The sequence below is a fragment of the Ovis canadensis genome, chromosome 1, assembly GCF_042477335.2.
Source record: "Ovis canadensis isolate MfBH-ARS-UI-01 breed Bighorn chromosome 1, ARS-UI_OviCan_v2, whole genome shotgun sequence".
Classification (NCBI taxonomy): domain Eukaryota; kingdom Metazoa; phylum Chordata; class Mammalia; order Artiodactyla; family Bovidae; genus Ovis; species Ovis canadensis.
In genome coordinates this window covers 119,830,737-119,893,228 of record NC_091245.1, presented here as the reverse complement: position 1 = coordinate 119,893,228, position 62,492 = coordinate 119,830,737, and the positions used below count along the sequence as shown (strand labels likewise).

General features: G+C 43.1%; 2 protein-coding genes across 4 annotated transcripts; one reads left to right on the top strand and one right to left on the bottom strand.

Annotated features, from left to right (window-relative positions):
• The first annotated feature begins 2,118 nt into the window (after positions 1–2,118).
• Positions 2,119–16,854, top strand: TADA1 (transcriptional adaptor 1). Its single transcript, XM_069547813.1, has 8 exons — positions 2,119–2,420; positions 7,586–7,677; positions 7,922–7,987; positions 11,044–11,141; positions 12,585–12,794; positions 14,004–14,155; positions 15,911–16,073; positions 16,521–16,854. Exons 1-8 carry the CDS (start codon positions 2,347–2,349, stop codon positions 16,671–16,673), a joined length of 1,008 nt encoding a protein of 335 aa, XP_069403914.1. The 5' UTR covers positions 2,119–2,346; the 3' UTR covers positions 16,674–16,854.
• A 2,608-nt stretch (positions 16,855–19,462) lies between these two features.
• On the bottom strand, positions 19,463–35,875 carry POGK (pogo transposable element derived with KRAB domain). 3 transcript variants are annotated; one of them, XM_069547783.1, is made up of 6 exons: positions 35,439–35,875; positions 34,081–34,214; positions 28,517–28,643; positions 27,663–27,761; positions 24,607–26,090; positions 19,463–21,281 (listed from the first exon to the last, which is right to left on the bottom strand). In XM_069547783.1, the coding sequence occupies exons 2-5, from the start codon at positions 34,210–34,212 to the stop codon at positions 24,619–24,621; spliced, it is 1,830 nt and encodes a 609-aa protein (XP_069403884.1). In that variant the 5' UTR covers positions 34,213–34,214; positions 35,439–35,875; the 3' UTR covers positions 19,463–21,281; positions 24,607–24,618. The 3 variants fall into 3 exon arrangements, with proteins under 3 accessions (XP_069403884.1, XP_069403894.1, XP_069403902.1); XM_069547793.1 differs by having other exon boundaries at positions 35,615–35,875; XM_069547801.1 differs by lacking the exon at positions 35,439–35,875 and adding an exon at positions 34,443–34,623.
• Between the last annotated feature and the right edge of the window lie 26,617 nt (positions 35,876–62,492).

The window sequence follows — 62,492 nt, the reverse complement described above, 5'->3', positions numbered from 1 at the left end:
TACCAACTGAGCTATCAAGGAAGCCCTGCCATTTAATAGTTGTCTGTATAGGGTATGCATTTTTTACCAGTATTGCTATAACTAAAAAAAAATTTTATTGGAGTATGACTGTTTAGTTTCTGCTGTACAACATGAATCAGCTTTCTGTGTACATATAGACCCTCCCTCTTGGGCTTCCCTCCCAATCCCCACCCCAGTCCCACCCCTCTAGGTCATCACAGAGCACTGAGCTGAGCTCCTTGTGCTATATAGCAGCCTCCCAGGAGCTGCTTTACACATGGCAGTGTACATGTTATTGGTACTCTCCCAACTCAGCCCACTCTCCCCATCCCGACTGTATCCACGTGCCCACTCTCTACATCTATGACTTTATCCTGCCCTGTAGATAGGTTCATCTGTACCATTTTCCTAGATTCCATATATATGTGTTGGTACATGTGTTTTTCTTTTAATTAAGACTGAAAATTAGTTTAAGGTAAACTATTAAATTACAAATGGTTTTAGTATTCATTTCTATTAAGTATGTGTTTTGGTTAGATGTCTTTGGTTTGTTATATTGTCTAACACTACAGTTTGAATGGACATTTACCTGAATAACTATACTGAAATGAATAGGTGTACAAAATGATGAGAGAGGATGGACTATTTAATTGAGCTAGATGTGTAGAGGTATGCATGTTTTCAAGTATTGATTCCAAGAGATGAGTTATTTTGTTAGTGGACAGGTAGATGGGATAGCCACACAGCCAGGGACTGTTTTTGACAGATATACCCAAACATCTGTGCCCCTTCTTAGTTCTGCTGAAGGTGCCCTTTAATATTTGAACCTGACTGTAAAAAATGTAGGTAGTCCATCATAGGTCTCAAAACTAGCAGAGGGGAGATATAAAAGGACTGAGACATAGGGTTTGTTATAGAAAGTCAAATAACTAGAATGTGAAGTAGATACTACGGGTGATGAACTCAGGCCTGCGGGTGTGTGAGGTGGACAGGTAGGCTGAATCCAGGTCATAAGAAAATTTTAATGCCAGGTTAGGGGGACTGGAATTTGGTCAGTAGTCAGTGGGGAGCCTTGAAAGGCATACATGGATAACTAGTTTTTTAAAAGTCAAAATTTCTCTAGAGTTTTATGACACAGGTAGGAAGACTTTAACTGTCCAGTTCATCTTTGTATCCCCAGCACCCAAAAGAGAGCCAGGTGCATAACAGAAACTCATTGTCTACTTACTGAAGGAAAGAAGAAGCTTAAAGGAACCTCCATGGAGAAATTACACAAGATTTAAAAGCCACTTAGGATTATTTCAAACTTAGGGGAGGCAATTTGACAATATGCATCAAGACTCTTTTAAGTACTCCTATCATTTAACCCAGTAATTCTATTTATGGGACTCTGTTTTAAAGTAATAATCCTAAATGAGGGAAAGCTTTATGCATAAAGTTTATTACAACATTGTTTTTAAAAGAAGAAATGGAAATAGTCTAAGAATTGGGAAACAAGTTATTGTGCGCCTTTCTCCTGTAGGGTATTTAATATGCTGTCAATAAAATTACGATAATAAAGACGATGTGATATAAGAGGAAAACATATATATTATTATATTAAGTAAATATAACGAAAACCCCACCAAGACGCACAATTGAAGATAGGGTATGATTATAAATTATGGGAAGGGGGAAAGAGTTTGTCTGGGGGTGGTAACATTTTTTTCTTTTATCCTTCTGTGTATTTTCCCTACTTGTCCTCATTATTTCATTCACTTATCAAATATTTATTGACAGCCCACTATGCGTCAGGTACTCCTCTAGGAATTAGGGAAAACAGCAGTGAATAAAATACAAATCCTGTCCTCACGAACTTACACGTTATTTGGAGGAGCCAGAAAATTAACAAGTCAATTAAGTGAGTGGTCGGCAAAAAAAATAAGGCAACGAAAGAGAATAAAATCAACATCATCTACCTTTTCACTTGGAGGGAGGAGATACTCATGCCGGTAAAAAGAGCGAATTAGAGACTCGAGCAGCGCTAAGACTGAGGGCCCAGGAGGCGCCAGCCCTGCAGGCGGCGCTGCAGCCCGGCGGCGGCGGGACGGTGGAGCGCGAGGAGGCGGGGCACGCGACGCGAGGGGCGGGGGCTGGAGGACCGCGGAAACGCCGAGTTCGGCTCAGCGCTTTCCCTTCAGCAAGGCGGGCGGAGCTGAAAACCGAACACAGGTCTTCCGAGCTCCTGGGGGCGGGGCAGACGGGAGCGGGCGGTGTCGCCGCAGCCCAAGCCTTCGTGGAGTTGTTTTTTCGGTTGCTGGTCGCTGCGGCCGAGAGGTGTGAGGTCGGGCTGGTACGTGGGGAGCAATGGCGACCTTTGTGAGCGAGCTGGAGGCGGCGAAGAAGAACTTGAGCGAGGCCCTGGGGGACAACGTGAAGCAGTAAGAACTCCCCAGAAGCAGCCTCCGCGTCTCTGCGCGGGCGCTTCCCTGGCCTCTGGCTGCCCACCCATCGTGCAGTGACTCCACGCGGCCGCTGGGCCTGTGCGCCCCTCGCGTCGTGGGCTGTGGGGCCTGTGGGTTTTTCCGGCTGGGGCCGGCGGGCAGCCCGGACGCACCCGGCTGGAGGGGCCGTCCTCCCGGGTTTGCTCGGGACCCGGGCGGGCGCCTTCCCCCGAGGCTCTGTCCTGGGTGGGGCGAGCAAGGCGTCCTCCACGCCTTCACGCCCAAGGGCCTGTTGGGCGGCAGCGGCAGGGGCGCGGGAGTGCGGGACGCGTGTGGCTGAGCAGCGGCCTACTCCGAGCCGGCACGTCTCTAGGCGCCCGGCTCCCGGAGGGCTCCGTGGAGGCGGAGGCTTATTGAGCTCAGGTGTTGCGCGGGAACTGTGGGTAAGACAGAGAAAGCCGTTTCGGAAGGCAGACAGACCCTCCGTGAAGTAGTCACTGAACACTGCTGCAGTTACAGTGATGATAGCAGTAGCGAACATTTATTGAACACCTTTTAAGCGCTCTAGATGTACTATCTCATCTAATCCTCGCAACAGAGATCTGAGGTAGGTACAGTTATCACTCCCGTTTGATAGATGAGAGGACAGAGATTTTTAACTCTTCAAAAGTCATGGCAGTATTGGGGCCCTCGTGTCTAATTTCTCGCTCTGAAACCTTACCGGGGGGTTGCAAAGGATCCCAGAAGCTCCCAGAGACTTTCACCCAGGTTATAGCAGGGGACCGAGTACATAGTTGGGTCAGAATCGCCGAAATGGCTGAGTGTAAAATCAGTAATTCAGACAAAGCCAAAGTCATAGGAGGAACCCTCCGAAGTACCAGGACAAATTTGGAAGTTTTCAAAACAGTATGATTACATTTTTATTTTTCTAAAATATTGGAAGCCAATTTTAAACGTTTAAGACTATAATGCCTGTGTTGTTGCTGCCGGATGATTTTTGTGATATTCTGTACATTTTGCAGTACTCAGTAGGCATTCACTTTGAAATGTTTCTAGAGGTGCAAGGTGTTTGGGGGATACTTTCTTTGTTCCACTTTTTCTCCTTATCTTTGAATTTTTTTAAATTATAACTGAATTGAATTCAGTTATTATAACTGAATAACTTGGATGTCATACATGAGTTTTGGTTTTTCCTTCTTGTGAAATTTTGATGTGGCAATCTACTTTTTGTCTTACCAAGATACAGAATTACATGGGAGTTGGAACACCGATGGACTAAATGGAATAACTAAAAACAAAATATAGTTTTTAAAGATTACTTTAGTATTAGGAACAATAATAAATCAAACTAGAAACACTGGAATTAAATTTTAATATGTTATTTTGGGCATAATTATTTAATTTTTTATAAACATTAATTGACTCCCAAAGATAAAATATTTTTACCTGAAGTTATAGTTTAATATGCATGTTGACTTTCTTTCTCTTTCCTTGCTTGCTTAATTAAAAATCCTTAATTATTTTAATGAGTAAAATAGCCTTTACTGTCATTAATTACTGTAGCTTATTTTTGTAATACCGCTGAAATTTGCACTTTTTAAGCACAATAGACTTGTCACTCTTACATTTATGATGCTTACAAATATTTGAAAGTGAATGTTTTCATGCAGCAGTAAACCTGGCTCATGTGTATAATTGACTGATTAGATGCGATGATGCCCTCTATGAAGCCACACTTCTCACACAGGTCACCAGAAATGTTGAAATTAGTGTTTTCTAGTTGGTCTTTAAAGATCAATGTTGGCTATCAGATGTTGGTCAAATACAGATGCTGAAGCTAAATTTGGTGCATCTGTAGCTGAATCTCCATTAAGAATGCAATCAAAATGTACCTTTGTGCTAGGAAGAGTTAGTGGTACAGTGTTTTTCTATATTAATGTTTTCCATTGTCTTTTTTCCCTTCTGCTCCTTAAAAAGTGCTTGTTGGTTGAGCAATCTGTCCTACAATATTTTCTCACATATCCTACTTGAGTAGTTTGTCTTGGTTTGTACAGCCTGACCATTTAAATGCGGTTCTTGTTTGTAGATAAAATATATCAGGTGTATAAGGGTCTCAGGCATGAGTTGTTTCCTGTTTTATGCTGTTGTCCTAATGTCCTTTATGTCAGGTTGTCTGCCCATGTCGGCTTCTAGAAAGACACGAGCTTTGCTAGCTTACTCATTTTGTATAGTACTGAGTAGAATGTTGGGTTCAAATGAGTGCTTTGTGTTTTGGATGATTTAGCCATATGTTATTTAATCTTCCCCAAGTTTCTGCAGTGCTTCCTAGTCCGATCCATTTATACTCATCACCCATTATCCTAGAGGCTGGCTTACCTTGTTTTCCTTATTTTTAAGGAAAATAATCAGTTGTCCATGGCTATACAACGAGTTAATACAGGGACCAGGATTGGAAGTGAGTCTTCAACATGATAGGTAGCCAGTGCTGGCTATTTGGGCTATAAAGTTTGAAAAGATAGCATCAGGATGGCAGAGTCTTGCCTTAGTTCACTTCAAGTATGAAGTATTTGAAAGTATCCTTTCTTGTAAAATAGGAACACAGAGTTTTTAAATAATGAAGTTTTTCTCATGTTACTCTCCTCTTTTGTTGTATAGAATGGGATAGGAAAGACTTTTGCTTTTCTATGGCACTTTATTTCACTTTTAAATTGTTCTTGTCTTTAAAAAGGCAGAGGAATCATGTAAGTGTTTGCTATTGAGAAGGTATTATTGACTAATGAATTTGACTCAGGTGAAATGTTGTGCCAGATTCTAGAACTAAACTTGTTTTGCTGCTGAATGAAATGGGACTTGGGAAACTTTAGGGCTCCATTAAAGTTATGAGTTTTCTCCAGTGGGGTTGGGGTGGGGAGTACAGGAACTCAAAAAATTACATATATATAGTTAGCCAGACTTAAACTGATCGGTGTATAGGACAGCAGGAGAAACTGCCATGGGTATAATGATGACAGTGAGAGCATTAAACCATCTTGTTTAGGACTCTGTTGTTAGAAACTCAAATGAGCATTAGAAAGTAGCTAATAGTGAATTGAAAGGTACTGTAAAAACATGTGCTGAGTAATTATTAGTCCTGTTTCATGAATGAGGCATAGCTTTCTTAAGCATCAAAACAAGGGGTGTGGATGTGAAAAATCAAGTACTTTACTCCTATTTTTAATAATGTTGTTAAGGTATAAAAGATTGGATCCTTTTTTTCCTACCAGTTAACTAGTAATTTTTATGATTAGTGGTTGGTTTTCACTTTAAAAAACCGCACTCCTCAATCTATAAAACACAGAAACTTTAAAATATAAATCTTTCTTAAAACTGAGGCATAAATGACATACAGCTTTTCATTAGTTTCAGGGGTACCACATTAATGATTCAGTGTTTGTATATATTTTGCAGTGTGGTACCACAATAGGTCTAGTTCATGTCTCTCATCATACATAGTTAAAAAATTATTTTTTTCTTGTGATGAGAACTTTTAATACATTATTGATTAGGGGGTTTTTGTAGAAACTAACACCTATGACCATCTATTTGTTATGTAAGTGAATATTGAAACACTCTGGTCAATAATATTCAGGTTAACAAAAGACTTAGTACGTCTTTGAGCAGTAAGTTGTTAAGATCTACTTTCAGCAGCTTTCAAATAAACAATATTTGACAACTTTAATATTTTAAAATAATTTTAAGTGTATTTTTCTGGAGAGTAGGTCCTTTAAAAAGGCAACAGTGAGGAAGGAAAGGTACAGCTATGGTTTTTAGCTGGTTAACTTATAGGTCAGATTCTGTGACTACTGCTCAGTCCATTTTAGGGAGGACTTTCCTCTTTTGACGGTATTCTGGCTCCTTAGGAGCTTAAACAACTGATTTATTTTCTCACCATTCCAGAGTCTAGAAGTCTGACATCAGGGTGTGAGCAGGGTTGTTATTTTCTGAGGCCTCTCCCTTTGGCTATTGGCTGCTGTCTCTTGTCTGTATCCTAATCCCTTCTTATAAGGACACCAGTCTCATTGGGTTAGGGCCTACCCTGATTCCTCCAGTTCAGTTCAGTCGCTCGGTCATGTCGGACTCTTTGCGATCCCATGGACTACAGCACGCCAGGCTTTCCTGTCCCATCACCAACTCCCGAAGCTTACTCAAATTTATGTCCATTGAGTCGGTGATGCCATCCAACCATTTCATCCTCTGTCATCCCCTTCTCCTCCTGACTTCAATCTTTCTCAGCATCAGGGTCTTTTCCAATAAGTTAGTTCTTTGCATCAGGTGGCTAAATTATTGGAGTTTCAGCTTCAGCATCAATCCTTCTAATGAATATTTGGGACTGATTTCCTTTAGGATGGACTGGTTGGATCTCCTTGCAGTCCAGGGGACTCTCTTCAACCACAGCTCAAAAGCATCAATTCTTCGGTGCTCAGCTTTCTTTATAGTCCATCTCACATCCATATATGACCACTGGAAAAACCATAACCTTGACTAGATGGACCTTTGTTGGCAAAGTAATGTCTCTGCTTTTTAATATGCTGTTTAGGTTGGTCATAGCTTTTTTACCAAGGAGCAAGCGTCCTTTAATTTCATGGCTGCAGTCACTATCTGCAGTGACTTTGAAGCTCCCCAAAATAAAGTCTGTCACTGTTTCCATTGTTTTCCCATCTATTTGCCATGAAGTGATGGGACCAGATGCCATGATCTTAGTTTGCTGAATGTTGAGCTTTCAGCCAGCTTTTTCACTCCCCTCTTTCAGTTTCATTAAGAGGCTCTTTAGTTCTTCTTCACTTTCTGCCATAAGGGTGGTGTCATCTCCGTATCTGAGGTTATTGATATTTCTCCTGGCAATCTTGATTCCAGCTTGTGCTTCATCCAGTCCAGCGTTTCTCATGATGTACTCTGCATTTAAATTAAATAAGCAGGTTACTTAATTACCTCTTTGAAGGCCCTGTCACGTTCTGTCGTACTAGGAGTTAGGGATTCAACATACGAATTTGGGGGGAAACACAACTCAGTCCATAACATTAGGGAATGCAAAATTTCCTTCTTTTCTGGGAGTTGAGGGAGATAAAGTGAACTTGGGGAAGAAGCAAAACCTGAGGTTCTTAATATTGCTTCTGCCTCTGCAGATACTGGGCTAACTTAAAGTTGTGGTTCAAGCAGAAGATCAGCAAAGAAGAGTTTGACCTTGAAGCTCATAGACTTCTCACACAGGATAATGGTAAAATAATCTGGGGACTTATTTTACTGTTCTGAAGTTTTCCCAGATCTGCAATAGATTAAGTTAAAAATTTTTTTTGTTTTAGTAGTATGTAAGGTCATTTAAATAATGTGGATATTTAAAAGTAAATGTAAAGAATGGCAGAGTAGGGGATATCCAAAGTCTTTAGAAACTAGACTAAAACAGTGGTTTCGTATGTTGTGAATGTCGTGTGCTTGACTTGTGGCCATCTTCCCTCTTCCAGTCCACTCTCACAACGATTTCCTCCTGGCCATTCTCACGCGGTGTCAGATTTTGGTGTCTACACCAGGTAAGGGAGTGCAGGTAACCTCTAGGGATGTCAGTCAGCAGAGCCACAAACTCGGGTGTATTACCAGGCTCTCGCTGCCTCTAACCGACGTGTTTACAAATGAAATGTTCTTAGAAGACAGATTTTATTATAAAGTGCTGATTCTTTTATAGGACCTTTTTAAAGCAGGTAATTTCACTGTCCTTACATTGACTTTTGGGCTTTACTGGGTTTCAGTTACTTAAGTAAACCAGAGGTGAGGAGGCGAGTAGTTAGTCAGGAGGAAGAAGCTGAGGAGAGTGAAGAGAGGGCATTTGGTGGTTAGAAGAGGTTCACCAGAGATGTATGGAGGGTAAACCAGGTGAGGAGAAACCACAGCATGTGTTGAGAACTTGGGTTTTCCTGATCTTAATTCAGTGAGATATTAGCACCTGGAAGATTAAGTGCGTCAGCCTGTGTTTGGCAAACTATTGGTGAAGAACAAAGGTAGTGAATAGCACCATGGTAGGGAGGTGCATGGAAGCCAAATCTGTCACTTCAGCCTAAGAAAATGGGTACAGACAATGATTTTTTGCCCCTAGTTTTTTGGAGGTTTAAGTGGTACAAGTCACCTCTTTCAATCTTATTTTAATCAGTTAGTCAAAACCAAATAAATACATTAAAAATTTGCCTCATGGTAAAGCTTATCCTGGGCTCTTGTATTTACAGGTACTATTGGTTTTTGTTGTTGCTTTTAAAGGGCCTGTGGTAATTCTGATGGTCATTTATTAAAAGCCCATGTTTATCTAGAGAAAGTGGAGTCACTCGGTCGTGTCCGACTCCTTGCAACACCATGGACTGTAGTAGCCTACCAGGCTCCTCCGTCCATTGGATTTTCCAGGGAAGACTACTAGAGTGGCTGCCATTTCCTTCTCCAGGGGTTCTCCCAACCCAGGGATCGAACCCAGGTCTCCTACGTTGCAGACAGGCACTTTACCATCTGAGCCACCAGGGGCGCCTCTTTTATCTAGACATGGCTAGTATTTTGTATCATCTCCCTCTGCTAAGCTCTGTTGTAAGATGGAGAATTAGATAAGATATCCTAAAGGCCTGTTCTTCACACTCGAGAAGTTACCTTGCTGGGAAGAGAGGTAAAGAGCATTTGTTTACGGAGACTGGTGTTAGAGCAGGGAGGCTGCTCTCCACCCCTCACCATACCCCTTGCTGCACATTCTACACTATGCCTGATGTTTTATTTAATTTAAATAGAAGTGGACTTTTGCCTGTTAGATCATAAAGATAATCCACTGTGTTGTTTAAAGTTTAATTTGATCAGAAAAGCCAACATTTTGTGAGGCTGGATCTTACTTTTTTTGCCACACACCCAACAGATTCAGTGGGACAGTTGGACTTAAAAACTTTGGTTGATAGGCGTCAGGAGACTTGGGTTCAAGTTTAAGTTTTGCCACTAGCTTAGATGATATATTTAATTATTGAATGTTGTGAGCATCCATGAGACCGTAATATCTACCCTACATGGTTATAAAAAAGCAGGTGAAAGAACGTGTAAAATTTCTCTTAGAAATAAAAAATGCCAAAAGAATGTGAAGTGATATTAATGTAGATGGCTGTTTTTAATTAAAGCCTTTGATACTCTTGAATGTTTATTGTTGGTTGTTTAAAAATAAATGAAGATACATTGGAATTTAAGAGATTATTTCTCCATTAAACACCCAAAATATCTTTTCTTAAAATATTTGTTAGCAACAAAGAGATGATTTCTACTAAAAGTATAATATAGAAATATAATTTGTGTGTGTGTTGATAATTGTGGTCAAATTGCTTACTATTTCTCGAAACTAGGCAAGAAAGATGGTTTTAATGATATTATTTGTTGACTACTAACAGCTGTGTCCTAGATACTTTATGTGCATTGTCTTTTTTCTTAAAATTCTTTGGGATTTTTTTTTCAAGTGTATGTAACTTTGATTTTTTTGTTTGTTTAGCTTGGTCTTTCTTACCAGTTACAGATTTCTATCAAATGTCTGATGATTTGTGTTTAAGAATGAAGCATAAAACTGCCTGGAGATGCCCTTTAGAGTGACAGGAAGCCAGTGTTACAGTGGGGCTGTGCTTGAGGGTGCCAGCACCCATGCCAGCCACCTCAGTAAAGCCAAGAAGTTTTGTTTTGCTTTAACTAGAGAAGAGTTCTCCGTCCTCCTGTGGCGTATGCCCCCCTGTGCACAGGGGTGAGCGGGACTGCTTGCGTGGGGCCAGGAACAACTGTCCAGTGAACTCGGAAGGGCCTGCACTTGACTTGGTGCTGTACTGGGGTTGTCTTGAAATTCTTAACTTTTGATCAGGGGACCCATCTTTTTTGTGTTGTACTGAGTTCAGTCCTGGATGTGAGGGAAGGCATTTGTATGGATGACTTTTCAACATAGATACTCCATTAATCTTGTTTGTAGCTGTATTCTCCCTCCTGCTTTCCACTGGACTCAACTACAAATTCAGATTCTATATGGATGTCGACTGGTCAGGTTAACTTAGTTCCTCCTCTTCACCAAGCTTGCCTAGCTTAGGCCGTAGCTTCCATGTGTCCACTTTGTAAGTTGGCTCCTTTTTAGCCTATCCTTGGAATTTGGTGGGATCTCATCTTGGTCTGCCACTCATTTTCCTCTTAGTCTCTGTTGTGGACGTGCCATTTACTTTTTCCTGCTGTTGTTTTTAGTAGGGTCTTGGAAGAGAGAGGAGACAAATACATGTGATCAGTTTGCTGTCTTGAACTAGAAAACTCTGTCCTGCTTTCATAATGTTACTGCTACTATTAAGCAAACAAGCACCCTATAGACAATTAAAAACGTGAAAAACAAATTTGTCTTCCTAAAAGAACAATTTTGGTTACAGCTAGGAAAAAAAAAGTGATTTGAGAGAATTTGAAGTTTTTTAGAGAAGCAGAAAGACGCCTGAATTTAAGCATTTATTGTTTATTTTCATCATTTGAGCATCTCATACTTCTTTAACCCAAAGGGAAAACAAAACAGCAGTTATCAGTTGTCGTTCTTTTCTCTTATGATTGTTATTTTTCTGTCTCACAGAGGGTGCTGGATCTTTACCCTGGACAGGGGGTTCTGCAGCCAAACCTGGAAAACCAAAGGGAAAGAAAAAGCTTTCTTCTGTTCGTCAGAAATTTGATGTAGGTTGTTCTTCAGTAAATCTTGGTAATGACTGATTTAAGAACTGTTGTGACGGAACTGGCTTTAGTTTTTTAATGAATATTACAATTCTGGTAGGAAAGTTGAAAAAAGGTGAAGAGAAAAACACGTCATTTGGGGAGGAAAAGATGTTATTGAATTTGAAATTGGGACTCAATCTTTGAAACCCTCTTTACCAAAGTGTCTGAATTTTTATACTTCTGGTTTGTTACTGCATAATTATTAATATGTTGTCATTAGTATATAATAATTTTTCAGTGATTCAAGAACTATACCTGTGTTTTTTTTTTTTTCTCTAAAATATCTTTGGGAATGAATAATGTTACCCAGATTGAAGACTTCTGTTCCAAGGGTCCAGGAGGCCTAGAGGCCTCCAGCAAGATCCTGGTGATGCCCTGGTAAACCTTGAGCCTTCTGGGGATCCTCAGAGAAATCTTGAAGGCATTGGACTATGAAATTTGTAAACATTTCAGAATAACTTGCTTTTTCAGGTTTATATCCAGGGAACAAAGTTTCCCTATCCCTTTTATAGATTTGATTGGGTACTTTATTGATTAACATCAACAAACATTTATTTACTTCTACTTTTTGCTCCATGTTTTATATCAATAATATTCAATCTGGAGGGCATCAGCATCTCCAGAGAGGCATACTTGCTTTGAAAAAGCATGTTTAAAATGGAAAAGCAACTTGCTTTTATAATACAGACTTCAAACAGGACAAGCCATATTTGCTACAAAATCTTGTGAGCTGGACTTAACCAAAAGCTACAGAGGCGTATCTCCTACTGATGGTGGAGAATATACATGTGCTCTCAGCATCTCCCAGAGCAAGGCTGGGGTTTTATAAGTGGAAAAGATTGGGAAAGGCTATTTTTTAAAAAACTAATGACTGTCTTAAAAAGATTCTGTGTTGAGAATTGTTAGTGGAATATAATGTAATTGAAGAGTTATACTAGCCTACATTATCTTGGAATATTTGTTATTAGATCTGTTATGTTGGTAACAGATATTACCAGTTTTCTGAAACGTTTACTGTATATTTCTGCATTCAGAATCTGCTTACTTACAAGTGTACTTAAAATGTTTTGACTTCTTTGAAAATAGTTTTATATCTTCTCCTTCTCCCCATTTGTTATTTTTAGCACAGAGCCATATATTCTGTGATTTCTAAGGAATTAATTAAATAGAATAAACTACTATGCATACTACTGCTATTCCCCTTAACTCATATCTCCATTATAGATATGTAATGGTTGTGAATCTGTGATTATTTGTGCATGAGTTTCTTTTTTTTTAACTCTTGTGGTTTAGTTTGGGTGGCATTAATTTGTAGGATCGCAGGTCCAATTCATTGGTTACTCTTGTTTGTGTCTTATTACGTGCCATGTAATGAATAATTTTGAAAAGTTTTCTTACCTATAGCATAGATTCCAGCCTCAGAATCCCCTCTCAGGAGCCCAGCAATTTGTGGCAAAGGATCCCCAGGATGATGACGACTTGAAACTTTGTTCCCACACAATGATGCTTCCTACTCGGGGTCAGCTTGAAGGGAGAATGATAGTGACTGCCTACGAACACGGGCTGGACAACGTCACAGAGGAGGCTGTCTCAGCTGTGGTCTACGCGGTGGAGGTTGGTTTGCTGGTGTCAAAAACACTCCTATCGATTGAATGTGACAGGCTTGTGTGTGTTATTCAGAGTTAGTACTGTAAGAAAAGAGCTAAAATGTAACTCTGATTTCAGAATTGCCTTGCTGAAATTGTTTTCTCTTGAGGGGAGAAACATCACAATCCAAACAGTTGCCTTCAGTTAATAGACTAAGCTTTTCAAAAGGTTACGAGTGGCATAACACTTTTGATGTTTAACTTGTTAACAAGGGGACAGTTTTTAAGCAAAAAATTGAGATTGAGAATCCTAAAGACTAGAATGACTTGACTTTGCTGTGGCACAGCATTTGAAGAGCATCATTAGGCGTGGTGTCCAAACTGCGGGATTCGGTCTCAGCACACCCTTTCATTCATTAATTTCACTCATTCAGTCACTAGACAAACGTACACTGGGGTCTACACGGGTACTGAGAGGTGACGTTGGGGCTTTCCTTTCGGTTCTCTGGGCCTCTTTCCTCGCCTGTACCTCAGAGATTATAATAGCTATCTCATGAAGTTTTAAGCTACAGATGGTACCATGATGTCCTGACGTGAGGTGATCTTATTGGCATAATTGAAATACCATGCCCCCTGGCTCTGCTGTTGATAATGGTAGTCTGGGACTCGTCTGTCTCTGTTTTCACAGACAGTCTCTAACCCTCTCTTAGGCATTCACAAAGGTGAAGAGATGTCAAATACCTGTATATAGCTGTCTTTTATGTGGCTTTTGAGAGAGCCAGGATTCTATTTATGCAAGGATTTTAGTAGATTGGGCACTGTAATATATATCTGATCTTAAAACATTTTGTACCATTTTCAAACAAGCTTCAAGGTAGTTCGCTACTTTAAAAAATAACTTGTTTTTGTACTTCTATTTAAAGCTATCTGAAAATCATTTTTGAGAGAGGGGAGCCAATTTAGAGGGGTAAAGACTTTAATACATTTCCGTAGAGCAGGCTCATCTCAAGTAGAGCTGAATAAAGCAGTCATCGCCCTTTACTCTTGGCTAGACCGTGCTGCTCTGGTGTGGCCTGTGGCTTTCTAGTGAGCATTCACTTGGCTTCAGCACTTCCTTGCCGTTCTCACGTCTCCATTCATTAAGTGCCAGTAAACAATTGTTTGGTTAATGGAAGTTTTATGGTTTGCTTTTAAGACAAGTTCATGCTATTTTTCATTTTTTTTCTTGTTTTTACAGAATCACCTTAAAGATATACTGACATCAGTTGTGTCAAGAAGGAAAGCTTACCGATTACGTGATGGTCATTTTAAATATGCCTTTGGTAGTAATGTGACCCCACAGCCATACCTGAAGAATAGTGTAGTGGCATACAACAGCTTAATAGAAAGGTATATGAAGTTTCTTGCGATTTTTGCATCTATCCTTTCTAGTTGGTTATGCTACTCTTACATAATAGACCACTGTTAAATAATCGCTTATTGAGTTTCTGTGAGGGTATCTCTGAGAGCAGTACAGTTTTATTTTCTCAAGTTGCTTTCTTACATAACTAGTGAATTCTTTTGGTACTCTCTAGATCAAAAGTAAAGTTGTAGAGTTTGGCTGCGGCGTGTGGTTTAATGCAAGTGGCCCCACTCTCTGAGGGCAGTGCATCTTGAAGGCTCCTGGGGCAGCACCTCCTGGTGGTTGGAGTGGGCCAGCTGTCACTCGGAGATGTGGCCTGTGATTGTTGGGTCAGGGTTGGGTTTCTTGATGGTGGGAGGAGCAGTGGTGGGTGTGTCTCCAGATCCTTACCTGGCATTTGTAGCTGGAGCTCACGATGGTGGCCTGGGCTGAGTGTCATCGGTTGCTCTTGGCACCCCCTGGTGCAGATCTGGTCTTTCAGCTCCGATCTTTGGAACCTCTCTGCACTGTGGGCTCCCAGGACCCCTATGCTGTCCTGAAACATCCCTCTGAGATGACCTGGATTATCTTCCCTTTGTTGTCTCTCTTCAGGGAGAAGAGAGGGAGAAAAAAGTATGTTTGGGAAGGCTGGCTGGAGTGGTGATGGGGAAGAAGTAACCGGCAGGGAAGGCCGGTGGCATGATTGTGGTGGGGTGTGTGGTGGGAGAGCTGAGCAGGGAGTCGGAGCAGACGGTGCTGACACCGTAGGGAGGGCCTGGTGCTGGTGCTTGTTTCATGGCTCTGCAGACCTCGACACAACTCACAAGGCTCATTTTGGAGAGCACTGGCTTAAATTGGGTTCACTATTTCAGACTGCTATAGGTGAAGATTTACTTTCTCAACCTCGTTCAAGCATATCTGTTGTCTATTATTTGTTCTCCTTTGTGAGTCATTCGTCTTTAGAGAAAAACAGCCCCTTGTGTTGGGTGAGTGCTGGAGCAGTGTCTGAGCCTGCCAGGCCTCCAGCCGTCCTCTCTCCCTGCCAGCCTGTCCCTGGAAGGCTCCTGCCTCATTCTTGGCCACCTGTTTCTCCATCAGGGCTGCCTTTGTCTTGTGCCGAAACCCACGCTCACACTCCACTTGTGCTTTCCTCCGAGTTCCCTCCTCACTGTTTCACCTCCTCTGTGTTCTCCAGAATGGCATAGCTTATCTTATACTGTATTATGATACAAAAATCATGCTTGTCTTCCCAGTTATATCTGGGTTCTATTTGGCGAGCTTGGCAAAATTTGGGTGTATTTTCTCTACCCTCCAGTTTTACCTGTTGCTTCTTTTGTGCTTTATCTTTCCTTGCTTCTTATTTTTTGATCCTGTTGTCTTTCGTTTCCTCTCCAAGTCAGTTTGCAATTTCATTTTCCTTTAATTAGGCTCTATTATTTTTTTCCACCTAGAAGCTCTTTAAGGACCGGAAACAATTTTGACTCTGTATCATGACTTAACAAATATTTTGACACTTGTGGAGGGAGGAGGGTAAATGCAGTTGCACTGCATTTTATTTCCAGCCTAAGGGATGGGCTGCCTTTAAAAATGAAAATTGTAGGTTATTCACGTATACACTGGCTGAAAAATAATTGGATTTCTGATTCCTTTTGAGATACGTTTTATAAGAAGTTTTCTAGCAGACTGTCCCTGTTCTGGGTGTTCAGTGGTTCTGGTTGTTCCCTCTTTCTTACTGGAACGTTTCTGGAACGTTTTGTTTTCAGCCCTCCAGCCCTCTCCGCTCCTTGTGCTGGTCAGAACCCAGCGTCCCACCCGCCCCCCGACGATGCTGAGCAGCAGGCTGCACTCCTGCTGGCGTGCTCGGGGGACACACTGCCCGCATCTTTGCCTCCAGTGAACATGTACGACCTTTTTGAAGCTTTGCAGGTAACTCTTGGCACCTTAAGGTTTATCTAGATTTATGGATAGGTTCAAAGTTTCTTCAAGTCTACAAAGATATTCACTAGCTTTTCCATTTCCTGACTTTTGTTTTTCAGTTTTTGTTTGTTATTAAAGCCATTAATACTAGCCTTATTTTCCAATCCTGCTCTCAGGAATCCTTCCTAACTTAACCTCCCCCATTCCTCACCTTTCCAGTGAAAGGAAACAAACAAAAAAAACCCTCTTTGGTCCCTTATTTTTCCTTCAGAGCCTTGTTATTTCCTTGTTTTTTTGCTATCTGTTTTGGGTTTTATTAAGTTCTGGCTCAAAACTTAACAGGTTTGTGTCTTTTGTGTGAGTGTTCTGTTGATATAAACCTTACTTTCATTTTCTGTGTTGGAAAAGTAAGTATACTGAAGTATAATTGGAGACGTGCTGATGTTTTTATCCCAGGTACACAGGGAAGTCATTCCTACCCATACCGTATATGCTCTCAACATTGAAAGGGTCATTATGAAACTCTGGCATCCAAATCATGAAGAGCTGCAGCAAGACAAAGTCCATCGCCAGCGCTTGGCAGCCAAGGAGGGGCTTTTGTTCTGCTGAATCAGGACCTGACGGTGTGGGACCCTCAGCAACCTCACTGATTATTGGATTGAATGTTTTGGTGATACTCGTTTCAAGACTTAAGTGTATAGTGTAAATATAATCTTTCCTATGGAAATGAGACAGTACCTTTTGTGTTGCTACTGTGACGCCATTAATATAAATCTGATTTTGATAATGACCCATCTCTGTCTTGTGTATGTGTGTGTGTTCCAGTTATGGGATTAGGCACTGAGAAAGTTCGGTGCCTGGAGTAGCGATGTTTGGGCATCTGAGCCCTAGTATCCTGTGGTCTTCATGTGGGGTGGGTGACATTCTAGAACAAAGAAGCTGTTATAACTTTGTCTCCACAATCAGGAGGATGTCTGTTTGTTCAGAGACATCACATATTCTGTATCTGGCAAGTCTAAAATTTCTGCTTTTCTCCTGAACTGTTTTTTTTTTTTAACTGATTTTGACAAAATGTTAAAAATTGGTTATCTTTGTTAGTAATCAGTTTAATATACTTTTTGTGTGTGTGTGTGACGTTTTAACAGATATAGTTGCCTATTACAGTTTCATAGAAAATAAGACTTAGAAATGCTATGCTGTTTGATGAGATAGTCTTTTCTTTAAAAACCAAATCAGAATAATCTCTTAGGATGTAATTAACCTTATAAAATATCTTCTCATAATTCCTTTCTTTTAGAGTTGTTAGGCCCAAAGACTTTGATGGTAGGTTCATCTGTTCATTTTTCCTGTAAACTGTTCTAAGTTCAAGTAAACATACTGGACTTTTACTTGGTTAATTCTCCTGTTCCTGTGAACTATCCTTCCAAATGGCAGTGTTACTACCAAGTTTGTTTCTTAAAAGATACGTGACTTTTTTATTCAAGAGATGTTTTAGGTAGATACACTAGAATGTACAGATGGGTTTCAGTTCAGTCAGTTTAGTCGCTTAGTCGTGTCCGACTCTTTGCGACCCCATATAAATAATATATGTATAGATAAGTATGTGTGGTTCAATATCTGGATCTGTGTATTTGTTTTTGTACTTTAAATGCAACAAATAAATCTTTTGGGAGAAAACTTTTATTAAACATAAGGAATACTGCCTTCAGAAATATGAAGAACCTTGCTTTATGAGACCTTAGCAGAAGCTTTTCAAAAGAATGTATCAGATGAGAAAGATAAAAAACAGGTTCCAATTAAGGTGTGTCATCGCTTCCTTTTGTGATGTATAGATTAAGACAAAACAGCTTAGTTTCAGTTCTTGGCACAACTCTGAAAAGTCATTTAGAGTTTTAGATAACTCAAGAATTTTTAGGATTTCTAAGAATTTGAACTGATATCTAACTGTGTGTAGCGGATCCGTATTATATCTTGAGCTTTAATGCTAAGTATGTATTATATTTCATGTGTTCCATAGATGGAGAGACATCTAGACATCTTGAACATGCCCTGCTGCTCATTACAAGGACAGGTTCCCATTGAAATCTGGTAGCAGTGGACCTCCACAGAGAATTCCTCACTAGCTATGGGACCTGGCCTGAGTCCCTACTCATCTGTTCTCGTGGAACCATAGGGCACCAGAGGACTCCCAAGCCTGGGGCCTCACTCTTAAGGCCCGCTTCCCACGCCAGCTTTCCTCAAGTATCATTTGTACATTGGAGAGAGGAGGTCAAGGGCATGGCAGGCAGGCAGAGTGATTGCTACTTAGGATGTTTCCAAGATAGACTCTGAAATTCAAATACCCCGGTTCCATGAAACACTGCCTCCAGCTCTAGCTCCATTTTGGGATCCTGAGTGCAGTGCATCTTTTATAATTAGTTTCTTCAGAAATCCTGAGTGCTTATTATTAGGCATCATTTAGAAAAATAGAGGAAGAAGGCAATTAGAAGTGAGATAATTTCAGGCTTAGAATAAAGCTTATTTTTCCTTTAGAGATTTCAGTAATTCTTTCAGCTATAGGTGTTATCATTGTTCAAAACCAGATTTGGTAAGGCCCGCTTGTCTACCAGGCACCAAGTGCTGGTTTAGCACATATTCTTATCACCTTCATCATCCTTCCTGGGATCAGTCAGGCACACAGTTCCTCTAACACTTCTCCCATTGCCTGAAGTGATTAGCGTGTTGCTGATCGGATTTCATGAAGTGATTTCTAAATGATTGCTCACTTTGACCATATAAAAATGCCTATGTTTCATTGTGTCTTTGACTTAAATGAGAAATTCCTCCAGTTTGAATAATGGTTTGGGAGTCAGACTTAGATGCTATGGCCAACAGATTGGTTCAGCATTCAGTTCTCATAGCTTAATAAAGGAAAAATATCTAGATTATTATTGGAGTGTAACCTAATATTTAATTCAATCAACTGGGATGGTAATTAGTAAAAGCACAATATTAAAAGGCATATAGATTCATCATACTTTCATTTGAAAAAATATTTATCAAAACAGGACCAAGTTTTCTATTCATCAACCTGCTAGCATGTTTCCATTCTTTTAATATCCCTTTATGAATTTCCTTCATTGATTGGTAACTTACCATTCCTGAAAACAGTCACTAAACATGACAGGGAAAAAGCTATGTTTGCTAGGGCCCTTTTCCCCACCTTTAAAAGCCAGTTGGAAACCACACATATTTACCTTTAAAGATACCAACAGTAATTACATTGTCATCCCATGAACAGACTTTTTATTCAAGAATATAATACATTGGTACCAAACTGAGTGGAGAATGAAGTGTAAATGAGAGTTTGAAATGTGACTTTTTAAAAATGCTAGCAGATAATAAACCACCAGAGCCTATTGTCTTTATTATCAAAGTTTATTGTTAAGAGTCAGTTCCTATCTACTGGGGAGTACAGCTATGCCTCAATATGTGCTATAGTATCCCTAGGGTAATAGCCATTCTGCAAAATAGTTGTACTGGGGCTCTGTTAGGCATAGATCGTAAGTCAGTGGAAGAGTGAGCCCAGAAAACCCCGACAGTAGAGCCATTACTCTAGGAAGTTCCAGTGCTGTGCAACCTGTAAGGCATCATCTGTCAGCTGATGATGAGACTCAAGGTGGAATGAAACAGGAGTTGAACCCATTTTCTACTCTTCTCTGCAAGACAACTATGGCTCCAGTGCAGGAACCAAAAACTAGGTCTTATAAAATCCTTTAAGCTCCCAAAACAAGTAAAACAGGACATAAAGAGGAAAGGGCCAGGAAGCAGGATAGTGGAGGATAAATTAAGTGGAATTGGAGGGAATGAAAAGTAGCTGGATTTAGATGCCATTTGAGATGATAAAAGAATACAGTGCAGCTAAAAGCAAATGAGGAAACAATTCAAACTGAAAAGTAATTCGACACCAGAAGTTAAAGTTCCCCTCTTGGAGGAAAACTGGTTTTAAAAAATGAGGAACGTGGGTCACTAATACTAGGAATGAGTACCTGAGTAGAAATAGGTGTTTCAGGATGCCAAGAAGATTATACAAATGAGCTGGGTCTATAGGAAGGAAAAGTGGTTATGGTAACCTGTTATCCAGATCTGACATTGGAATGACGTTTCTAGCCATGGCTTTGTCTATGAGGTTCTGGCATATTTTTTTGTAGCACAGGTAGCTTTGATGGAATGTTTTAATAACACCCAACTTATGTGGGAATGCAAATTAGTGTAAAATTTCAAGGATCTCCCACCTATTTCTGCAGGATAGAAGTTTAGAAGTCCTAAAACAGCTGTGACTAAAGGCCCAAGCCCTCTTACCACCCTTGTGATAAAAATATTAAAGGATTAACCAAACAGTATCAGGTGAGTCAATGGGCTTTGTACCATGTAGACAGCAGATAATTTATGGTGACTTCTGCAGGCAGCCTGAGAAACAAAAGAGCTTGTGTACTAAATGCTACCCTATCATTAAATATAATAATAATGAAAAATAGGGCCATTAAATGAGACCCTAGAAAAGTCTAGCTGCCAACCAGATTGGGAAGATAAATAAAGTAGCAGTTTATTTTAATCTGTATTTTCCATACTAACCTAGTTTGTCTGTAGAAAAGCCATCTGCTGGCACTAGGCCAGTATGTCTGAATTTTGTCATTATTAGCATCTCATTTTTCCAAAAAGAAATGAGTAAGTAGCACGTGTACATAAATGACCATTTCTACAAAGCTGCCTCTGCAGTCTTGACCTGTGTGGGGACAGGTTCTACTGATGGAAGCATTTTTAGAGGCAGAAGGAAAAACATTAACTTGAGGTTTTCTCCAAAGAAAGAATACCAGTGGAGTTGGGCCCATATGATGAGTTTCTTGTTGGTGTTGAACAAATGGTCTCTTCTCTAGGAAATACGTTTGTTCACACCTATTTACAGGTTCTATAAATGTAATTTCTAAAACAAGAAATGAGGCAGAAGCAGTTTCTGTTCTAATCACGTCTCTGATGAAATGAAGGGTCCTCAACTTTTCAGACTCCTCATGGTGTGGGATGGGGCTGGGCTCTATCCCAGGGCCGGATGCTCAGGCTGCTGTCCAGATCTGGGTTATTTCAAGCCCCACGGCCTTTTCCTGCTTCCCCTGTGCATTCAGGCTGCGAGGAATCTTCCTGAAGCTTCTCCTCCCCAAATGTTCCAAACAGTTCTATTTGCTAGAAAATAGAACATAAGTATGAGTTAACCTTTGGATTTTAGACGCTGTGTAACTTCATGAACATAATTATTCCATTAGTCACATTTCCAAACAGATGAGAAGAGGCCACTTTATGCCCATATGTCTCCTCTCAGATGGCTTGTTCACTGATAATCCTGTCTACTTCTATAACTTCCTCGGCTTAAAACCAGGGCAATTATACAGAGACCTGTAGCTGTCAAGATGAGCCGAAACTCATGGTTCTGATTGGATGTAAATACACGGCCCATGTCCACAGCTGTGTCCCAGCCTTGTTTTCTTCCTTTTGACAGTTTTTGATCCAGTCCTATGGGTAGAATATACCTTAGCAAATTAAAAATACACAGAAATGTCATCTGCTTAAAATCCTTCAAGCTAGGCTTGAGCAATACATGAACCAAGAACTTTCAGATATACAAGCTGGGTTTCAAAGAGGCAGAGGAACCAATGATCAAATTGCTAACATCTGATGGATCATGGAGAAAGCAAGGGAGTTTCAGAAAAACATCTACTTCTGCTCTATTGACCACGCTAAAGTTTTTGACTGTGTAGATCACAACAAACTGGAAAATTCTTAAAGAGAGACGGGAATACCAGACTACCTTACCTGTCTCCTGAGAAACCTGCATGCAAGTTAAGAAGCAACAGTTAGAACTGGTCATGGAATACCTGACTGGTTTCAAATTGGGAAAGGAGTATAGCAAGGCTGTATATTTAACTTATTTAACTTATATGCAGAGTGTATCATGTGAAATGCCAGGCTGGATGAATCACAAGTTGGAATCAAGATTGCCAGGAGAAACATCAACAATCTCATATATGCAGATAATACCACTCTAATAGCAGAAAGTGAAGAGGAACTAAAAAGGCTCTTGTTGAGTGAAAGAGGAGAGTGAGAAAGCTGGCTTGAAACTCAACATTAAAAAGAACTAGGATCACGGCATTTGGTCTCATCACTTCATGGCAGATAGGGAAAAAGTAAAAACAGTGACCAATTTTCTTGGGCTCCAAAATCACTGCAGACAGTGACTGCAGCCATGAAATTAAAAGACGCTTGTTCCTTGGAAGGAAAGCTGTGACAAACTTAGCATATTGAAAAGCAGAGACATCACTTTACCAACAAAGGACTGTATAGTCATAACTATGATTTTTCCAGTAGTCATGCATGGATGTGAGATGATGATTGTGTTCAGTTGTGTCCCGACTTTTTGTGATCCCATGGACTGCAGCCCACCAGGCTCCTCTGTCCATGGGATTTTCCAGGCAAGAGTACTGGAATGGGTTGCCATTTTCCTCCTCCAGGGGATCTTCCTGACCCAGGGATCGAACCCACATCTCTTGTGTCTCCTGCACTGGCAGGCAGATTCTTCACCACTGCACCACCCGGGAAGCTACAGGCCAAGGGACTCTCAAGAGTCTTCAGCACCACATTTCGAAGGTGGCTGAGCGGCGAAGAATTGATGCTTTCAAACTATGGTGCTGGAGAAGACTCTTGAGAGTCCCTGGGACTGTAAGGAGATCAAACCAGTCAATCCTAAAGGAGATCAACACTGAAGATTCACTTGGAAGGACTGATGCTGAAGCTGAAGCTCCAATACTTTGGCCACCTGAGGCAAAACAGATTCATTGGAAAAGACTGATGCTGGGAAAGACTGAAAGCAAAAGAAGAGGATAGCAAAGGATGAGATGGTTAGACAGCATTAGTGACTCAACAAACATGAATTAGAGCAAACTCTGGGAGACAGTGGAGGAACAGAGGAACCTGGAGTGCTGCAGTCCATGGGGTCACAAAAAATCAAACACAGCGACTGAAAAACAATGGGGTGGGGGAGGAAGGTAAATATGGTAAAAACTCACTATAACTCCTATTTGATATTCAGTGGATGCAATATAATGGTTAGCAGGCTGAATTCATAGATTAGAGGACATGAGGGGAAAAAAGCAATTTTAGTGATTTTGACCGTAAGAACTTCTAGTACAATTTGATTTGGGCTTCCCTTGTGGCTCAGCTGGTAAAGAATCTGCCTGCAATGCAGGAGACCTGGGTTCGATCCCTGGGTTGGAAAGATCCTCTGAGAAGGGAAAGGCTACCCACTCCGGTATTCTGGCTTGGAGAATTCCATGGACTGTATAGCTCATGGGGTCGTTGGAAAGAGTTGGACACGAGTAACTTTTACTTGATTTGGGGGCAGAGAAGGAGACTTAAGTCACTCTTCAGCTTACGCAGCATGAAGTGGGGGTGTCTGACAGGAGATTTCATTTAGAGAAAGCAGCAAGTAGGATGGAAATACCTAATTATACTTTACAGGAAAGAAATATCAAAATACATTTAGGTCCTTTGTAAAAGGAATGCTCTCTTCATATTAAACACTGTTTGGAGGAACAAGTGAACTGAACAAATTAGGGAAATAACAAAAAAGAATATGTGTCTGTTCTCTGTATGCTGCCCACTGTAGGTGGTCACTTTCTGCTCTCAGGGGTTGTGGGGGGAAGAATCATTCTACTGGTGTTTGGTAGTCCTCCACTCCCAACTTCCTATGAAAGCGGTGGCCCTTCTATACTTAACTCTGAAAATGCCAGGCCTTATTGTCTTCAGACTTCACTTACTGGAGTCCTAGATAAGCATTCTGGTTTGTTTTTTGGTACAGAATTTCAGTTTAAAAATATCACCCTTCACATGTCTGTGAAATTATTGTAATTGTTTATTCCATGTGAATGTTGTCATGAGGATAAGATGATGCTTTAAAACAGACAATTGATGTCCCAGGGAAAAGCGAACATAAGCTATTTCTTTCATTCCCCACTGGGCTACTGCAGACTACCCCAGACGGAAACTTGAGACCCAAGAGACGCAGTTTGAAGGTGCACACATCCTTACATCCCAGCTCTCCAGGCTAGCCAAGGTGAGCACAGTTGTTTCAAGTGAATCAGGTACACACGTTGGCCCTATATATTCATGATTTATATGGGGAAGGAAAATTTTGGTTTTGCAGACAAAACTTTTTAATGGAGTCATGTCAAACTATGCTCCTTCAGGATTAAATAATTTCAGCATTATGGCTCTCAGATTAAATGTTCAGGCAGCTCACTCATTGTTCACTTCATGCATTATACAAAATACCCATGAAATAAGCCAGGCAACCAAAGTTTCCTATGAAGGAGAAAATGCTGACGGCTTGCTACCTGCAGCACTGCACTGTGGGGTCGAAGAGTTCTCAGAAAGAACGGCAAGAAACAAAGGGCTGTTTGTGAGACCCGACGTGTCCCGCGGGGACGGCGCCCAGCGGCCCCTCCCGGCTGCTCACCTCGGCTTTCCCTCAGCGGCTCTCTGCCAGGCTCTCAGTGTCACACTCCTTGGGCGGCTCCCCTCCGCCTGGCAGCTCACTCTCGATTTCCCACAGCACGTCATCCTCATCCTCCAGGTTGCTGGAGATGTGGCACTTCTTGAACCCTTGGACGATGGACTCGCTCGAGATGCTATTCCACGCCACCATAACCCACTCCAGAAAAAGGCCCAGTGGCGGCTTCTTGGCGTTCCCGGTGGGGCTCAGAGCCAGGTTCCCCGCCAGGAGCCAGTTGGAATATTGGGCCCGGACACTGTCATTCAGTGGTTTGTAGACCACCACATCCAGCACCTGCAGCTGCGAGGTCAAGCCCCCCGGGATGATGACCATGTCAGTGTTCATGCTCTCCATGGAGCTCTTCACTGAGTCGGTGGCGTGGCCCCGGAAGCCATTCAGGATCAGCAGCCCTCGCTGCTTGGGCACCGCGCCCGTCCTCCGCCTCCACACCACCTCCAGCCAGTCCTGCATCAGATCCTCCGTCATCCATCCATATCGGTGGCAGCGGATTTCCATGCCACTCGGGAATTTCCCAGGGGGGATGTACGTGCCCCTCAGAATGATATACGGAGGTAACTTCCTCCCATCAGCCAAGACACCAAGCATGGCTGTGATTTTCAGTTTCTCCCTCCCTGGCGTCTTGACCAAGACAGGCTTTTCCCCCTGGTTGTCCACAGTCACCCTCGAGGGCACCTCTAAGCAAATGGGCGTCTCGTCTGCATTTCCCATCTGAGCCACCTGGTAGTCGTGTGCCCTGCGCAGAGCCAGGACACTCCGCTGGTAGGTGACAAGCTTCTCGGTCAGGTCTTCGGGCAGCTGCTGGGGCACGGGCACCTTATGCCGCAGAGACAAGTCATACCTCCGCATCATTCTTCGACACCAGCCCAAGCTAGCCTTGAACCCTTTCTCTGGAATGTTCATCTCCTGGGCAATCTCCAGCGCTTTCAGCTGCATGGCCTCCCTGGTGATAGGGTCCCCTTTGGCCTGCATGTATCGCACATACTCGGCCACGCGCTGGTCCACCAGGGCGAAGCGCCCGTTCTTGGGGCCGCGGAAGGCACGCCGCATGGCGTGGGCGTTCTGCAGCTGCGGCTTCACTTTGCGCCAGTCGCGGACGTTTTTCTCCAGCACCCCAAACTGCTTGGCCGCCTGGCAGTTGTTGGTGCTCTCGGCGTACTCCACCACCATTAACTTGAACCCTGCGTCGTAACTGCGGCGCATGCCCCGGCTGAACTGGAACTTTCCGGCCAGGTCGTCGGCCGAGAGGTCGTACCCGGGGAAGCCCATGGCCATGTAGAAGGGGTACCCCTCGCCCCACTCGGGCAGCTCTGTGATGTCCCGAGGCAGACGGAGGCCAAAGCCATCCAGGTGCTGAGGCTGGGGAAACTGCGAGGCTGCGTTCATCGGGCCCGCCCAATCTGGGGGCTTCATGTCGGATTCTTCCTTTTCTGGAAGATATACAGGGAGGGGTGAAGATAGTGCCCATCAGTCAAATGATTTTGGGGTCATTCCTTGATTTGTTTTTGGTCAAAATACCAAGACCATCTGAATCTGAAGTTCACTAAAAGCAGTCACTTTAATAACAGATACTTCCAAAGTCCTCACCCCTGTGCCAGTTCCCATAGATGACCACATCTACTTCTCACAATAACTGTTTCTTTACCCTATCTTTGCAGATGAGTGTAGAAAAATTCAGTAACGTATCAAGGTGGCAAAGCCAGAAAGTGGCAAGGGCTCGCAACTGAACACGGGCACCAAGCTTGAGTAATGTACTAACTGTGAGGGCCACGCCTGGGCCAAAATAACCTTTACCTGGGTGAGAAGCCAAATACAACCCATTCTACACATAGTGTTACAGAATTGTATCATCATGAATTGAATCATATCCCTTAAACCAAGAAAATCTATAGCAACAGCACACTTAGCAAAGTTAAGCTTATAAGGCAGAAGTATGGTTTTTGCATACCCATGTCAGAACTGGGTTTCACTGTATATTTCTATTTAGAGACTGGTCATAGAAATTGACTATTACTCAGGGATATTACCATATCTCACCAAAACTAAGAACCCATCAATTGCAAGATGTACCATTTACATGCCATTAAGAAAAAAAAAATGCCACTAGTGAAACTGTAACATGCCATCAGTTTTACGTGTTAGTCACTCAGTTGTGCCCGACTCTTTGTGATGCCACGGACTGTAGCCCAGGTTCCTCTGTCCATGGAATTCTCCAGGCAAGAATACTGGAGTGGGTTGCCATTCCCTTTTCCAGGGGATCTTCCCGATCCAAGGATTGAACCTGAGTCTTTGGTAGATTCAGGCAGATTCTTAATTGTCTGAGCCACCAGGGAAGACCCACCAGTTTTAAGAAGCATTCTCAATTGCAGAGATGTTAAAGTGATGACAGAAATACATCTTTTACAATCAATGAAATACAGCATTTTAAACTATTACTTATAGAAAGAAGGAAAATAAAATCACTCTGGCTGTTGGGAAGCTGTATTTATCCAACTCCTGCTCTCTAGCTGTTTCTCAGTACAACACTGTATGCTTCTTTAGACGCATTTGCTCAAATGTGTACTACAGCTGCCACTGCTTTTTCCATCCAAGATGAAGCAGACAGAAGTCAAGTAAATCACCCTGGATGCATGCTTTGCCACGCTGTTTTCCTTAGCTTTCAGAAGTGTGTGGTATGCTCCCAAGGCACTCAAGATGTGCACTGACTGGGCCAAAGCCACACAAACTTCAATTTCATTCACCTGCATATGAGGTTGCACCTTGAGATTTATAACCCGCAGTTGACAGATGAAGAAATGGACAATCAGAGACGTGGATGAAGTTGCCGAAGGTCACACAGCATGGGAAACAAGGAGATTTTGAAACTCCAAAGCCCATAGTCTTTCTGCCTCAGAACCTTGCCTTACACTTAAATACCCCCAGAATGTACCTTAATGTAAACTTAAAATCCATCTTCATAATTCTCCCACTGGATGCCTTCTGGATTGGGTTAATGATAGTACCTGCAAAGGTTCCTCCTTGGAGCTGCCATTCGTCAGAATTCTGAGACTCCTCCTCCCTTTCCAACCGAGTGATCATGTCAGGCTTAGGGAATGGGAATTCTGTTTACAGGAAATAAAACAGGTTAACAGCTGTGTTACTGTCTTGGAGAATTGCCAAAATAAGTACTTTGTAGTACTTAAGCAAACCTCCTCTCCACTCTCACCCCTACCGTCTTCTCAGTATGGAGATTTATGAAAGGCAGTAGAGAAGGATTCAGGGATACTTAAAGAAAAAATATGATGGGAAATAGGTCTGTCCAAGGGAATTTATGGATCTCTGATAATGAGGGCCCGGACTAGCAATGACAAAAAGGAACTGCATTTAGCAGGGAAGTGGGTGTATGCAGCCATTGATCTAATGAGCATTCCAGTACCTGCACGAGCCAAGTGGGGAAATCCCTCCAAATGGTTAATATCAGTGCTGGGAGGGAAGCAACAAGGATTCTTTGGGGATATGTCCCCAAGCTTCTGAGGCTGACAGGATAATAGCGAGGCCTGCCTTCTCTCCTAGGAACATATAAAGTACAGGCCCAGATCCACAGTGACATTTCTTAGATGTCTTTTTTTTTTTTTTTTGATAAGTATGCCTGGGTTGAATGAGGATGGTTCTGAGAGCTGGCATGAGCTGCTGAGTAGGAGGACACAATATTTATATCCTGCCTAAGTCAAAAACAGGAAATTAAATGGGCACAAGCATTGAGGGGACAGAGTCCAGGTTCAGGAGAGAGGTATGTTGGATACACCTGAGAAGAGAGACATAGAATCAATTCTCTGGGCTCAGAGCTTCTAAGAGACAAAGGAAAACAAAGTTTTACCCAGAGACAGGACAGTTTCATAATTCATCCTCATGACCTCGCGGTAGAGAGCCTTTTGTTGCTCCGTCAAAACTTCCCACTCCTCGTCGGAAAAATATATGGCCACCTCATCGAATAGGGCTGGCACCTGCAACGGTGAACAGGCTTTTCTCAATGACTCGTCTTCACGTGTAGATGCAGATCACACACCATTATCTCACAAGGGCGGGCCTGGGCCCGGAGACACATCAGTCCTCACAGGGCTCCAAGGTGCAAAATCTGGATGTCAACAAGGTCCTCTGTGCCCTGCTGAGTGCTTGCCACACTCCCATTCACAGATAAGGAGAGCAGAACCCTGAGATGAAAACTCCCCACCGTGGATCACCAGGTCGAGAGACTGGATCCTCACACGAAGCAGGAGAGCTGATCACAGCTAAGCCCCCACCCACAGCCAGTCGACTACAGGAAGGAACATCCTGAGGCGGTTCCCCTGCCAACACAGCCCTGCTGTCTCCCTCAGTCACAGACCCTCAGACCACGGGGGTGCTGGGGGTTGCCTGGGCACTAGTCTCCAGCTGCGGAGCGCTAGCCCCAGTGTATGACTCAGAACCCAAAGCTGCCCGGGGAGGAGCCGGTGAGAGCAGGGACCTCATCTGGCCTTTTCCACTCCGTAAGAGGACGAGGAGGAGGAGAGAAGGGCTAATTAGAGCTTCAATTTATGTAATGAGATACTGGAGCAAACTGGTTTGCTTTGATGCCTAGACCCACAGCAGAAAGCCCTAAAGACAGAGCTCCACTCCCCACTCCCGTACCTCCCTGACACTGTGGGCCAGTGGGAGGGGGTGCCCACGTGGTCGATTGCAGCCAAGCCACCCAGACCAACCTCCTCTTGTTAAAAATCCTATTCCAAAGCTCATATTCAGTGGTAAAGCATCACTGGGCTGCTGTGTTCAGAGCTATTTCCCGTGGTGCAGTCTAGGGCCTGGGGGGATCATGATGATGTTTTCCATCAGCTTAGAAAAGTTCAGTGTCTGCACGGCCTGCAGCTTCTTCAGGTGTCTGGCCATCAGTCCTTTAGACCTCCTGGCCTTTCCGCCTTATTCACAAAGTCCACCCCATCCCTCCCCACCCTCACAGCCCCTTCCACATAGGGAGAACTTCCTGCGAAAGGCCCTGTAACTGCTTCATTCATTTCCCCCCAGAACCCCATTTAAACCAGGAGGAAACTGGCTCAGAGTAGCCCTGTTTCTGGTCTAAAATCCCACAGCCAATAAACAATAGGGTTGAGGCTGGGACCTAGGATGTCTGACTTCAAGGCTCCAGCCCTTACAGAGGGCAGAATAGCCTCCCAGGTACCCAGCTTGCATGCTCTCACTTCTACCCCACACACTCAGTGGAACTTTGCTCCAACAGTTCCTTAACAAACCATTCCTGCTCCTCCAAAGGCCAGGAGGTCTCCATACGTGCTGCTTCACAAGTCCTTCCCATTCTTGGCCTGGCTGACACCACCCACCTTCCCAGATTCAGCCCAGATACCCTGTTCCCTGGGCAAGCTGGCCTCAACCCGGGCTGTGTACCTTGTAATGCCCTGGGCTCAAGGCACTAATCACACTGCAGGATCCTCTTGGTGTACCTGTCTGCTTCTTTCATTAGAGTATCAGCTCACTGAGGGCAGAACCTGGGCTTATTTTGGTTTGTTCCCCTAAGCCTAGGACACTTCCTGTAGAAAGTAATCCCTTGAAATGGTGTTTTTGAGTCAAAGATTTAAGTATACACTCTCTTCGTTTCTCTTGTTCTACCTGGAATAGTTTCAAATAATCATTAAAATTCGTCTGTCACAAAACTGAGCCTACTCTTTGGAGTAAGAATGGACAAAAATGCCTAGTGTAAAACACCAGGAGGTATAATGCATTGGGTCTCCGGGCTCTGCTCAGATTTCATCAATCTGGAAAGCCAGGCATCTAGGAATTTTCCATCCCACCCCATCCCACTGCCCAGGCTTTTGAACAACTCTCCCTTTGGCCTTTTCTCTCCCTAGGAAATTTCAGATCTAGGCTATACCTATTTATAGTCCCTTTCCCTTTGCTGATAAAACAGGACACAGGACTGGCTGTGCCTGTCATTTCAGAATGGCGATCCCTATCAGCACTCTTAGAAGGTAACACGTACCCAGTGTGGTAAAAATACAGCAGCCCTGGAGTGGTGAGAAGGCACCTGGAGGCTGGGGTTGGATTCATCCATGTACGACTGAGCCATGGAGGGTCCTCAGACAAGCCCACACGATGCTTCAGAGGCACACGGTGTAGTGGCTTAGTAATTCTGCTCACAGCAACCTTCTGTGAGAACTGAGCAAGCCTTCAGCTAGGCCCTGCCGTGCGGGCCTCCCTGCTCTCTACAGAGGCCTTTTATCTGGCCAAGCACAGCAGAAGGTAAACAGGGCCAGCCCTAGGCCAAACTCAGAAATCAGGCAGCCAGTGTCCAACCCCAGACACCCACCCTTGCTGGGTCTCACAGGTAGGGGCCCTCGATTCCTGCCCTCCTCCCTTCCTAGAAGGTCAGGGACTCATCAGATAGGTGTACTTCCTTCTGCTTGTGTGTGCTGCCTTGCTCGGCCCCAAGAGCTGTCATTCCAATGCTTATCTAACTATCCTAGAGTACTTACATGCTGCCCAGGCATGCTAACGAAGCTGTATAACCACTCAACAAAGACAGTGGGGCTCTTAGGGCAGAGGCCTGGGACCAGTGCACTGATAGAGTGCCTGCTGTATGCCAGGCACTGTGTAGGGCATTCCTTCTTGCACTCGTATTGAATTCTTTAGATAATACAAGGATATGGGGATAAAACTACCCCAGTTTTATGGGTAAGCGAATGGCTGATAAGTATCTTGCCCACGGTCACAGTTAGCAAGTCTGACTCCCATGCCCACACTTTCTCAGCAGGTCACTTAAGCCCCTTCCTCGTGGCAGTAGCAAACCCCAGGGTCCCTTAAGAAAGATGAACCGAGGACTTCTTCCTTAGAGCTTCTAAGGAGAGAGCTCAGACTCCAGGGCGCAACATACACCCCAGAGCGGCTGGCTTGAGCCTGGGGCCCACCCTGCTTCTCTCAACCGTCTCCTCCACTCCCTGACACGCACCGCGGGCTCCAGCTACAAGAGCTACTGCTGACTCTACACAGAAACTTTTTTTCCAGTGCCTGTGCTCCTGGCTTCCTAGATAGCAAGATCTTCCCTTCCCTTGGCTGGTTCCACCTCTGCCTAAGACTTGGTTCAAAGTACATGTTCCCTTTTCTCTACCTGAAATTGTATTTCTACTCCAATTCTCCCATGCAATATTACCCTTATAGCATGGTTCTAAGATTGAAAGCTTTTATTGATTACCCTAACACAGCTTATAGCCAAAACAAATACGTAAGAGACAGATTTGATAATTTTCTTCTAGTTACCCTGGAACAGGATTTTTTTCACTCAGCACCGCTGACACTTCTTGCCAGATCATTCTCTGTTGCAGGGGCTGTCCTAGGTATTACAGATGTATGGCAGCATCCCGGGCCTCTACCCAGGAGATGCCAGTAGGCTCTCCCACTTTCCAAGTTCCACCACAAGTCATGACAACCAGAAATGTCTCCACCCAGATGTACCTGGGAGGGGGCAAAACTATTTACTACTCAAGAGCAGGTCCTTGCCTGTTTTTTCCAGGAGTTCTCCAGCCTGTAGGAGAGACTGTCCAGACCTGACATCTACCACAGAATTCCAAATACTGTGCAATTAATCAGATTTACTTTCCTGTCTTCCTCATAAAATAATTCCACGAGACTAAGAACTTTGTCTTAATGACACCCAGCACTGCGCTGAGTAACTGCAGATGGATGGCAGGTTGCTTGGATGCCACACATGCCAGTCCTCCTCCTCCAGCTCCGCTGGTTACTTCCTTTCCCAGCCAAGCATGGGCTTCACCTTGCTCTTTTCTGAGTTGTCCCAACAGACTCTAATGCTTGCTTCTACTGCACCTGTTTTGCATGCTTCTCCATTCTGTCTAAATGTTCTCGGTTGGCCAGTATAGCCTCAAAGTATTGTGTTCTTGCTCAGGGCTAGATGGGATGACTCCTGCTCTCTAAAATCTCCCCAGCTGCAGGGATTAGAACTGAGGAGGACAGCAGCAGGGTCTGAAAAGACAGAAGCAGTCCAGCTTCAACAGCTCGACTGGCAAACCCACAGCCTGGAGTCGTATTTTTTTTTTTTTCCTTCCTAATTGAGTATAACATACATACAACAAAATGCACTACTTTTAAGGTTCCAGCTCAAGAGGTGTTTTTAAGAACAGAAGTCAGCATACATGTGTATCCCAGGGCCAAAGCAGATAACCCTGCTGTACCTCATGCAGTGGGAGGGGAGTAGGACGAGATAGTTTGCAAAGACCATGATTCTATGGATACAGATCTCTCATTGGAAACAAAGCATACTATGTATACCGATGACATTCATACACAGTGGAAAACTAAGCAGAGAAAAGGAATGTCATTTGGTGCTTATTTAAAATGTTTACCATGCATGCTGAGTTATCATGAAGTCCAGTAAGTACTGTAAATGATGTATACAACTGTAACTATAAATATCTGTTGCATTTATACTTTAAATTTGAATTCTATCACACGACAATGTTTGCATATGCTCCCTACTCATTGCTGCCGACTATCCCAATCCCTCCACCCAGGGCCAGCTGGAAATGCAGTTCTCTCCTGTGTCAACTACTGTAGAAGTGTTCACACAGAACCAACCGGCCTCATCCCATAAAGCTTTCCTCATATCAGCTCAGTACCCCAAGACTTAAATGATTTAAGTGGTTCCCTTCAATCAGTAGTAGGTGACAAAGATTTTCTCCTCACCCCAAATTTGGTCAGCCTCTGAGCCCTCTTCTCCACTCGGCCTCTACCCTGGACACACACACCTGCTATGGTCCACAGTCCGCACAGCCCAGTTTTAGCAAGAATTCCACTAAGTCAGTTTAGAAAGAATCACCCCCTGATGATGGCTCCTCTTAGCAATTTTCCATTCACTGAGCCCTATGCTTTCTTCCCTGGCTATAAATCCCCACTTGTCTTCACTGTTGAGCTCTCTCCTGTTCTCTTCTCTCTCCTGTTATGCCAGTCTTGAAGCCCATCTCAGTAGTTCTGAATATTAATATATTCCTTAGTATATTCCTTATTATCCAAACAAGTGCCAGAATAATTTTTCTTTTACACATGGGTCAGCAGACATTTAGTTGATATCTACAAGGTGCCTGGCATTAAGCAGGATATAGGGAATCCATGGGTACGGGAGAGAGACACAGCCGTGGCCTCTTGGACTTCCAATCTTGACGGTGATACATTATGTGGCTAAAGAGATAGTTCTCATAACTAGCTTCTCCATTCTTCGCTGTGCCTTTTAAAGCCACAGAACTGTTTTCTCAGGAATGCAAACACACCGGACTGGGCTAAGCTAGGCTATTTTTACTTCCTGTGGCTGCCCGAGGAAGAGACTTTACAAACCTGGCTCCCAGGCCTGCCCCTCACAGCTGTTTGAGGACCCCACACCTTCTTACTTACCCATCCACCCTCTGAGCAGATTCGGACTTTTTGCATATCTGTGGGGCCATCCTCCAGTTCCCGGCTCTGAATCTCTTCTTCTTCTTCCTCTTCTTTCAGGGTCAAATTGAGAGGGCAGGCTGTGGATGCCATCTCTGCAAGCAAGATTCAGTTCAGAAAAATCAGGTGCTAGTGTGAACTCTTCAAAGCCTGTGAAGGGGACAGCTCAGGTTACACAAACCTTTTTAGCCCCAGGACAGTTCAGGGGAACAAGAGAAAGGGAAGAGCCAGGTCTGGGGAGGAAGGGCTTCAAGGAAAGCGTCAGGAAGCTGGAAGGTTACATTTAGTTATGAAAAGAAGAGGGTTGCAGGCAGTCAGCATACCTGGCTGTGTTCAAATATTTAAAAGACTGGAAGAGAGACCAGACTGGTTCTGTAGAGACCCAAGGGCATAACAGGTTGGTGGGTAAACATTTCAGGAAGTTTTATTAATGCATCAAAAGGCAGAACTTTCTCATAGCCAGTGCCACCCAAACATGGAATCAGCAGCAGGTGTGTTGGCTTCCTGTCAATGAAGGAATTTGAACTCATAGTGCACTCGCTCAACTGGGTTGTTCCTACAGGGCCAGTTCAGTGTCAGGAGGTTGGTTGGCCCAGAAGACCTGGATTTTCCAGAGTCAAAGGTTTTGTCCATGAGCCAGGTCAGAAGATAGAGTCATTCTACCTTTAAGTGACTTTCCAAGCCCAGGACCCTTAGTGAAGAGTAATGCTTGGATACCCAAGAGGAGGCAGAAATCACCAGGGTCTGGGGCCCACCCCTACAGGCAAAACTCATTGCATCTGGAGAGCAAATTCTCTCTTCTGCAAATTCTCTTTCACCCAGCTCCTACGCCAGTACAAAGGCCGCGCTCCTGCCCTCTAGGGGCGCGGGCAATTCCTAGGTGTGAAGTGAGTGTGCATCTGGTGGGCCGCATCCTCCCAGGCTTCCAAAGAAAAGATCCTTCCGGAGTTCAAAGTCCGCTTCTTCGGTATTTTCAAAAAGGACGGGCAAATGCAGCAAGATACGTCTGGGGCGGGTGAACAGGCTTCAGATCCCTGGAGCTGCGGCCAGAACTTATCTACGGCCTCCCCGGCCAGCTCCCGGGTGGTGGGGGCGCCGCCCCACAGCAAAGGTGCGGTTTAAGAGGTCCCCGCCGCCGCCGCCCACCCGCACGGCGCCCCGCCCGCCGCCGCGCCCCCGGGGCGCGCTCGGGTTTCTCCAGCCATCTTGTCCCATTTCCCTTTCTCCGCGGCCCCGCGCCGGGAGCGCTCCCGCCGCCTGCCTGCCCGCGCCCGGCCCGGCCCGCCTCCCCACCTGGCCCGCTCCCAGCCCCAGCGCACCTGCCGAGCGGCCGGGGCCGGCGCCTCCTGCCTCCCCCGGCGGGCCCGCAACAAAGGCGGCGGCGGCGGTGGTAGCAGCTGCAGCGTCGGCGCCCCCGCCCCCGCCGCGGCCCAGCGGCCTGGGGCCCGAGGGAGGGGCCGCGCTGCCCCCGCCCCGTCCGCCCGCGCGCACTCACCGCCGGGCCGAGCGCCAGGGCGCGGGCCGGGGCCGCGGTGCAGACGCCGAGGGCTGCGTCCCGGCTGTCACAGCGCCATCCTTCCCGTCTCTCTGGCTGCCCGTGCGCGCGGCCCCTCGGGAGGGAGGGGAGAGGACACGTGGTGGGAGGAGGGAGGGTCCGGCCGGGAGCTGAGAGTGTTGGGAGGCGAGGGGAGGAGCGCGGCTGATGTCAGCGGGCTCGGCGGCGCCGGGGGACGGCGTCCGCGCCAGCTCCCGACCCTCCTCCTGGCGTGGCTTCCGGCTGGTGAGCGCCCTGCCCTCCTCGAGGCTGAGCTCCTGACCCACTGGCAGGCTATACCTCGCCTGCCTGAACAGTCTTGCACTCTGCCCTCTTTGCTCCCCTGGTGCAGTTTCCAGTGCACCGTCTGTGACCTCGGCATAGATGAGGCAGGAAGAGCCCTATTTACATTTGAAGTGAACGTAGCCTGGGTGCACGCGTTCCTGCGCTTATTTGCATGACCACTGCTTTGCGCTTAGTTAGATGAGTAAGTATTCCGGGTACTCGGGCCGTGCTTCAAGGACTGTGTTATGAACAGTGACCAGCAAGGGCATGAGGAAGAGTGAGGGGTGTTGGATTTGGGGGGAAGCCTGCATATGCACATTCTGGCAGGCATGTCAGAACTTTGTTGTTACGGTTCAGTCGCTCAGTAGTAACCTACTCTAGGACACAATGGACTGCAGCATGCCAGGCTTCCCTGTCCTTCACCATCTCCTAGAGTATGCTCAAACTCACGTCCGCTGATGCTATCCAAGCATCTCATCCTCTGTCTTCCTCTGCTGCCTTCAATCTTTCCCAGCATTAGGGTCCTCTCCAAGGAGTGGTCTATTCTCATCAGGTGGCCAAAGCATTGGAGCTTCAGCATCAGTACTTCCAATTGATTATAAAGGGTTGATTTCCTTTAGGACTGACTGGTTTGATCACCCTGCTGTCCAAGGGACCCTCAAGAGTCTTCTACAACACCACAGTTTGAAAGCATAAATTCTTTGGTGCTCTACCTTCTTTATGGTCCTACTCTCATATCCATACATGACTACTGACCGTAGCTTTGACTAGACGAATCTTTGTCAGCAAAGTGATGTCTCTGCTTTTCAATATGGTGTCTTGATTGGTCAAAGCTTTTCTTCCAAGGAGCAAGCGTCTTAATTTCACGGCTGCAGTCACCATCTGCAGCGATTTTGGAGCCCAAGAAATAAAATCTGTCACTGTTTCCATTTTTACCCCGCCTATTTGCCATGAAGTGATGGGACCGGATACCCTGATCTTAGTTTTTTGAATGTTGAGTTTTAAAGCCAGACTTTTCACTCTCCTCTTTCACGTTAATCAAGAGGCTCTTTAGTTCTTTGCTTTCTGCCATTAGAGTGGTGTCATCTTCATATCTGAGGTTATTGATATTTCTCCCAGCAATCTTGATTCCAGCTTGAGCATCATCCAGCCCAGCATTTCGCAAAATGTACTCTGCATATAAGTGAAATAAGCAGGCTGATAGTATACAGTTTTGATGTACTCCTTTCCTGATTTGGAACCAGTTCGTTGTTCCGTGTCCAGTTCTAACTGTTACTTCTTGATCTGCATACAGATTTCTCAGGAGGCAGGTCAGGTGGTCTGGCATTCCCATCTCTTTAAGAATTTTCCAAGATTGTTGTAATCCACACATTCAAAGGCTTTAGCATAGTTAATGAAGAATAAATAGATGTTCTTCTGGAATTCCATTGCTTTTTCTATGATCCAACGGATGTTGGCAATTTGATCTCTGGTTCTCTGCCTTTTCTAAATCCAGCTTGTACATCCGTAAGTTCTTGGTTAATGCACTGTTGAACCCTAGCTTGAAGGATTTTGAGCATGTGAAATGGATATAATTGTGTGGTAGTTTAAACATTCTTTAACATTGCCCTTCTTTGGGATTGGAATTAAAACTGACCTTTTCCAGTCCTGTGGACACTGCTGAGTTTTCCAAATTTGCTGGTATTTTGAGTGCAGTCCTTTCACAGCATCATCTTTTAGGATTTGAAATGGCTCAGCTAGAGTTCCATCACCTCCACTAGCTTTGTTCATAGTAATGCTTCCTAAGGCCCACTTGACTTCACACTCCAGGATGTCTGGCTCAAGGTGAGTAATCACACCATTGTGGTTATCTGAGTCATTAAGAGCTTTTTTTGTGTAGTTCTGTGTATTCTTGCCACCTGTTCTTAATCTCTTCTGCTTCTGTTAGGTTCATACTCTTTCTGTCCCCATCTTTGCATGTACCCGTCTTTTCATGAGTACCCATCTTTGCATGAAATGCTCCCTTGGTATCTCTAATTTTCTTGAAGAGATCTCTAGTTTTTCCCATTCTATTGCTTTCTATTTCTTTGACTCTATCACTGAGGAAGGCTTTCTTATCTCTCCTTGCTATTCTTTGGGACTCTGCATTCAGATGGGTATATCTTTCCCTTTCTCCTTTGCCTTTCATTTCTCCTCTTTTCTCAGCTATTTGTAAGGCCTCCTCAGACAGCCATTTTGCCTTTTTGCATTTCTTTTTCTTGGGGGATGTTTTTGGTCACCACTTCTTGTACAGTGTTACTAACCTTCCTCCACATTTCTTCAGGCACTCTGTCTATCAGATCTAATCCCTTGACTCTATTTGTCACTTCTACTGGATAATCATAAGGGATTTGATTTAAGTCATACATGAATGGCCTTAAAAGGCTTCTGCCCCTACCTAGTCAGCTGTGTGCTGGAACTAAAGATAGCTGTTCCACCTCCAAGGGCTTATGCTGAGCCCTTGATGGGACCACTGTGACCCACAAGATGGCAGAGTAGAAGGACATGCACTCATCTTCTCCTGTGAAAACTCCCAAATTATAACTCACTGCTGAACAACCATCCACAGGAGAATGTTGGATCCCACCAAAAAAAGACACTTCATGTCCATGGGCAAAGAAGAAGCCCCAGCAAGATGGTAGGAGGGGCATAATTACATTTAGAATCAAATCCCATACTCGCCAGAGATGCTTGGAGGGCTCAAACAAAATCTTGTGTGCCCAGGACCCAGAGAGCCCACAGAGACTGAGCCAGACCTGCCTCTGAGTGTTTGAGTGTCTCCTGCAGAGGTACGGGTCAGCAGTGGCCTGCCGCAGGGGCAGGGGCTCTGGGTGCAGCATACCTGGGTCACACAGCATGTGGCATAAGCCCTCTTGGAGGAGGTCGCTGGTACCCTGCCATAGAGTTGCTAAGCAGATGACCCAGAAAGTGCAGAACAATTATACCAAATAAATTATTGCACTGTTAAGAAAATTCTAGGATCCACAACAGATTTCCCAACATGGGGATCTGACCAAGGGGCTGAGAACCCCCAAGCCATTTGATTTTGGAGGCCAGTGGGATTTGATTACAGAGCTTACACAGGATGGGGAAACAGACTCTTGGAGGGCACAAACAAAACCTTGTGCACACCAGGACCCAGGAGAAAGGACCCTACCCCGCAAGAGACTGACCCAGACTTGCCCATGAAGGTCCAAGATTCTGGTGGAGGTATGGGTGGATAGTGGCCTGTTGCAGGGTCAGGGGCACTGAATACAACAGTACATGCTCAAGACCTTTTGAAGGAGGTCACCATGATCTTCATTACCTCCACTATAGTTTTGTCTTAGGTCAAACAACAAGGAGGAAACACAGCCCAGTCCATCAACAGAAAATTGGATTAAGGATTTACCGAGCATACCCCTTTCCATCAGAACAAGACCCAGATTTCCCCACAGTCAGTCTCTCCCATCAGGAAGCTTCTATAAGCTCTTATCCTTATCCCTCAGAGGACAGACAGAATGAAAATGACAGTCACAGAAAATGAATCAAACTGATCACATGGACCACAGCCTTCTCTAACTCAACAAAACCATGAGCCATGCCATGTAGGGCCACCCAAGACAGACAGGTCATGATGGAGAGTTCTGACAAAATGTGGTCCACCGGAGAAGGGAATGGCAAACCAGTTCAGTATTCTTGCCTTGAGAATGCCATGAACAGTATGAAAAGGCCAAAAGATATGACATTGAAAGATGAACTCTACAGGTCGGTAGGTGCCCAATATGGTACTGGAGAAGAGTAGAAAAATAACTCCAGAAAGAAGGAAGAGACAGAGCCAAAGTGAAAACATTGCCCAGTTGTGGATGTGAGTGGTGATGGAAATAGTCTGATGCTGTAAAGAACAATATTGCATGGGAACATGGAATGTTAGGTACATGAATCAAGGTAAATTGGAAGTGGTCAAAGAGGAGATGGCAAGAGTGAACATTTTAGGAACCAGTGAACTAAAATGGAGGGAATATGTGAATTTAATTCAGATGACCATTATATCTACTACTGTGGGCAAGAATCCCTTAGGAGAAATAGAGAACCCTCATAGTCAACAAAATAGTATGAAATGCAGTATTTTGGTGTAGTTTCAAAAATGACAGAATGATCTCTGTTCATTTCCAAGGCAAACCATTCAATATCACAGTAATCCAAGTCCATGCCCCAACCACTAACAGTGAAGAAGCTGAAGCCAAACGGTTTTATGAAGACCTACAAGACCTCCTAGGACTAACATGCCAAAAAGATGTCCTTTTCATCATAGGGGGCTGAAATGCAAAAGTAGGAAGTCAAGAGATACCTGGAGTAACAGGCAAATTTGGCCTTGGAATACAGAATGAAGCAGGGAAAAGACCAAGAGAATGCACTGGTCATAGCAAATAACCTCTTCCAATAACCCAAGAGAAGATTCTACACATGGACATCACCAGATGGTCAATACCCAAACCAGACTGATTATATTCTTTGCAGCCAAAGATGGAAAAGCTCTATACAGTCAGCAAAAACAAGACCAGGAGCTGACTGTGGCTCAGATCATGAACTCCTTATTGCCAAATTCAGACTTAAATTGAAGAAAGTAGGGAAAACTATTAGACCATTCATGTATGACCTAAATCAAATCCCTTACAATTATATAATGGAAGTGAGAAATAGATTCAAGGAATTAGATCTGATAGACAGAGTGCCTGAAGAACTATGAACGGAGGTTTGTGACATTATACAGGAGGAAGTAATCAAGACCATCCCCAAGAAAAAGAAATGCAAAAGACAAAATGGTTGTCTGAGGAGGCCCTACAAATAGCTGAGGAAAGAAGAGAAGCTAAAGGCAAAGGAAAAAAGGAAACATATACCCATTTGAATGCAGAGTTCCAAAGAATAACAAGGAGAGATAAGAAAGCCTTCAGTGATCAATGCAAAGAAATAGAGAAAAACAATAGAATGGGAAAGAATAGAGATCACCTCAAAAAAATTAGAGAGACCAAGGGAATATTTTATGCAAAGATGGGCACAATAAAGGACAGAAATGGTATGGACCTAACAGAAGCAGAAGATTCTAAGAAGAAGTGGCAAGAATACACAGAAGAACTATACCAAAAAGATCTTCATGACCCAGATAATCTTGATTATGTGATCACTCACCTAGAGCCAGACATCCTGGAATGTGAAGTCAAGTGGGACATAGGAAGCGTCACTACAAACAAAGCTAGTGGAGATGATGAAATTCCAGTGGAACTATTTCATATCTTAAAAGATGATGCTGTGAAAGTACTGCACTCAATGTACCAGCAAATTTGGAAAACTCAGCAGTGGTCACAGGACTGGAAGAAGTCAGTTTTGATTCCAATCCCAAAGAAAGACAATGCCAACAATTATTCAAACTACCACACAATTGCAGTCATCTCAAATGCTAGCAAAGTAATGCTCAGAATTCTCCAAGCCAGGCTTCAACAGTATGTGAACTGAGAAGATGTACAGGCTGGTTTTACAAAAGGCAGAGGAACCAGAGAGCAAATTGCCAACATCCATTGGATCACAGAAAAAGCAAGAGAGTTCCAGAAAAACATATACTTCTGCTTTATTGAGTACGCCAAGCCTTTGACTGTGTGGATCACAACAAACTGTGAAAAATTGTTGAAGAGATGGGAATACCAGACCACCTGACCTGCCTCATGAGAAACATGTATGCAGGTCAAGAAGCAGCAGTTAGAACCAGACATGGAACAATGGACTGGTTCCAAATTGGGAAAGGGGTACATCAAGGCTGTGTATTGTCATCCTGCTTATTTAACTTCTATGCAGAGTACATCATGCAAAATGCCAGGCTGGATGAAACACAAGCTGCAATCAGGATTGCTGGGAGAAATATCAATAACCTCATATATGCAGATGACACCACCCTTATGGCAGAAAGCAAAGAACTAAGCAGCCTCTTGATGAAAGTGAAAGAGAGAGTGAAAAGTCTGGCTTAAAACTCAACATTCAAAAAACTAAGATCATGGGATCTGCTCCCATCATTTCATAGCAAGTAAATGGGGAAACAATGGTAACAGTGACAGACTTTATTTTCTCGGGCTCCAAAATCACTGCAGATCATGACTGTAGCCATGAAATTAAAAGATGCTTGCTGCTTGGAAGAAATGCTATGACCAACCTAAACAGCATATTAAAAGGCAGAGACATTACTTTGCCAACAAAGGTCTGTCTAGTCAAAGCTATGGTTTTTCCAGTGGTCATGTATGGATGTGAGAGTTGGACTATAAAGAAAGCTGAATGCAGAAGAATTGATGCTTTTGAACTGTGGTGTTGAAGAAGACTTGAGAGTCCCTTGTACTGCAAGTAGATCCAACCAGTCCATCCTAAAGGAGATCAGTCCTGGGTGTTCATTGGAAGGACTGATGTTGAAGCTGAAACTTGTTGCGAGTGAAATGACACAAAGACAAAACATGAGACACACAAGAGACAGACAATACGCACTCCAGCTGGAGGAACAGAACTGCGCAAAACTAATTGCAGTTTATTATTATAAAAGCCCCCTAGGCAGAATTCCAGACTGCATGAATAAGCCTTTTCAGTACAGCGCAGGTGCACACATGTTATCGTACAGCAAAGGGGAGTGAAATCCCTGTCTGCTGCAGAGTCTGTCCAAAGCCCTCTTCTCCTTCTTATCACAATAAAGGAATGCTCCCTCATTTTCAAGGGACCATTAAACTCAAGGCTGTGTCCAGACTCTTTGGCAGAATGCCTCGTTTGCAAGGACGTTCAGCCCAAGCAGAGAGACCCGTTTGCAGGTACATCTCTGCTACCCTATTAACCCTTCATCTCCCCCTTTTTTATTTGCTTTTATAAATTGTAGCATGGTCTGTATCTTCTCTGCTTCGCACTTTAGTTGTTTCCCTTTCCGCCACCGCTGGAAGACTAGAAAAGCAACACAACATAAAAGTAATATAAACACAGTGTTCCCAAAGGTAGTCCCAATTAGTGAGGTTACATGCCCTAATGGATTTAAGTTATTCATTCCCTCTTGAAGACTTTTCAGCAAATCAGACCCTGTAATGTCAGGTAAAGTCCTGCTAAAAGTAGACAAAATTTGTTGTTCCAGGTCCATAATCTCTGTAGTGAGATCTTGATGCCCAGTCAAGGATGGTTTTACTTTATCCCATCCTTCACTCATGTTAAATGGTACAGGTGTTATACAAAACAGAGAAGAATTCCAATCACATTTCAACACACTTCGTGTAGATAAAACAGCCAATTGATCTCCAAGCCAGGAAACGGTGTGTTGAAGATTGAGCATGTCAGTAGCAACTTGTGCATCCAAATCTCGCTGTTGTTGCCATAACAAATGAGAGTCTTTATGCCAGTCCCGAATAAAATCAGCTGTTTGAATCAAGACCTGCTACTGCCGCTGTTGCAGTTACTGACGCGATTGCTAGAATCGAAGCAATGACCACACCAAGCATACGTCGAGATCGCTGTAGCAAAGTCTGTACAGTGGTTACTAGATGAGAAACAGCAAAAGAATCTGACCACGGCCGAGTCAGATTTATAGGTAACCATACTTCTGTCTCAGCCTTAACAATTACTAACGAGAAATTGGAGTTATAGGCTCGTCTTTCAAATTCTTCCCAGCAAGACTGATTTACACATTGAGTTAGATTACAATAGTCACATGACAGACCCCACAGTATCATCCCAGGTCCAATTCCCATATAACAATGCAGAAGGATATTTTACACATGCCATTGCGGAATAAGATTTATTAACATGTAAATTAACATGGAATGGACCCGAAGAGTCACCACTGTCCAAAGTATAGTTTCCTGACCAGATAGTGAGATTACCAGAAACTGCCCATAGTTTCCAAATATCTCCTTGAATGTGCGGATATCCTTGCAATTGTAATTGAGGAAGGACAAGTGCAAATTGCTGCCATTTAACTGTTTCATTACCATTACGCATCAAAGTGCTATTTGCACGATGGCACCTACGAGATTTATTTGACCATTTTTCTAAGAATTGCCCATGATCTGGACTCCAATCTACAATGATGGCCCCAGAATAATTCATGACTTTAAAGGGTTGATGACCTCGGCAACGTTCCCACTCCAAAGATTCTAGAGAAGGAGCAAAAAAGTTAACAGGACAGAGCGACATGTGTTTTCCATTATGAATGTCTGTCAGTTCTCTTGAGGTGTTAAATCCCCTGGTGGAAACAAGCACAGTAAAAGTAGCAAAATGGTAATTATTATACTTTACCCCTCATGTATTATAAGAATGATGAGAATGTTCCTTGGTGGACAGACAAAAGGGGTGTCCTCCTATACACAAAGGAATACCTTCCACTGCAATTGTCAAATTACTAATATTATATTGTTGTTTATGATGAGATAGTTGTTCTATTCCCCCGCAAGCTGGAAGGGGAAAGAAGGCAGTCTCATTAGTACATACCTGCACTTCTGGTTCCCCCCAAGGAAAGTGCTCTTACTAATGGGGGATTAGGTATATATGCCCAATATGTATGATTACTTGCCGATACACCGATTACCTGACATGTCACTACCGCCATCATGGCAAGCAAAAGATTGGTAGGATTTAGAGGTTGCCCTGCCTTCATTAATGTCTTCTCTGCTTCCTGGGTCCACCTCTTCATTTGATCCCACGTAGGAGGTGTTACTTCCCTTTATGGAAAGTAAAGCTTCTCTGCATAGTAAGCTCTTCGAATTTTTGAACAAAGGTATCAGCCATTGTTGATTTTGATCAATCTTGCTGGGGTCCAAAACCTGTAATTATTAACAGAAATGAAAGCATACCCTTGTCCCAAATATATTAATGATGCTGGGATCCAACCTTTCTCTTTATCTTTATACCAAATAGGCGTATTCAAGATCTTCTTATCCTCTTCTTTCCCTTGAAAATGCAACTCTGCTGCTGATTTCCCTTGCTCCAAACATTCAAAAAATTTAGGGTAAGTAAGGTTTTATTCAGAATGTCTTTAGGTTTCATAAATCTCTCTTGTTTCCCCTTTTTTATTTTTTCAAGATAATCACACAAGGTACGATTAGCTCTTTCAATGATAGTTTGCCCTTGACTATTATAAGGAATACCAAAAGTATGAGTTATATGGTATTGAGATAAAAAGTGAGCTAATTTATCCATATATGTAGTCAATTTTTTGGAAAACTGTTAGGTAAGAAAACCCATTCTATTAATCCTTTTTCTTGAGCAGTTATACCAGATGGTGAATAAGGGGTATGAAATATTATAAATGAAATAGTTTGAGAAGCATGTAAGTAAGTCAAAAAGCCATCATTTAGTCGTTGCTCAACAAATTGAAGTTCCTGTAAAGCCAATGGGGTTAAGGTCTGGGGGCTATCCAGAGCTGTATCTCCTTCTAAAGTAGAAAACAAATGTCGTAATTGATAAGTAGGAATCCCAAGTACCAGGTATAGCCAATTAATATCTCCCAATAACTTTTGAAAATCATATAAGGTTTTGAGATGGTGTCTTCTAATTTGCAATTTTTGGGGCCTTATTCTATGTTGTTCCAATATTGTCCCTAAATATGAAATAGGAAAGTCCTTTTGAATTTCTTCCGGGGCTATTTGCAAATTGTATAGTCTTAAAGCCTCCTGTACTTTTAAAAAGAATTCATCACGTTCAGCAATACTAGGAGCTGCTAATAGGAGATCATCCATATAATGATATAGAATATAATTGGGTATACTCGATGGAGGGATTGTAAAGAGCGAGCTACGAATTCTTGGCATAAGGTAGGACAATTTATCATTCCTTGTGGTAAGACTGTCCATTGATAACGCTTAACAGGCTGAGCATGATTAAGAAGAGGAACTATAAAAGCAAATTTATCTCTATCTTGCAATTGTAGGGGGATGGTAAAAAAAAACAGTCTTTAAGATCTAGCACCATTAAGGACCAATTCTGAGGAATAAGAGCTGGAGGGGGGAGTCCCAATTGCAATGCTCCCATAGGTTCAATACATTTATTAACTTCTCGTAAATCAGTTAACGTTCTCCATTTTCCAGATTTGTATTTTAAAACAAAATCAGGAGAATTCCAGGGGGAGGTAGAGGGCTCTATATGACCAAGTTGGAGTTTTTCTTGTACTAATTGTTCTAATGCCTCGAGCTTCATTTGTGGTAATGGCCACTGCTCAACCCATTTTGGAGTATTAGTTAACCATTTTAATGGGAGTGCTCGAGGAATTTGAGCAGGGGCTACTAGTTTTCTGATGGAATGGTTACAGAAACCCCCAAAGGAGAGAGAAGATCTCTCCCCCATATATTAATAGGTATATTTACAATATAAAAGGTAACAAACACTGATCTTCCATTATGGAATTGACATTGCAAGGGACGGGTACTCTTCCAGACATCTGCAATGGAGCCCAATCCCGTCAGCATTAAAGGGTTTTTTTTCTTTTTCCCAATCTTGGGGCCATTGTTGAGAAGAAATGACTAAAACATCTGCCCCTGTGTCTACTAGTCCCTCAAAGTTGTTTCCTTGTATAATCAAGGAGAGAACAGGGAGAGAATCTTTGGTAAGCATTTCCCAAAATATATGTCGCCCAGTACTTCCAAATCCTCTTGTTCGTTCATTAGGAAGCGCCAAAAAGGGGTGATAAGGTAGAAGTATTTGAGCAATACGTTCCCCAGCTAACAATGAAAGTGTGGCAGAAGTAGAGACCATAATTAAATTTCCCCAACATAGTCAGAGTCTATTACCCCAGGAATTATGGTTAAACCTCTCAAAGCCGATACAGCCTAATATCAAGCCAAGAGTGCCCTTAGGCAGTGGTCCAAATTCATTTGTTTTTAATTTATAAATGCCTCCCCCTGGTGACAAAAGAACATTATCAGCTAGTGGCAAATCAGCAGCAGCACTCCCTGAAGTAGCAGACCATAAGTCTGAAATCATCATCTGAGGTCCTTTTAATGGGGCATCAACTCGTAACGGTTGCTGGGAGGGAACAGGGTTGGGGCAGGTAGGATGGCAGGAGGGCAAGGAGGAGAAGTCCCCGGTATTGTTCCTGGGACCCAAGGATTTAGGCCCGCAGGATAGTTTCCCAGTATCAGGTTGCCCATTTTGTCTGATTTAGATCTGCATTCATTAGCCCGATGAAACCCCTTCCCACATCGACGGCAAAGTCCAGGAAGAGTCTTATTCTTCCCAGCAAGAGATCTGTCTTTACGAATTGCACCTTGATCAGCTTTTAATTTCCGACACTCTCTTTTCACATGACCAGGTTTTCCACAATGGAAGCAGTTACCTCCCTTTTGTGGTCTCATAGCTTTGGCCAAGGCTGTAGCAAAGACACTAGCTTGATGCTCAGCTCCTCCTACTCCTGAGCAGGCTCTGATATATTCAGCTATAGAGGCACCCTGTCCCTTTAAAGGTCCCAGTATACGCTTGCATTCAGGATTTGCATTTTCAAATGCTAAAGTTTGTAATAATATCTCTGAAATCTCATCCCTCCCTACAGCCCGTTCCACAGCTACCCTCAATCTTGCTAGAAAATCAGTATATGGCTCATTGGGGCCTTGCATTGTTTTAACAAAGGAGGGCTGGGCGTGGCTAGTAGGCACCACACGGTGCCATGCTCGTAAAAAGACCTGGCGGACTTGTTGTAAGTCCTGATCAGAGTACTGAGCCTGTTCTCTTAAAGCCCGATAAGGGCCCTCTCCCATTAGCTTGTCCTCAAGAGGACCAGGGGGATTCTGTCCCTCATTAATCTGAGCCTGCTCTCCAGCTTCTTCTTCCCACCAGCTACGAAGTTGTAACCATTGAGAACCCTCCAAGACAGCTTGGGCAATAGATTCCCAATCTAACAGAATGATTAATTTGCCTTTTCCCAATGATTACAGCATAGCCAAAACAAAGGGAGATTGAGGACCGTACTGTGCTACTGCAGCTTTAAGATCTTTAAAAAATTTATATTCCAAAGGAGTGTATTGAACATTTATCACATTGCCATCCTGCTGTCTCTGGATGGGAAATAATTGTGGAGGATCGATAAACCCACCAGGGGGAGCAGGCGAGTCATCATCATGAAACATAGACAAAGGAAAGGAGAACCGACAATGTTCCCTGCCCACATCCGGCCGATTAACCGCAGTGGGGAAAAGAGAAGCACAAGGAGGAGCAGAAGGTGTAGATTTTTTCTCCTCCTTATGGGATTTCCACCATTCCTGGAATAGATGGGTCATTTCTTTAATCTCTTGGCCCTCCTCTGATGAAACCGAAGAAGCCTCTGAATCTGATTCTGAACTGTCAGTATCAGATGTTTCACCATTTACAGGAGGAGGCTCATTTGTATCCTCGCCTTCAGGCGATGCAGAAGCCCCACCAACGTCTGACACATCCTCATAAATTATTTCCCCCCTCCTTGAAGCATTAGATTTAGTTTCATTTTCAGTAGAGAGCAAGGTTAAAGCCTGTGTTATAGCACTACACAAAGTCCATAACTTCAAAGGGATCACATTATCCTTCTGATGTTGCTTTCTCAATTCCTTTTGAATTATTTTCCATTCCTTCAAGTTTAACTGTAACTTAGTTTGATATTGAAACCAATGACAATATTGCTCCACCAAGCGAAAGAGCTCACTCAATCGACGAGTTGAGGCTTTAACGCCTACGGAGTGGAGAAATCCTTTGACTAACTCCATGTATTGTGTCTGTAATGATGATGATGAATTCCCCATGATTTTCTGAAAGTTCCCCTGCTAGGGTGAGGAATTCCCCATGATTTTCCTGAAAGTTCCCCTGCTGTGGATTTAAAATCCCCCCGGGGTTACTCACCCTTTCGGTTTCACTCGAGCCCCACGTTGGGCGCCAGATGTTGCGAGCGAAATGACACAAAGACAAAACATGAGACACACAAGAGACAGACAATACACACTCCGGCTGGAGGAACAGAACTGCACAAAACTAATTTCAGTTTATTATTATAAAAGCCCCCTAGGCAGAATTCCAGACTGCGTGAATAAGCCTTTTCAGTACAGTACAGGTGCATACATGTTATCGTACAGCAAAGGGGAGTGAAATCCCTGTCTGCTGCAGAGTCTGTCCAAAGCCCTCTTCTCCTTCTTATCACAAGAAGGGAATGCTCCCTCGTTTGCAAGGGACCATTAAACTCAAGGCTGTGTCCAGACTCTTTGGCAGAACGCCTCATTTGCAAGGACGTTCAGCCCGAGCAGAGAGACCTGTTTGCAAGCACATCTCTGCTACCCTATTAACCCTTCAGAAACTCCAATACTTTGACCACCTGATGTAAAGAGCTGACTCATTGGAAAAGACTCTGATGCTGGGAAAGATTGAGGCCAGAAGGAGAAGGGGACGACAGAGGTTGAGATGGTTAAATGGCATCACTGACTCGATGAACATGAGTCTGAAGAAGCTCCGGGAATTGGTGATGGACAAGGAAGCCTGGTGTGCTGCAGTCCATGGGGTCACAACCTATTGGACACAACTGAGCAACATACTGAACTGACTGAATGGCCTAGTGGTGTTTAGAGCTTAGTAAGTAATATATTAATACATGTTGAAAGAACTTTCTGATTTTTGTAGTTGTTGCTAGTTAAATCCCAAGTATGTAATGCCATTGAGGAAGTAACTTTTTAGAAGAATCTTCTCCAAAATGTCCAAAGAATTTGCATGTAGCTCTGTGGATGAAGCAACAGTTAGAACTGGACATGGATCAACAGACTGGTTGGTTCCAAATAGGAAAAGGAGTACGTCAAGGCTGTATATTGTCACCCTGCTTATTTCACTTATATGCAGAGTACATCATGAGAAACGCTGGGTTGGAAGAAGCACAAGCTGGAATCAAGATTGCCGGGAGAAATATCAATAACCTCAGATATGCAGATGACATCACCCTTATGGCAGAAAGTGAAGAAGAACTAAAAAGCCTCTTGATGAGAGTGAAAGAGGAGAGTGAAAATGTTTGCTTAAAGCTCAGCATTCAGCAAACTAAGATTATGGCATCTGGTCCCATCACGTCATGGCAAATAGATGGGGAAACAGTGGAAACAGTGGCTGACTTTATTTTCGGGGCTCCAAAATCACTGCAGATGGTGATTGCAGCCATGAAATTAAAAGATGCTTACTCCTTAGAGGAAAGTTATGACCGACCTAGACAGCATATTCAAAAGCAGAGACATTACTTTGCCAGCAAAGGTCCATCTAGTCAAGGCTATGGTTTTTCCAGTGATCATGTATGGATGTGAGAGTTAGACTGTGAAGAAAGCTGAGTGCTGAAAAATTGATGCTCTTGAACTGTGGTGTTGGAGAAAACTCTCGTGTTCCTTGGACTGCAAGGAGATCCAACCAGTCCATTCTAAAGGAGATCAGTTCTGGGTGCTCATTGGAAGGACTGATGCTAAAGCTGAAACTCCAATACTTTGGCCACCTCATGCAAAGAGTTGACTCATTGGAAAAGACTCTGATGCTGGGAGGGAATGGGGGCAGGAGGAGAAGGGGACGACCGAGGATGAGATGGTTGGATGGCATCACCGACTCGATGGACATGAGTTTGAGTGAACTCCAGGAGTTGGTGATGAACAGTGAAGCCTGGTGTGCTGCGATTCATGTGGTCAGAAAGAGTTGGACATGACTGAATGACTGAAGTGAATGGAACTGAACTGTGGATGATACAACAAAAATGAGCAGTGAAGCCCTGAAGCCCATCTCATTCCAGAAAAAAGATCTCAGGTTTGAGTTTTTGTTGGTATCTCAAAGAGGAAATTATTGTGACACTGCTTAAAGTGAAATAGTAGGATTTTATTCGGGATTACTGATATAGTTGGCAATACTATTGCAATTGAGATAAGCTCTCTGGCTCAATACAGGAATAACAAGTTGGGGGATCATCACTCACACTGAGTGGGGGGTCAGTGGATGGAATACTAAGAGAAGACATGAAGGGTAGAAGGATTCTTGCTGATGGCAAGCTGGGTTGATTGATATCCAAGATGGGGGATTCTCTCTAACCTGACTTAGAATTCTTGCTACAACTGGACTTGGCGATCCTGGGACCAGAGTGAGTGTGTGTATGTGTCCAAGGTAGAAAAGAGGGTTCAGAGAAGCTTGACTCAAATTTGGTGAAGGAGAGAGTTTTGTCACTTTTCAGACTGTCCTTTAGACATGAGTCGCTGGCAGGGAAAGATTTCTCCAAGTTTTTGTCACCATTCCTGTATTTATGTGTGACTTTGACTTCTCTCTGCCATGGAGAGCCTACAGTGGGACAGTGTATCACTCAGTATATGAAAGATAGTATGACAGTCGTGTCTTTGAAGAATAATTGTGGCAGACAACCCAAGACCAAAGAAGTCTAGTCAATGGAGAACATTTGATTCACATATTGGGACAGATGTTAAGATTTTTTGTTTTTACGAAATATTCTTTTGTATATAAATTTAACATTTTTAAGGGTAAGAGTGACATTTTAGCTCACACTGACTGACATTCCACTCTTAAGTTTTCTGAGAAAATAGCTGGTTCAAATGCAATGGTGAAGAGGGAATCAAGAAGGAGAAGAATACTAGGGACACTGTTGGTATCTCGCCTTCTTACAAGAAAAGTATTAAGACAGAGTATGAGATAACCAAAGAGAAATGTTATGCTAGGATTTGAGTCTCTAACAGCCCGACTGTTCTCATGCAGTTTTGACTAGCTTTTTCCTGGGAAGTTGCCAACCAACAGTGACCCACCTGAATTCTTGACTTTGAACTCCCAGCCCTATGATCTCAATACTGTCATGGGGCCTACCTTTGTAGAAGTCCACAACTGCTAACATGACTTAATCCAGTTCAGTTCAGTCACTCAGTCATGCCCAACTCTTTGTGACCCCATGGACTGCAGCACACCAGGTCTTCCTGTCCATCACCAACTCCCAGAGCTTCTTCAAACTCATGTCCATCGAGTCGGTGATGCCACCCTCTGTCGTCCCTGTCTCCTCCTTCGGATCCAAGATTGAAAGCAGAGGAAGAGAACCAAATCGGGGGAGGAGTGTCACTGCTGGCTCCATCTTTTTCTTCCCTGGGATTCTGGCACTTCAGAGGAAGACCAAGATAGGATCTCTACACTCATATTCCCAGTAAAGCCTCAAACTGTTCCTGGGAGATCTTGATAAAGTGCTAAGGGAAAACCTTATTGGAACATTTTTTAGAAGGTTTAGGTTCCTGGAGAGGCAGTTTGTTGTTAGAGCAACTCAGAGGGTGAAGGAACAGGTAAAGAATTTTCTAGAGAAAAAGGAAAGAGAATTGTGATATTGACTGTGGTGGAGTAGTCTCCCCTTGTTAGCAGGGGACATGATCCAAGGCACTTGGTGGTTGCTTGAAGCCACAGATAGTACTGAACCATTTTCTCTTCATGTCTTCCACCCACAAATTTAATACCTTTTCCATCTTAACTAAATACTATCAAACACTGTGACTTTAACTTTTACAGTTTGAGGTGCAACAGCAAAACTAGCATGAGTTTATTTTTCCTTTTTCCCCATTTCATGGAGAGAAGATTCATTCTTACCATATGTTAGAAACCTCAGCATATGATTTTTTTTTTTTTTACTTATTGAGTTTAGAACTTTTATCTTTTCACTTAAAGGAAGCACTTTATGGTTTTTCTTTGGCATAACCAAATTGCCAGCATCACTACTCTTGTACTTTGGAGCTGTTATCAAGTAAAATCAGTATCACTTGAACACAAGCACTGATATACTGATACAATCAATTTATAATAAAAATGGCTACTAAGTGACTAACAGAAAGGATGTGCTGAACAAAGGGATGATTCAAGTCCCAGGCAAGATGGAGGGGAGGATGCAAGACTTCATCATGCCACTCAAATGATGCACAATTTAACATTTATGAGTTGTTCATTTCTGGAATTTTCAGACTATGGTAGACTATGGGTAAGCTAAGCTATGAAAAGTGAAACTGTGGATGAGGAGAAAATACTGTACAGACTACAAACAGACTATCAAATATATAAAGGCTCAAACAATAGAAATTTATCTTTCACTTATTTAACAGTCCTTTGTGGGTATTCCTGGTCCACAGGTGACTCTCCTCCATGCTGTCATTTATGGAGCCAGGTTCCTTTCATCTTGTGGCTCTGCCATACCTCCAGGTCTTGTGGTTTCCTTCATCCACCTGAGTGAGGAGAAAAGAGAAAATGGAGAATTTATACCCCCCCCTTTTTTTTTAAGCCCTAAAGTGACACACATCTCTTTTGCTTACATTCTATTAGTTAGGCTTAATTACATTTATATGAGGAGGGGCTGGGAAATGTAGAATATATCTAGGCAGTCACTTTCCAATGACAGTTCCACACATTGTTAAGGGGAACCTGGATTTTTGTCTCTGCCACAGGGATGCTTTTTTTTTTTTTCAACACTTGAATTATTGTACTCCATTCTCCTCTTGCTTTTAAGATTTTCTTTTTGTTTTTCTGTAGTTTGAATAGGATATTTCTAGGTGTAGTTTTTTGATATTTTCCTGCTTGGTATTCTCTGAGTTTCCTGGATCTATGCTTTGCTGTCAGTCATTGATTTGGGGGAATTCATTATTATTACCTAAAATATTTCTTTCATTCCTTTCTCTATTCTCCTTCTGGCATTTTTGTTATGTGTATGGTATACCTGTTGTAATCTTTTATAGCTATTTTTTGCCTGTTTTTTTCTTTGCTTTTCAGTTTGGGAAATTTCTACTGACATATCTTCATGTTCACTGATTCTTTCCTTGACTGTGCACAAACTACTGATGAACCCGTCAAAAGCATTCTTGACTTACATTGCACAGTTTTTTATTTTTAGAATTTCCTTTTGATACTTTCTCAGAGTTTCCATCTCTCTGCTGACATCATCTGTCTTTTCTTACATATGGTATACTTTTCCTAATAAATCCCTTAGCATATTAATCATAGTTATTTTAAATTCCCAATTTGATAGTTCTAAAATCTCTGACATATCTGAGTCTAGTTCTGATGCTTATTCTGTCTCTTCAAGCTGTGTTTTTTTGCTTTTTAGCATACCTTGGTGTTTTTGTTAAAACCCAGACATGAATCATTGGGTAAAAGAACTGAGATGAATGGACCTTTACTGTGAGGTTTAACGTTTATTGGGCTATGATTAGCCTATACTTGCAGCTTTCTATAGCTGAGATGTTAGACCCTAGAATTTCCTGAGTGTCTTTGTTTTTGTCTCCTTTGTTGTCTTTGGATTTCCCTAGAGACTCTTTCTTTAGGCTCTGAGCCCTGAAGTTCTTTTAGCTATAAATCTATGTTATCTATTTATTTATTTTTAATTCTTTCTTTTTGCTAAAGTGTTCCCAATCCTGAACCCCCCTCCCACCTCCCTCCCCATCCCATCTCTCTGGGTCATCCCAGTGCACCAGCCCCAAGCATCCTGCATCCTGCTTCGAACCTAGACGGGCAATTCATTTCTTATATGATATTATACATGTTTCAATGGCATTCTCTCAAATCATCCCACCCTCTCCCACAGAATCCAAAAGACTGTTCTATACATCTGTGTCTCTTTTGCTGTCTCGCGTGCAGGGTTATTGTTACCATCTTTCTAAATTCCATATATATGCGTTAGTATACTGTATTGATATTTTTCTTTCTGGCTTACTTCACTCTGTATAATCAGCTCCAGTTTCATCCACCTCATTAGAACTGATTCAAATGTATTCTTTTTAATGGCTGAGTATGTACCACAGCTTTCTTATCCATTCATCTGCTGATGGACATCTAGGTTGCTTCCATGTCCTGGCTATTATAAACAGTGCTGTGATGAACATTGGGGTACACATAACAATAACAGAGATCTATGTTATTGTACCATACAGGAGCCTCTTTGATATGGTGAAAACTATTGGGGGAGGATAAGCATTTCATAATCTATAATCAAGTCTTCATTGTTTAAGCCTGCATCCCTGAGCTATGACCTTCATAAGTACTTCTCAGCCTTCTTCTCCTTCCTCCCTAACTGAGACAGGAAGAGAAGTTGGCCTTGCATCTTTCCCTTCTCCCAGGTCAGTTAGGCTCTGGTAAAACAAAGTTGGTTAAGCTCTGGTAAAATAGCTTTCCTTAAAAGCAGGCTTTTGTTAAAGAAAACAAAGCACTCTTTTAAAATGGTTACTTTCCCCCTTTTCCTTCTGGATGTAAGAAGGGATTTTTCTTCCATATTCACCCTGAGAACCTGGTGAGGCTTCTAGACATAAAACTAAAAAATGTGGGGGGCTCCCAGGCACATTTATCTCCTAAACTAACCCAGGCCAAGTCTCCAGTAATTAGTCAGTTGCCCTTTCTACAAGGCTCAAGCTGCAGTTTCTGCTCCTAGTAAACTACAATTCTCTGTATTTTCCTATCTCTCCAGGGTTGTAGTTCTTGCGTTTGGGGGGTTGCAGTTTTTCCTGTAAACTCAGTTCCCTGATCTATCTAATACTTGTTGATTTTCAGTTTGTTCAAGATATTTTCTTTCTGTAAGAATAAAAGTGATGACTTCCAAGCTCTTAACATTTCAGACTGGCCAGGGGTTCTTTAAATAGGGAAGCTATTTATATTTAAGTTGGAGATAGGCTATGGCAAGAATCTCCTACTTTACTTTATCCTCAGAGATGACACAGTATAAGAGCTAATTGTCTTTTCACCATCAGAGTTGAGCCCAGTACAGCTCATTCATGCTGCTGCTGCTTCTTTTTTGACTGCACTGTACAGCATGTGGGACCTTCGTTCCTAACCAGGGATTGAACCTGTGCCCCCTGCTTTGGGAGTGTGGAGTCTTAATCACTGTTCTTAAATCTCAGTTTGTATGTTATGTCTAAAACCTTCTCCCATTATCTTCTGTAATATTTATTTATTGCTCCTAGTCTTAGTCTCTGAAGTGGTTCAAACCAAATCTAAGATTTTAAAACTTTTGTTCCTACAAAAATCTCCCAAAAGTTCCTTTTTTCTTCAATAGTCCTTCATAGGACATGGTTTCAAGTTTCTTGTCCTTTGAGATTATTTATGATTTATTGTAGTTCAGGATTTTCCTGAGACTGTGGGTCTTAGTGGTACATGATCTTCATAGTAATTTTCTATGTGCATTTATTTTTTCTTCTTTCTAAAGACAGAAAAGTCTTTTTACTGGAAAGGAAACTGCAGACTAGTTCTTCAGCAGGAAACAAAATCTTCCCAAGCAGTGAGTGCTAGCTCAGTTTCTCATGTGTCTTGTATAAGGGATACTGATTGATATAGTACCGTCCTCAACAACATTGTCTGAGAAAATGTAGTCTCGAAATTCAAACAATGTAATTGCCAGCTTTTGCTGCACAATGGATGTTAGTGGATGTATGTGAGCAGAGAACTGACCTGTGCTGGCACAGTGGGGTTTGCCTCTGATGAACCAGTGATTGGCTATGAAGAGTTTCCCCTGGGTGGCTGTTCCTCGAGCTTGGTCTCTGGACCTTACATGTGGAGCTGAGATTAACTCAACCCACAGCCTAGAACCAAGCCCAACCAATTCATTGCCTGATGCAGACAAAGCTGCCGTGGAAGCCCAGTCCAGATCATCTGATACGCAGTTGACTTTAGTTCAGTTCAGTTCAATTCAGTTGCTCAGTCGTGTCTGACTCTTTGCGACCCCATGAATCACAGCAAGCCAGGCCTACTTGTCCATCACCCTGAGTGAACTCCCTGAGTTCACTCAGACTCTCGTCCATCGAGTTGGTGATGCCATCCAGCCATCTCATCCTCAGTCATCCCCTTCTCCTCCTGCCCCCAATCCCTCCCAGCATCAGAGTCTTTTCCAATGAGTCAACTCTTCACATGAGGTGGCCAAAATACTGGAGTTTCAGCTTTAGCATCAGTCCTTCCAAAGAAATCCCAGGGCTGATCTCCTTCAGAATGGACTGGCTGGATCTCCTTGCAGTCCAAGGGACTCTCAAGAGTCTTCTCTAACACCACAGTTCAAAAGCATCCATTCTTCAGTGGTCAGCCTTCTTCACAGTCCACTCTCACATCCATACATGACTACTGGAAAAACCATAGCCTTGACTAGACAGACCTTAGTCAGCAAAGTAATGTCTCTGCTTTTGAATATGCTATCTAGGTTGGCCATAACTTTTCATAGTTGACTTAAGGACCAATAAACATGAAAACACTTTTCATGTAAATCACTGAGTTTTAGGAGATGGGACCAGGCTTGTCAGCTGACCATTTGATATTTTAATAAATAAAATAGATTTAAGGGACTAGATCTGATAGACAGAGTGCTGATGAACTATGGATGGAGGTTCATGACATTGTACAGGAGACAGGAATCAAGACCATCCCCAGGAAAAAGATATGCAAAAAAGCAAAATGGCTGTCTGAGGAGGCCTTACAAATAGCTGTGAAAAGAAGGGACGTGAAAAGCAAAGGAGAAAAGGAAAGATATACCCATTTGAATGCAGAGTTCCAAAGAATAGCAAGAAGAGATAAGAAAGCCTTCCTCACTGATCAATGCAAAGAAATAGAGGAAAACAATAGAATGGGAAAGACTAGAGATTTCTTCAAGAAAATTAGAGATACCAAGGGAAAATTTCATGTAAAGATGGGGACAATAAAGGACAGAAATGGTAGGGACCTAACAGAAGCAGAAGATATTAAGAAGAGGTGGCAAGAATACACAGAAGAACTGTACAAAAAAGATATTCACAACCCGGATAATCACGATGATGTGATCACTCACCTAGAGCCAGATATCCTGGAATGGGAAGTCAAGTGGGCCTTAGAAAGCATCACTACAAACAAAGTTAGTGGAGGTGATGGAATTCCAGTGGAGCTATTTCAAATTCTGAAAGATGACCCTGTGAAAGTGCTGCATTCAATATGCCAGCAAATTTGGAAAACTCAGCAGTGGCCACAGGACTGGAAAAGGTCAGTTTTCATTCCAATCCCCAAAAAAGGCAATGCCAAAGAATGCTCAAACTACCACACAATTGCATTCATCTCACATGCTAGTAAAGTAATGCTCAAAATTCTCCAAGCCAGGCTTCAGCAATACGTGAACCATGAATTCCCTGATGTCTATGCTGGTTTTAGAAAAGGCAGAGGAACCAGAGATCGATCATGGAAAAAGCAAGAGAGTTCCAGAAAAATATCTATTTCTGCTTTATTGACTATGCCAAAGCTTTTGACTGTGTGGATCACAATAAACTGTGGAAAATTCTGAAAGAGATGGGAATATCAGACCACCTGACCTGCCTCTTGAGAAATCTGTATGCAGGCCAGGAAGCAACAGTTAGAACTGGATATGGGACAACATACTGGTTCCAAATAGGAAAAGGAGTATGTCAAGGCTGTATATTGTCACTCTGCTTATATAACTTCTATGCAGAGTACATCATGAGAAACACTGGGATGGAGGAAGCACAAGATGGAATCAAGGTTATTTATATAAATATACTTGATATCAGTTCAGTTCAGTTCAGTTCAGTCACTCATTCGTGTCTGACTCTTTGCGACCCCGTGAATCGCAGCAAGCCAGGCCTCCCTGTCCATCACCAACTCCCTGAGTTCACTCAGACTCACGTCCATCGAGTCGGTGATGCCATCCAGCCATCTCATCCTGTCATCCCCCTTTTCTCCTGCCCTCAATCCCTTCCAGCATCAGAGTCTTTTCCAATGAGTCAACTCTTCGCATGAGGTGGCCAAAGTACTGGAATTTCAGCTTTAGCATCATTCCTTCCAAAGAAATCCCAGGGCTGATCTCTTTCAGAATGGACTGGTTGGATTTTCATGCAGTTCAAGGGACCCTCAAGAGTCTTCTCCAACACCACAGTTCAAACGCATCAATTCTTCAGCACTCAGCCTTCTTCACAGTCCATCTCTCACATCCATACATGACTACTGGAAAAACCATAGCCTTGACTAGACGGACCTTAGTCGGCAAAGTAATATCTCTGCTTTTGAATATGCTATCTAGGTTGATCATAAGTTTTCTTCCAATGAGTAAGTGTCTTAATTTCATGGCTGCAGTCACCATCTACAGTGATTTTGGAGCACAAAAAAATAAAGTCAGCCACTGTTTCCACTCTTTCCCCATCTATTTCCCATGAAGTGATGGGACCGGATGCCATGATCTTCGTTTTCTGAATGTTGAGCTTTAAGCCAACTTTTTCACTCTCCTCTTTCACTTTCATTAAGAGGCTTTTTAGTTCTTCTTCACTTTCTGCCATAAGGGTGGTGTCATCTGCAAATCTGAGGTTATTGATATTTCTCCCGGCAATCTTGATTCCAGCTTGTGTTTCTTCCAGTCCATAAATAACCTCTTAGTTTTTTTTTTTTTAATATTTAGTTTTAAGCTAGCTATTTCACTCTCCTCCTTGACCCTCATCAGGAAGCTCTTTAGGTCCTCTTCACTTTCTGCCATTAGAGTAGTATCATCCACATATCTGAGGTTGTTGTTTCTCCCACCTATCTTGATTCCAGCTTGTAACTCATCCAGCCTGGCATTTCTCACGAGTGCTCAGCATATAGATTAAACAAACAGGGTGAGAGAAGACAGCCCTGTTGTACTCCTTTCTTAATCTTGAACCAATCGGTTTTTCCATAAAGGATTCTGTTGTTTCTTATATAGTAATCATTATTTATGGATCCTTATACATTGTGAACACCCTCAAGGTTTTTTTTTTTTTTTTAATAGTCTGGGTTTGTGAGGAGCCTTTTGCCAACACAGCTCTCCTAAAAACATTGTGAGTTTTCTAAGTATTTGATTACAATCTGCATCATGTGTCCAAAGACACATCTTCCATTCTTTTGGGGAGATGGCTCTCTCTCTATAGACACAGTTGAGGAAATTTAGTGTGTTTCCAGCTTCTGGGCCAAGTTTTTAAATATTTCACGTGGTCCTTTTGTGCAGCTAGAAGGATCTATGATACTTTTGTCCTTTCCAAGGTCTTAATAAGAGCTGTACTTTTGATTTGGGTTTTTTTTCTTGAGGTCCTAGTTTAATATCCACTCCTGTGATTTGATGAGAAATAATTTCTTTTCTCATGAAATTAAAAGATGCTTACTCCTTGGAAGGAAAGTTATGACCAACCTAGATGGCATATTCAAAAGCATAGACATTACTTTGCCAACAAAGGTCTGTCTAGTCAAGGCTATGGTTTTTCCAGTGGTCATGTATGGATGTGAGAGTTGGACTGTGAAGAAAGCTGAGCGCCGAAGAATTGATGCTTTTGAACTATGGTGTTGGAGAAGACTCTTGAGAGTCCCTTGGACTGCAAGGAGATCCAACCAGTCCATCCTAAAGGAGATCAGTCCTGGGTGTTCTTTGGAAGGAATGATGTTGAAGCTGAAGCTCCAGTACTTTGGCCACCTCATGCGAAGAGTTGACTCATTGGAAAATAGTCTGATGCTGGGAGGGATCGGGGGCAGGAGGAGAAGGGGATGACAGAGGATGAGATGGCTGGATGGCATCACTGACTCAATGAACATGAGTTTGAGTAAACTCCAGGAGTTGGTGATGGGGAGGGAGGCCTGGCGTGCTGCAGTTCACGGGGTCGCAAAGAGTCAGACATGACTGAGCGACTGAACTGAACTGAACCGAACTGAACTGAATTTCTTTTCCCTACTCTGCAATTTCTGTGACCTCTATATTCCTTCTAATCTCTGCTCAAAATCTGACCAGGTTTTTTCTCGGCTCATTTCAGAGCTGTCTTTGCTCTAGGGCTTTAAAACATAGCTAGTAGCAGCTAGTTCACAGCCAAACAGTCCACCTTAAAACTTTGTCCTCCTTTCATTAGTTACACTATCTGCCTTTCAAGTAGATAGTTTTATCAAATATTGAAAGTTTTATCAATATTGAATAAATAGTGAAAGTTTTATCAAGTATGTTACCACTACACACGTCATCATCTTCCAGCTTAAAACAGTTTCTGGGCCACTTGCTTCCCAGTCCAAACGTTTTTATACTTCTGTTGTAGCAGTAACCCACCTCTAGCTATGAGCTTCTTTATTAACTTTTGCTGTATTATATATATTCCAAAACTCAGTGTCTTAGAAAAACAAGCATTTATTGGAACTTCCCTGGTTGTTTGCTGCTGCTACTGCTGCTAAGTCGCTTCAGTCGTGTCCGACTCTGTGCGACCCCATCCCTGGGATTCTCCAGGCAAAAACACTGGAGAGGGTTGCCATTTCCTTCTCCAAAGCATGAAAGTGAAAAGTGAAAGCGAAGTCGCTCAGTCGTGTCTGACTCTTAGCAACCCCATGGACTGCAGCCCACCAGGCTCCTCCATCCATGGGATTTTCCAGGCAAGAGTACTGGAGTGGGGTGCCATTGCCTACTTCCACTTCAGGAAGTGCAGGTTATATCCCTGGCGGGGGAGCTAAGATCCCACATATAGTATAGCCAAAAACACAAAGCAAAACACAAAAAAGCTCAAGCATTTATTTTTATGCTCATGGGCCTGCCTGTCAATTGTTGTTTAGATGATCTCAGCTGGGCTTCAGCTGTGCTAAAGGTTGGCCGCATGTGTTTCTGGCAGGAGGCTGGCTGCATTTGTTTCTGGCAGGAGGCTGGCCGCATGTGTTTCTGGCAGGAGGCTGGCTACATGTGTTTCCAGCTTGTGGCCTAGGCTCAGGTGTGCTCACATGTGTTTGCTTTGGGTTCCAAATCAAAGGGGCTTCCCTGGTGGCTCAGTGTAAAGAATTCACTTGCCATTGTAGAAGACATGGGTTCGATCCCAGGGTTGGAAATATCCCCTGCAGAAGGAAATGGTAACCCACTTCAGTATTCTTGCCTGGGAAATCCTATGGCCAGAGGAGCCTGGTAGGCTACAATTCATGGGGGTCACAAACAGTCAGACACAACTTAGCAACAACAACTAAGCAACTAAGCAACAACAAACAGATTGAAGAAGCAGCAGCTATTAGAAGGAAACTCTTCTCGGGGGGGTAACACAGGGGGTCAAGAACCAAGACCCACGACCCACTGTAGGAGAGCACATTTCAAGTCTTCATTTATTTGCTAATATCAAAGTAAGTACTGGTATTTACTAATACCAAAGCAAGTCACATGGCCAAGCCCAAAGTCAAGGGGCAGAGAAACGTACACCCTGCTGACCTTGAGGCCATAGCAATGGCGTGGGCATAAAATACCACAGAAGCATGAACAACTGTGGCTGATAACTGATAATAATGTAGCACAATTAGGCTTCCCTAGTGGCTCAGACGGTAAACCGTCAGCCTGCAATGCGGGAGGCCCAGGTTTGATCCCTGGGTCGGGAATATCCCCTGGAGAAGGGAATGGCAACTCACTCCAGTACTCTTGCCTGGAGAATCCCATGAATAGGAGGAGCCTGGTCAGCCCCAATCCATGGGGTCACAAAAAGTCGGACATGAGTGAGCAATTAACACACACATTCAGCTACCTTCCATATGCTTTTCTGTTGACTTCCTGTTATTCAGTTCAGTTCAGTTCAGTCGCTCAGTCATGTCCGACTCTTTGCGACCCCAT

Excerpts from the sequence above, each read along its gene's own strand:
- TADA1 (XM_069547813.1), top strand. The coding sequence starts at position 2,347 with ATGGCGACCTTTGTGAGCGAGCTGGAGGCGGCGAAGAAGAACTTGAGC. Across the intron at positions 7,988-11,043 it reads GATTTTGGTGTCTACACCAG|AGGGTGCTGGATCTTTACCC; the intron begins GTAAGGGAGTGC and ends TCTGTCTCACAG. Across the intron at positions 11,142-12,584 it reads CTGTTCGTCAGAAATTTGAT|CATAGATTCCAGCCTCAGAA; the intron begins GTAGGTTGTTCT and ends TCTTACCTATAG.
- POGK (XM_069547783.1), bottom strand. The coding sequence starts at position 34,212 with ATGGCATCCACAGCCTGCCCTCTCAATTTGACCCTGAAAGAAGAGGAA. Across the intron at positions 28,644-34,080 it reads TCTGCTCAGAGGGTGGATGG|GTGCCAGCCCTATTCGATGA; the intron begins GTAAGTAAGAAG and ends TCACCGTTGCAG. Across the intron at positions 26,091-27,662 it reads CCAAGGAGGAACCTTTGCAG|AAAAGGAAGAATCCGACATG; the intron begins GTACTATCATTA and ends TATATCTTCCAG.